The following is a 70,340-nucleotide window of genomic DNA, read 5'->3' as shown; positions in this document are numbered from 1 at the left end:
GGCAGGAGAATGGCGTAAACCCGGGAGGCGGAGCTTGCAGTGAGCTGAGATCCGGCCACTGCACTCCAGCCTGGGCGACAGAGCGAGACTCCGTCTCAAAAAAAAAAAAAAAAATCCTATTGCCGATCCACAGAAGGCGGCTAACAAATTCAGCTAGGATTTAGAGGCCATTTCCCGAAAGTCTATTTCTCACATCAGCCGCGGCTCCCTCTCGCTCCTCCTGGGGGCCGGAAAGGAAGACGACCCGGGATCGGTGACCTTTGGTTCTCTGGGCAGCCGCAGAAGTGGCTCATGGCCACCAGCCGAAACCGCCCGCTGCAGCCCAAATAATTCAGCAGCGGCGGCGGCGGCCCGAATTGACCATTTTTCTGTCGGGTTTCTATTGTTCTCATACATGTATGGTTTATTACCTATTCTTGATAAAAGTCCTTTGTCAATTATCTGTGTTCCAATATCTTCTCCCAGTCTGGGACTTTTCGTTTCACTCTTTTAATAATCAGTTCTTAATTTTATTCAAATTTATCAATTTTTCCCTTTATAATTTGTACTTTTATGTCTTAAGAATTCTTCCAATCCAAGGTCATACAACTATTTCCTATATTTTATTCTTAAAAGAGTCTGGTTTTGCCTCTTACATTAAGTCCACATTTAATCCACCTAAAATTGACATTTACATATGAGATTCCCATTCTATCATAAATCTAGTTTTTCATAATATGTGGTTTCTAGTCTCTGTATATTGTTCCATGGTCTATTCCTGCATCAAGTCTGTATTATCTTTCTTACAATACAGCTTAGTATCTGGTAAGGCAAGTCTCACTCCATTTCCCTCTTGGTTATCATTTGCTTTTGAGCTTCCGTATAAAATTTAGAACCAGACAGGCATATTCAGTAACAAAAACAAACTTCTTGGGATATTATTCTGATTTGCATTGATGCTATAGATTCGGGAGGAGCTGTCACATTTAATGATACTGATTCCCCCTACCCAACAACAGAAATATTGATGTCAACAATGCCAGTCTGTAGAACACACTTTCAGGAGCAAACAGATGTCCGTTGATTTGGGTCTATCTTAATGTCTTTCAGTAAAGGTTTAAAACTTTCTACAAAGAGAACTTTGCACACCTCTTATTAAACACTAGTTACATTATATCTGGCTTCCAAATTGACTTTATATTAATTGATCTTGCTAAATTTTCAAGTCTATTAACATATCTGTAGATTCACAATATATATATCACCTCATATCTTCAAATAATGACCTCTAAGAATCAGTTCTACTGTCATATTCTCTGGGTTGGCTTTTCTGACTCCTAATGTGGATCAATGCTCTGCTACTGAATCTTACAAGATACCTTACCTCACCTGTAAACGAGGAACCCCAATAGGACTGTTTTTAACACTTACATGAAACAACATATGGGAAAGTGACCAGCATATATTAGTCTCTTTAGTTCCTTTCTTCCAGACAGTCAATGGTTTTTTCTTTGTATGCTCAAGGTATTTTGCACATTGCAATCACTTTGAGTTACTCACTGAATGAAAATTATTTCATTTCCTGGCTCCTAAAAAAACAGAAGTAATATTCATTGGCTTTATATCTCCTTCCTGAATACCACACACATAGACATTCAAATGCTATATATATAAAATATATATATATACAGCCTATAATATGTTTTGACCTAGGGCTAAAAACAAAAACAAAAAGCAGCATGACACAGCTAAATAAAATTAAGACCACTTTCTTACACCTACCACAAGAATTCTATTCAGAATGTTAAGATACTATAAATTTCCTCAAAAAAAAAAAAAAAAGTTAAATGTATTCTCAGGCCAGGTGCAGTGGCTCACGCCTGCAAACCCAGCACTTTTGGGAGGCCGAGGAGGGTGGATCACTTGAGCCCAGGAATTTGAGACCAGCCTGGGCAACATGGCAAAATCTGCCTCTACAAAAAATACAAAAATCAGCTGGGTGTGGTGGTGCACACCTGTAGTCCCAGCTATGTGGGAGGCTTGAGCCCAGGAGGTTGAGGCTACGATGAGCCATGATCATGCCACTCTACTCCAGCCTGGGTCACAGAGTGAGACCCTACAAAAAAAAAAGTATTATCTAAGGATTCTCTAAGGTAACAATCTAAATACAAAATAACTTCTTTTTAAATGAGTCTCATTGTGTGCACTAAGTAAACTTAGAAACATTTTCAGTTTAAGAATAGAAATAAAAAGGGTTTGATTTGATTAGCTGACTCCACCATAATAGTCAAAATATTATTAGGTTAATTCTGGTTTGATAGATTAGAAAAGGATCTTTCAAATCTTTCTTGGTTCCTATATCGGATCTTCAGTTCCTGGGTCTCCCCTTTACTGGTTGTATTACTGAACTATTTCCTCAATTATTAAAATGGAATTACCAAATCATTATTTACTGATTCATTTTATATATATGCCTATCTCTAGATGGAAGCACACAACTAACATTTAAAAATATTTCAGCCACTGTAACAATCAAGAAATAGTTAAAAACAAGATACCCAATTTCCACCACTAAAATAGATTTTTTTTAAAGCACTAGTTATTGAAAAGAATGTGGAGAAATACACATTTTCACATACAGTGAGAGTAAAAATAAATCGGGGCAATTTAATGTGTCAAAAAACTCAAATATTCATACTCTAAATCAAGCACTCCAAGAAATTCATTATTGGAAAACAGCTATTTGCACTAAGATTTACCTATAAGGAAATTCATTGTAGCATCCTTTATAATACTCAAAAACCTAGTGAAATAACCCAAACACCCAGTGGCAAGAACTGGTTAAAATTATGTTACAAGTTGAAACAGCAGGTAGCCATTAAAAGTAGTTTAAAGGCACAATCTGTCAATCTTTAATGTGCATACAAATCACTGGGGATCTTGCTCAAATGTAGATTTTGATTTCACATGGTACATTCTGCACTTGTAACCAGTTCCCAGACCAGGTGATGCCAATGTTGCTACCCTGTAGACCATACTTTCAGGAGCAAACTTAGAGCATTTAAGAAAATGTCAATACTCTAAAAGCCCTCAGTTGGCCCCACATAACTACATTCTCTCTATAAAACTGACTCAGTCACACAAAATACATCATATCCAAGAACTCATGCTACTAGTAATGTTTAGAGCCAGCTGTGTTTATTTCTAAACAATGTCAATGTAATTTTGCCGTGATTTCATCACAATATCATGTAAACCAATGAAACACTGAATGCAAAAGAGAATTGGTTCGATGAAAACTAAGTTTACTCTGGCTTTTCTTTTTGAGACAGGGTCTCACTGTCGCCCAACCTGGGGTGCAGTGGGACAATCTTCACTTGTTGCAGCCTCGACCTACCAGGCTCAGGCGATCAATCCTGCCACATCAATCTCCCGAGTAGCTGGGACCACAAGCCTGTGCCACCACATCCAGCTAATTTTTGCACTTCTGTAGAGATGGGGTTTCACCATGTTACCCAGGGTAGAACTCCTGAGCTCAAGCGATCCACCTGCCTTGGCCTCCCAAAGTGCTGGGATTACAGACATGAGCCACTGTGCCTGGCAAGTACTTTTTGAAGTCTCAATAAAAATGAGCTGCTTTAAAAACTGCCATTGACAATGAAATAACCACTTGTCCCCATTAGGATGACTACTATCAGATAAAAAGAAAAGCACAAGTATCGTTGAGGATGTACAGAATCTACAATCCTCATGCACTGCTGGTGAGAACGTAAAATGGTATAGTGGCTGTGGGAAAGTTTCACGATTCCCCAAAAAGTTAAACATAGAATTACCATTACCCAGCAATTTCACTCCTATATACCCAGAACTGAAAATAGGGACTTAAAAGATAGTTGTACACCTGTGTTCATAGTAGCATTATTCACAATATTCAAAAGGTAGAAACAAGCTGTCCACTGAAAGATGGATAAACATGTGGCATATACGTACATAAAATGGGATGATATTCAGCCACATATTGACACATGCTACAACATGAATGAATCTTAAAAACGTAAGTGAAATAGCCGGGCGCGGTGGCTCACGCCTGTAATTCCAGCACTTTGGGAGGCCGAGGCAGGCGGATCACGAGGTCAGGAAATCGAGATCATCCTGGCTAACACGGTGAAACCCCGTCTCTACTACAAATACAAAAAATTAGCTGGGCGTGGTGGCAGGCACCTGTAGTCCCAGCTACTCCGGAGGCTGTGGCAGGAGAATGGCGTGAACCCGGGAAGCGGAGCTTGCAGTGAGCTGAGACTGCACCACTGCACTCCAGTCTGGGCAACAGAGCGAGACTCCGTCTCAAAAAACCACAACACAAATATTGTATGATTCTACTTATATGATGTACCCAGAACAGGCAAATTCAGAGACAGATGTACAATAGAGATGACTGGGGGCCGGGGCTAGGGTAGGAATGGGGAGTTACTGTTTAATGGGTAGAGTTTGTTTGGGATGATGGAAAAGTTCTGGAAATGGATAGTGGTGATGGTTGCAAAACACTGTAAATGTATTTAATGTCACTGAATTGTATGCTTAAAAATGGTTAGAATGCCAACTGCTATATGCTTTACAATTTTAAACATGCTGACACAGCTCTTACAATAGTTGCTAACAAGACAGTGAGGCAGAACTACAAATCAAGATCAGTCATTCAAATATTAACATTTGCTTGCCCCACGCTGATGTAGACACTTGGGATTTAAGATACTACAATAAGATCCTTGCTTTCATGGGACTTTATGTTTGAATGAATAAGCAAAATATATAGTTAGGTCGTAAATGCTTCTGAAGAGTAAAGAATAAAACAGAGTCAAGGGAGGTAGCAGTTTCCATTCAATAGAATGGTAGAAACAAACCTCACTGAGATTCTTCTCAGGCAGCTATCTCCAGCATTCCAGTCAGGGGAAATGGCCCACACAAAGGCTCAGACGCAAGATGATACCTAGCCTGTTTGAAAAACAAAGGCCGGCCGGGCGCGGTGGCTCAAGCCTGTAATCCCAGCACTTTGGGAGGCCGAGACGGGCGAATCTCGAGGTCAGGACATCGAGACCATCCTGGCTAACACGGTGAAACCCCGTCTCTACTAAAAGTACAAAAAACTAGCCGGGGGAGGTGGCGGGCGCCTGTAGTCCCAGCTACTCCGGAGGCTGAGGCAGGAGAATGGCGTAAACCCGGGAGGCGGAGCTTGCAGTGAGCTGAGATCTGGCCACTGCACTCCAGCCCGGGCGACAGAGCAAGACTCTGTCTCAAAAAGAAGAAAAACAAAGGCCAGAGTGGCTAGAATGGAGTGAGCATGGGGAAAGCTACTGGCAGATCTGGTCAGAGGTAAGAGGAGCCAAATTGGTGCGGCAGCTCACGCCAGTAATCCCAGCACTTTGGGGGACTGAAGCAGGAGCAGCCCGAGTTCAGGGGTTTTGAGTCCAGCCTTGGCAAAATGGCAAAAAGCCCATCTCTACAAAACAGACAAAAATTAGCCAGGCATGGTGGTGCGCACCTCCAGCTACTCAGGAGGCTGGGGTGGGAGAATTGCTTGTGATAAGAAGATGGAGGTTGCAGTGAGCCTGAGATCATGCTACTACACTTCAACCAAGGTGAGAGAGACTATCTCAAAAAAAAAAAAAAAAAAGTGGGGGGAAGGGAGAGCAAATCATGAACTTCTGTCAGGAATGCAGCTTTACTCTGATAAAAATGAAGAGCGGGCTGGGTGAGATGGCTCAAACCTGTAATCCTAGTGCTTGGGAGGTTGAGGTGTGAGGATCGTTTGAACCCAGGAGTTCAAGGTTGCTGTGAGCTACGGTAACACCGTTGCACTCCAACCTGGGTGACAGAGATCTTGTGTCTTAAATAAATGGCAAGCCACTGCAGGATTTTTAAGAAATATAGATTGAAAGCTATACTGACAATAGACTGTGCAGAGGTCAAGACAGAGAGCAACCCCAGCATTAGTAAGAGGTCCCAGGTATCTTCTGGTGGTAGAGACAAAGTATTTCCCTGTAGGGTGTGAGGAGTCAAGAGTGATCTGTTTTGGGTCTACACAAATGAAATGATAGTATTTATATATGCTGTTGGGTAAGACTGTGGGTTGAGCAGGTAGGTGGTAGGTGAGAGGAAGGGCTGAAATATTAGCCCATCTGAATTGGAAATATTAATTTGGAAACTGACAGCATATAAATCCTACAGTCATGAGACTGAATAAGAAAACCAAGTGTAGAGACAAGTCCCCTGGAAGTGCCCTCAAAATTAAAAGGTTAGGGGAAACAGCAAAGGAAACGAAAAAGAATATAAATTTGACTCCCTGCTTTTAACCTTTTCTATTAACCGATCAAATAACTAGTCTTGGCCAAATCTAATAATTAGAGGGCACATTCTGTCCACGTGTGTGTAAGCAGAAGAAACAACTGTTAGAAGATAAATTACTCTAGGTAACTTACTGCCCAGGTACGCATAATAGAGATGAGAAGTTGGGCCGTTCGTCTTTTAGTGTTCATTCATAGATGTATTAAGTCAAGGAAAACATAAAATGGACTGCTATAGAAGTTTATAGGTAGGCAGTCTCTCACTGTGCACAGACATACAAAGCATGTGTTTACAATGTGAAATATAAAAGGCTCAAGTTTACATACTTGGAGTAGAATGGGCTGCCAGTATCCTTGGATCAATTTCTGAGTTGTATAAAAATGACTTCATCAGAAAAGTGTTTACAAAAGATAATCTAAGATACACCATTGTGAAAAGGCAGCCATCACTAAAATCCTTTAATAACTTATTAGCTCGTTTTCACATTCTGCAAATCACTTTTGACTGTATTCTTAGGTTAGATGCCTAGGAAGATTCTTGCATTTTGTGTTAAGGTAATTTTTTCCCCTCACTTGAGGAAAGTTGAAGAGGTCATGATGTAAAAACGATTAATCTATTTCAGGGGGAATAAAGAGCTAAAGTGGTACACAGGGCTGGTTCCTATACTGTACTGGGGAGGGGTCCAATTTCTAGATCAGTGCCAACATTTCCCACACGTTATACCCACCTACCTCATATCTAATATGATAGCCATAGTAATTGTGTAGGTAGAACCTGTATAAGTATTTACAGGAGACTACAAGATACCACACTAAAATGCTACGGCCTATCTTACACAAAAGTATCTAACACTGTATCTTGTAGAGTAGGTACTCAACATTTGTGCAAATGAACATTTTAAAGTCATGTGTTCCTAAATGGTTAGTTTGGGTATCAGTAAAGCTTAAAATCTTATGGTGGTGGCAGCTTAGTATCATGACGTTCAGTAAATAATTGAAAATCATTCTAACTTCTACTCACTATATTCTGCTAGTCATAACCTTTCAGAGCCCACCGCCTCCCTTTTAAGACTAGAACACTGGCCAGGTGTGGTGACTCACGCCTATAATCCCAACACTTTGGGAGGCCAAGGCAGGAAGATAGCTTGAGATAGTTAGTTTGAGACCACCGTGGGCAACAGGGCAAAACCCCATGCCTACCAAAACTATAAAAAAAGCCAGGCATGGTGGCATGCACCTGTGATCCCAGCTACTCAGGAGGCAGAGGTAGGAGGACTGCTGGAGTGTGGGGAAGGCTGCAGTGAGCCATGATCACACCACTGCGCTGCAGCCTGAGTGACAGCAAGATCTTGTCTCAAAAAAAGAATACTGTCTTACAGGATAATTAAGAAACTAATGAAGCAATAGGTACAAAAACAATTTTTTAAAAACATTGATGGGTGACCAGGCACAATGGCTCACGCCTGTAATCCCAGCACTTTGGGAGGCGAAGGCAGACGGATCACTCGAGCCCAGGAATTCAAGACCAGCTTGGCCAACATGATGAAAAGCCATCTCTACTAAAACTACAAAAAAAATTGGCCAGGTGTGATGGCTCACACCTATAGTCTCAGCTGCTCAGGATGCTGAGGCTCGAGAATCACTTGAACCTGGGAGGCAGAGGTTGCAGTGAGCCAAGATCACGCCACTGCATTCCAGCTTGGGTGAGAGAGCAAGACTGTCTCAAAAAAGTGTTAACGGCAATCCCTTAAAAACAACAGGACAGCATCAGTGATTGTGTTCTTCAGCTGGGTTGACAACCGTTAAACTGAAAACTGAGGAAGAAAATTACTGCTGTCTCCGTCCCATAGCTTGATCCATCTACCCTCTCCCAGGGGATGAATGTGTTACTAGGTGGATTGCCACCATAAAAATGGGCGCTGAATCTTAGATAGCAAATCCTGACAATCTCACAGATCAACACCGTTACTTCTAAACTAAGCCATGCCCACACCACAATGCCCTCAATTTCTATTTCAAAGAAAACATAAGTCACTAAATATGACATCTTAAAATTTCTACCACGCACCTACAGCCCACAAACTTCTATTTTTATCTACCTTTATCTTCTCTCCTGACAGGAAGGGGTGTTTCTCTTTTATCTGTTCTTTTACCAATTTAATCTACAGCCAGGACGCTTTTTGAAATGCTGATTGTGACACTTCACACAATTCAGTGATTCCACATGACTCTTAGGACAATCTTTAATATGACCTACAAGCTCTGGAGAGCCTAGCCTTGCCAACTGCTTGAACTCCACACATAAGGCGATGTTCCTCACTCCCTGCTTCAGTCAAACTGGCATTGTTTCAGTTCCTACTAGAATGCTCCTCTTGCCAAAAGCCCTTTTTGCAAGTCTGTGCCTAAAAGGTACTTCCCTTTCCCATTCACCAAGTAGTCATTTTTTTCCCTACAGATCTCAGTATTACATTAAAGCAGTAAAGTTTCAAAAAGTTTTTCTATAAAATGAATATAGATTTTTGACAGGTAAAGTATATATCGGCCGGGCGCGGTGGCTCAAGCCTGTAATCCCAGCACTTTGGGAAGCCGAGACGGGCGGATCACGAGGTCAGGAGTTCGAGACCATCCTGGCTAACACGGTGAAACCCCATCTCTACTAAAAAAATATAAAAAGCTAGCCGGGCGAGGTGGCTGGCGCCTGTAGTCCCAGCTACTTGGGAGGCTGAGGCAGGAGAATGGCGTAAACCCGGGAGGCGGAGCTTGCAGTGAGCTGAGATCTGGCCACTGCACTTCAGCCCAGGCGACAGAGCGAGACTCCGTCTCAAAAAAAATAAAAAAATAAAAAAATAAAAAAAGTATGTATCATTTATCTGAAACTGACAATAGCTTATCAGAACTGATGTACCATAAGAAAATCCAAGAACTGTTAATGAACTATGAACGACCAAGAACAGCATTGGAAATCACTTCTAATAATTATTGTTTCATGGTAATGGCTCTGAAACAAAACTAGGAAGACTGGGAAAAATTTGTCCACAAATCTTTTGTAAAAAAAGCTTCTCTCTTTCACCAAATCAGGTCTTGAACTGAGTAGTAGTTCAACTGAGTAGTGTGGCATCTGGCCAAAAAATATTCCTAATGATCTTCTCTTAAAGTTAAATGCCCTCACAGGGGCATTTAACTTTAAGGGACATTTAACTAATTCAATACAAATGGGGATTGATCAATGGAAAGATGTAACAAACAGTAATAGGAAATCTAACAAAAACCTGAACCATAATTTTAGTGGAGGCATGGAAAGGGGTCCCAGTGATGGTAATATTATTTCTCATGTTCATATTCACTTGTTTATATTACCTTTAACATACTACTCTGAAGCTTGCAGGTTGAAATCTGAGCCCTGATATTAACACCTGAAACAGAAATATCTATTGAAATCACAAGTCTGTTACTGTTTCAAAAGTACCCCATGTTTCCAAGCTAACTAGTAAAATATTTTTGCTGCAAACATTTTTACTTGATTAAAGTCTAGTGAGGTTAATGATCCTCTAAAACTAGACAAATGCTTTCTGAATCTTTGATTTAAAAACAATGTAACAGCCTGGAAATCTGTCAGGCCTCTTAATCCTAATTTTAGCCCAATTATCGGTTGCTTTGAAGAGCACCAAAATGTCAATACACAAGAAAACAACCACTATCTAGGGGGCTGACTTAAAGACAAAATATAGACAACAGTCCAATTTCTGTTATACTGCATACTGCCAATAAATATTAACTATTTAAACCATACACAATGGTTACCAAATCACAAATCAAACAAAAAGGACAAACTGCAAAGTCTTATCAAAAGTTGATTTTATTTTCAATACAAGATAACACCATGCTTGTTACCAGTGCAGTTTAAGGCCGACAATGGCCATATATCAAACTGCCGAATAGTCACCTAAATGCTAAAGAAAGGAAAGACAAAGTAAACATTAAACACAAAATTGCAATTACAAACATTTTAATAAAATGGAATGAGCTTTTTAATAGAAGCTAATATGAAGTCTAATTCTCATGGACAGCAAAAAAAAAAAAAAAAGTCTATTTGATCAATTATCACCTTACCTTTTTGCACAGAAATCTTATTGTGAAGTCACCATAGAGTCAATAGCTAAAATTTTAAGACTTTCTTTGGCCTTCTGATATTAAACAAATTATTTACAAACTGTCATCAGTAATTCACGGATATTGGTAATATGATACAATTTTGTTAAGGGCTTTCCATTAAAAATTGTAAAACAACTTTGTAAGGCTGTACAGGGCTGTAAACTACTTTGCTAATATACCATGGGATGCAGAGGAAGGAATAACAGACCTTTTTTTTAAGGCTAAAGTTATCAGTATTATAGATGCATTCCTTAAAATACATTATGATTTATACCCAAAGGATCCTTTCCCATTAAATACCACCTGAGTACAATTTTCAAAGTAAAAAAATAAACATGAATTCACCATAGTATTTTAAAATAATTTAAATTACAGAATGTTGAGAAGTGTTATGCAGTAACAGTGCGACAAAAAGAACACACTTTCAAAATAAAATGTTTTTGCTAAATGCAGAAGGGTCTGTCCAATTATGAAATTACTGTAAAACATTTACACCCATGGCAGAATTTTAGGATACTCCCACATGAATAAAACTCTTGGTAGTATTTACTATGCACAGTTACCACTTCAATGTGTGTGTGTGACTTCAATTAAATTCCACCTAATATTTAAGACTCCCATTACAATATGTTAACTAATATAGCAGGAAGTCTTTAAAGACATTAAAATGTATATAATCAAGTATACGTCCCATACAAAAACCATAGTAGCTGCATATTCAGTGAATGCCAACAACCTGAAATTCTAAAAAAAGAACATTGATTAAGACAAACCTAAATCAATCTGAACAGTGTTGCCTGAATATTTAGAATATTCACAAAAATTCCTATTGCTTCTTTCTAATGCCAAGAAAGAAGAGTATAAGAACTTTCTCCCAGAAGCCTAGACATTTCAATACATTTTCTATTTCAACTTACAATGAAACTTTAATACTGAATCTTGATTTCTCTAAATCAAAAATCTCACATTACGAACACAAGGAATGCCATATGTAAGGCCACATCTTAATAAATTTATAATTTTTGGTTGAATATTTATTGAAAAAAATCAGTCTAAGGCTTCTAAGAGTCAAGTTGCTTAAAAAAAAAAATAAATACACCAGTGTTTAAACTGAAGGTTGTTAAAAAAAAAAGCGCGCGCGCGCGCACACACACACACACACACACACACACACAGAACAGAAAAATAGAATGCTTTGCTACAAAAATCCTACTTAATATATTTGAGCACAAAAATGTCTACTATACACAGTGGATAAGCGTGCATTTACGTACATACAACTAGGGGAAACATTTACAGAGGGCTATGGGATGCATATGAACTTAATGAGTAAAATTTAAAAACCGGTTATCTGTAAAACAGCGAGAATCTCAATACTGTATTCTCAGTCAAGAATTAGAACATAAACTTCCTCTTAAGCTGAAGCTTAAAACACAAAATTGGAGCCATTGTAGAAAATACAGAAAATGCAATGATCATTCAGGTATGAAAACCAAAATGTCGAGAGCACTCCAACAGAAAAGTCTTGTAATGCATCTCATTGTATAAAACAGTATGTATTTAGATTGGCACAGGTAAATACATAAGGGAAAGAGAAAGTCTTTACCCTTTCAACAATTTTCCTTCACTATAAAATATTATACAACATTCATTAAAACCTCCATGTTTATTTTAATAACTGACCTGAACTAGTAAAAAATAAAGCAATATTCTCCACAGGAGAATTAAATGAAAATAGTATCTTAAGCTACAAGTTATCTGTATATTCCAAATTGTCATTAACTGCTTAAGAACATTCTAGGAAAAAGGACCATTAAACGGGCTAAACTATGATCAAAAGCCACCGCAACTTACTCCAAATCTTATGAAAATTGACAAAATAAAATACACATCTGCAAATTTACACTGGAATATGCTTTCCACAACATAGTTCCTTTAACCAAAAGCAGCACTTTCAATCCAAAGTGCTGTCTGAGAAGCAGTACCATTCAGATACCGTATCACTCATCTGTTTAACTTTACTACTGGCTGAAAGGAATGTGACTGTATAGCATTAATAAATGCTATGTTTTAAAATTCAACTCGTTTTCATATCCACTACAGTTATTAACTAAGGAAAAAATGAAAAGGTCTCTGAGACACTGTTTTTGGTGTCTATGCAAGGATTTATCTCTTTGGATTGTTTTTACACATAAAAAAACAGAAGAGTTTTCAAATAACATCAACCCATAAACAACTGAAGGGGGTATGAAGAATGAAACAAGGCTTGCAATTTTCACTTTTACTGCTGTACATTCATGTGTTATCAGGTAGAGAAGGACTTTGCAAAATTACTTGGTCAAACCAAGAAGTTATTTCCTTCTGACAACACTTAAAATAACAGATTAGCAGCAAACAAATCTAGTACCACTCACACTGTCTGCAACAAAAGTCACGTAATGAGATCAGCCAAGCAGGGAGAAGAGTGATATAGAAGGAGCAATTAAAAGGTTCCACTGATAAAAAACGAAAAGGTAAATAAAGGATTTAATTAGTATAAAATTTCCAGTTTCATTTCAAGTGCAGTTAGATTTTTGTGATTACATTTTCAAATTGTTCAAAGAAAATTTTATTTTCATGGACATTTTACTTACCTTTTAACCTTACTATTAACTAATTTCTCTTGTAATATTTATATATCCATACTTCTTCGCATTAGGGTATTGTAGTCAAAATATTAAAAAGCCAAGAAATGACAAAAACAATATACAGAAAACAGGAAAGTTTTGATACAACTGTAAAATAATGTTAAAAAAGCAACTGCATTTTCAACAAAACGCTTAAAAAATCATTTCTGAAAGCGAACAGTTCTGATAAATATCAATGATCCCATGCAGATACTTCAAACACAAAGTATTTTAAAATAAAACTGGCAGTGATATGGGTAATTCAAAACAGCTAATTTTGTCAGAAGCGGTTTGGTAGCAGACAAGATGAAAGTGAAGAACAGCAGTGGAAATTTCTGGAGGGTTTCTACAGTTGCACATAACATAGTATCTAGGGTATTTTAACACTTTAAGCATTGTCCTAGAATTTGGGTATACTTTAACAACCAATGTGTATCAACAGAAGATCTCTCAAAGATAATCAGATCTTAAAAATATATTAATGTGCTCAAGAATTTTAACTCAAATTTCTGAAGTAGTGATTTCAAATTACATTCCCATAAAAACACCTAATCAAGTTGACACCCTGCCTCTGCCAATTTTGCAATCAAGAACACATGCTAGCCAGGTGCTTTTAAAGTGGGCCTGTATGTAAGGCAGGTTTGAGAAAAATCTTTGATTAAGTAACTATAGCATGAATCAATACACTGCATGAATGCACACAGTATTCCTTAAACTATGCAGACACGGTTTATCTGTAATTTCCCATTACAAATACTGGGGAATACAACCGAATGTTAATGAACATCACATCCTTCAAAAATTTATACCAATTGGAAAATAAAACTAAGGTTCTCTTTACTCACATTTATCTGCTGCAGGGCTGTATTTACACTGCTTATGGCTTAAGAAATAAACCATAAGATGAATAAAAACAGCAAGTAATTGCAGCATCAAATCAGAATTGTCAAAATTTCTTCAATGTTAGCAGTTCACAATTAAGTGTTTCAGTACATCTGTGTTGTAATTAACCTGCATTACACATCAAATATGTACGGGTTTTTACTTATGTATTAAAACCTCTGCTTTTTTGACCCCTTAACACATTGACTGGATTGCTATGTCCGTCAAATTTCAATTTTTACAAGTTTACATACCATGAAGCAAAGTCACAAGCTAACTAGGTAAAAACAGCTAGAAAAGCAGAATATAGAAATATTAAATATCCATGTAATCGCCTATTCTAATATCAAAATCAAGGGCAAAAGACACTTAATTACTATGTTTAATTCGCTGAACGCAAGATTAGATTGATGCATATCCAAAAACGCTATTGCAATGCTTTAAAGGACAGTAAAAATGTTGTCATAGTAACATTATCTTTAGATATTGCTGAACACAAGACTTTCCCTGAGGTGTAAACATCAAATAACTTGAACAGCTTTACACATCAGCCCCATTAAACAGTTTATTACAACACTACATCTATTGTAATCAAAGTGATGCTGTTTACAGACATTATCATATAAACATTTTTAACAAGAACAAACTACTACAAAAACAAGCATTTACTTGACTTTTTTTCCAATTGCTTGCACATTATAATGGCCAAATGTATATAACCAGTAATAAAGTTGCAAAAGCTATTAACTTTTTAAATCACACAGGTTTCCTTCAAATAAAACAGTTAAGCAACATAAAAAATAAAAGTAGAGCTACTGGTTACCATTTATGCAGATTTGCTTTATTCAGATCTATTCCTGTTCATTTTATCCATGAATCCTTACAGGTTCAGTTCAATCACAAGAAGCAAACTGCTGGACAAGCGTCATTTTTCCCCCATGAAGACTGTTTTGTCTTGGAAGGTGATCCTCTTCCTTCAGCTGTAATGTGTCAAAATTTGTGATGTAGATTTTGCTATTCCCCAAAATACACAGAAAAACGCTGGCTTAACTATACATACACAAGTCGTGCATCTACTTCACTGTTACGTATTCTAACACAAAGTAAGAATTAACGGAAACAGTAGCTGCCTTTGTGGTGGTGAAATGTTCCAATTTACCTGATGATTAAACTGAGACATTCTGATTTCATTCTTCTTAGATATTATTGCCTTATAAATTTAATGACTGAAGCAGTAATGAAAACATAGCAGCTACTGTTTCTGTGATGATGGAAACATTCATAAGGCATTTTCTAAAATATGCAAGCTACAAAAACAAATGGAAAATGCTTGGATGATTTTAATGTAAATATTTTTCATTCACCCACATTATCAAGTCTATAAACTCATTTAACAATTAAATGCTGAACTAAATATAAAATTCAAAATTATTTTACAAATTAATGTATTTAACAGCATACAGGAACGTCTGCAAGTATTATAAATCAAATGGTGTTCCATGTTACAAAATTTATAAATAAGATTTATAAATAGAGTATGGACATTTAAATTAATGACATCCACGTACAAATCTTTAGACATAATACAAATTTAAAACATTTACTTTACTTTTACTCTATTCCACCTATATAGAAATACCTAATGTAGTATAAACTAACCAAAACAAGCTAAGTGGGCATCTACAATGATAAAGTTCATTTAAAACTCACATAAAATTAAAAAAATAAAGTTGATAAATTAAAATTTCAAGAATACATATATATGCAAACTTCAGGTAGAGGTTCACAAGAAACATTCAATTAACTTGGATATAAGTAACCATTGAAACATTAGGTAATTAAAGTATAAATGACAAGAAACCACTTCAATAATAAAGTGATTTAAGAGTCAAGACGGCAGAAGGTTTTTCAAAAAAACTTTTTCCAATTTGAATATGTTCATAGGGCACAGTTTAGTGATATTTTGCCATAAAAATAACTGAAAAATACTTTCTGCTCTACAATTAAAAGTTATTTCTGCCACTGCTATAAATTTTTTTTTATGTCCTTTCCTCCCCAACTAGGTTGTAAGTATCTTAAGAACATCAGTACATAGATGCATTCACACTGCCTAGCAGTAATAACTTAAAATTTTAAAACTGCAAAAGAAAAAAAATAGATGGTACAATCCAGGACTTCCTATTTTACATATAATAGTTTCTATATACCCATATTTTTCAGATAACTTCAGCCATTGCTATTGTTATCTTTTATTGCATCTTCATCTTATATTGATGAAGCTATTTAGCAAAATTATTTAGTGGGAAAAAAATCTAAAATGGTAGCTTTCAAATGTTTTATTTTTATTATGTGCAATATGCTTTAAAAAAACTGGTTTATGTATTAAAGAAAGACAAGGTATATGTTCTAATCTTAAATAATAATTACTGGGAAATTAATAAATTTAACTGTGAAAGAATGCTATCTCCCTAAATTTTCTGTTGTGCTGGAAGGGATAAAAAGAGATCAGGTCATTAAGAGGGAAAAACTATTTAAAGTCATAGCAAAACAAAAATATTCCATTCTTCCATAAAACGTATCACATACACTGCATCTTTGTATCATTATCACTCCAGTGGAGAATTAATACTATTTTTATATAGAGAATCCTGTTTGTAAAATTGCAACACACATCTTTTTCCAGGACTAATGCACTCATTTGTTTGATACTTTATAGATAGATCTTTTCTATTAATAAATTAATTTTCACCATACAGACATAAAATATGGGGGATAGTCTAGCCGTTTTTATTTCTATTTCTAAACACTTTACATTTATGCACTTGGAAATACAAATTTTACAGTCTTAAACGAAAGTGACTTTGAAGGCAATACAACCCATTTCCAATAATCCAATTCCATATTATACTCTCAAATGCCTAAGTAGGCAACTACATCAACAAAGACAGCAAAAAGCAGCTTAAAAGTGACAAATACATTCAATGCCCATGTTTTCAATGTATCATTTGGTAAAATCTGTAACGTCAAAGCCACACAATTACTTGCTTTAGCTATTAATTATAAAAGAAAGGCCTATGTAAACAGATGTTAAAACAACTAAAAGATCAATGGAATCTACACCTTTTTAATAAAGTCTATAAACTAAAGTGAACACTAAGTAAAATTTCAACACACAGAGAAGTCCCTGTATTTTAATATATCAAGCCATTATTAACAACTCAAATTATAATCGTTTCTGTTAGAAATTTACGCATATTTGCTAGAATTAGTATTTTAAATTAATGGTAAATTCATCTTCTAAGATTCAAATAAATACTTGATAGGGCACTTTTATAGATTTTCACATTAATATACTGAATTAAAAGGATTCTCATATAATTTTAGAGATGTACTATTAATGAAATAAAATTCACTTTTCTCTATCTGAAAACTTCTCCTTAATAAGAGGAATGGAAATGAGGTGGGCAAGAGAAATAATTATCTACACACGAGTTAACTCTAAAATTAAAATTCCTTCTGGTGTTGACTAGAACATATTACATAAAAACAATTCTAGTTATTGTAGATATTTACAAGTTCTTGCTACCCAAACATTCATATTTTCATCTTTCTACCTCTGTACATAGTACTTACCTCATTTTAACTAAAGCATTTTATTACTCTATAAAACACATACATAATTGTTGCTCTTACAACCCAGTAAAATAGTAGAAATAAACTTAATCACATTCAAAGAAAAATGAGCTTTGTTCCCAAAATATTTACAAAACGAACATCTCCAAATAACCTGTTATTTATAATTCATGGAGAGTTAAAACATGCTACCACAAAAGAAAAATTCCTAAAATTTAGATAGCATAAATGGCACCCTTACCCCTTTTTGGTTATTAGGTTTCTTTAAACAACGTTAACTAAATATTCATTCAAGACAAAATTTATTCAAAACAATCTATTTTACAAACTAAAACAATGGTAGTAAATTTAACACTGAGATGAAGGTGAGAGAGCAAGATGACTCACACTGGCATTGAATTTTTTTTTCAACAGGGAACATTAATCATTTGTAAACAAAACTATATTCTTAAACCACAGTGAGCAAAACACACTATACATCCATTCAAGGGATCACTTTCTACTCCCTCTTGTAACTTCAATTAACTCAGCTGTGCAGTGAGACAGGTTTTGTAATACTCAAAGCAAGAAAAATCAGAGCTAAAGCAATGAAAGCTAGCATACGTATCCAGAGGAAGCAGAGCAGTTAGGATATATTAGAAAACATACGGAAACAGGGCTGGGAGCTATAAGGCAGACCTCACGTAACCTAAGAGCTGCAGAAACAATTTTAAAATCTTATTACAACCAGTATCATTCACCAGGTAACTAAGATAATTTAATTTTCACATAAGCCTCAAAGCAACACTAAGAAGAAAAAGAAACATCTTCAACATGTAAGAATTTTTTTTTATTCTTTTGGCTTTTTTTGGTTGTTTTCAAATTAACAAAGTTAATAAGCTGAACACACAATGCAAAGCATCCTAATCTTGGGCAATAACAAAATCTACGATCCTAAGATCATATTTAAGGTAGTAGAAAGATAATCAGACGAGGCTGGCCGTGGTGGCTCATGCCTGTAATCAATCCCACCACTTTGGGAGGCTGAGGTGGGCGATTCACCCGAGGTCGGGAGTTCGAGACCAGCCTGACCAACATGGAGAAACCCTGTCTCTACTAAAACTACAAAATTTGCCAGGCATGGTGGCACATGCCTGTAATCCTAGCCACTCGGGAGGCTAAGGCAGGAGATTTGCTTGAACCTAGGAGGCAGATGTTGTGGTGAGCTGAGATCGCACCATTGCACTCCAGCCTGGGCAACGACAGTGAGACTCCCTCTCAAAAAAAAAAAAATGTAATCGGACAGCAAAGGCAAGTTATTTAATCCAGACCCCATACCCAATGCTTAAAAACTGTCATGGATAATAAAGATTTGAGAATTGTAAAACCTCATAAAACAGGCAGAGGAAAAGCATGAATAAAGAGTATTAAAAAAATAATAATTTGGTTTCAGTAAACAAAGAAAAGCTGAATTGTTAACACAAATTTGCTGAGCCGAGATGTTCCAAAGAAGTAACAAGAGGAATGCAACCTTTTAAGTAACTCAACTATGAAACTAAAATTATTTCAGTAAGAAATGTACAATCTTAAAGCATTGAACTACTTTTATTTTGCTCAGAGTGGTCTGAGAATAGAGGCAGAAATTACAGAATATGAAGCACAATGTATTTACATACTGAAATTTACAATATTGGTATTTTCTCATTAAAATATTATCTATTTGAACTTAGATATTGAATACTTTTAGAAAAACCAATACATTTTAAAATGAGAGAATGCAATTAACATTACCAACAGTTCAAACACAAAAAAAATTAAGATGGGACAGACATTAACAGCTTGCCAAGATCATTAAGTTTCCAGTTAAAAAATTAATAATTTGCCCTTTTAGCCATTCATCATCACTTTAAAAGATTACATTAGTATTTTATTTGTATACAGCCTTACTAGTGACATTCACTTTAGCTTTCAAATCACTCATTCCATTTAGTCCATTTAAGATTTACATGAAAGCTCAAAAGGACTCATATTTTAAAACTTCTAAAAAGGTCAACAGACCTTACTATGATGGTAATCAAATTTGCAGATAGCTTTTGTTTTTATTAAAAAGATTTACTTGAATATATGTAATCCCAGTCCCCACCCCTTTATTCATGTCTACATCCACAATAAATACTGTTTGATATAGCAAATGTACAATAATCCAGGATAACAGAATTTTTTGCACTAGAAATGCTTATGTAAAATTTTGCTTGGATGAAGGCACATACAGTATTACAACTCAATTCTGATTAATGTACAAACAAAACATGGAAATTCTGGTATGGTACATCAGTGATTAAGAAAAAATGTCAACAACAGTTTGCACATTAGGAATTTGTAGCTAATGTCTGAATGGAATGAAACTCAAGTCATGATATAGTTAGGTATACCCATTACTAGAATGTAATGTTAGCTAACTCAAATACTTTAAGATTAACAATGGATTTTGTTTACTTGGCTGACTATGCTAGTTTTACTAAAACCAGTAAGAAATTGTAATTAGTTAACTTTGGGTTTAAATTGGTTTGGAGGCCCCTTGATGGGCACATGCAATTTTGCAGATGAATTCAAGTTTCATTATCATGTCTTTACTAACTAGAAGCTTGCTGGTAACTTATAAAGTCTAAAAAAAAAATAGGTAACTTACAGAACCTGTACCTTTCTATAATAGAAATGAGTGACATAGATAAGCATTTCAACTAATAACCCAGTCACAATCCACCTTAAGCAACTGATGGATACTGAGAATTTTTTTTCATTAAGATGGGATCAGATTATTTAACTCAGGGGAAAAAGTGCTACATCTTTAAAATTTAGTGTTTAGATTTACATAACACAATATTCAATTTTTACATTCAAAAACAATATCAATTTCAATAAGCTTAGTTTTAAAAGTGTAAGTTTTTTTGCCTCATATTAAAAGAATGTTTTGAGATTTATATGAAATTTTGTAATACATGGAAAACTATACAAAAATCAAAGTTTTGATATTCAATCTGCATATTCAAAATGCAAAGTATCAAAACCAGCTTTTTAACTTAAAAAGTCCTTAAAATTGTAAATAGTGTTAAGAGCTTATTTGTGTTCCATAAAAATAGCACGCTTATTTTCTAGGCATTTAAGGACCTCATTTGCATATCTGTTATGGTTAAAGAAATTGCTATTCTGTCACAGAATTACATACACTTGATAAAGCCTTTAACTTTGCCCATAACAATTTAAATCCTAACAATTACCATGACTGAATTTTCAAGTAAGTTTCCCATGATTACTGAAAATAATCATATAAAGAGTATTTACCTATGAGGGGTTTGTTTAGCCTTAATTTAATTTGAATATGCCAACCAACATATAAAGAAAAAAATATTTTAATTTACAGAATAACCTTTGTGTCACATGCATAAGCCTTATAGTGCCCTCCCCCAGCTCTTCATATGAATAAATGCTGTTAACAAATATAAAAAATAAAATTACATGTGAAAATGAAGCATAAACAGACAACTCTTCCCACTTTATGAAAAATGTACACAAGAAATAGTTTTAAAATACAGAAAAAAAGACAATGATTATGATTTATGAATGAAACATCAAAGAAAATTATTTCCAGTTATTCTAAACTTGGGTATATGGCTTGACACAATTTAAAATTTTTTAGATATGGTGCACCTGAACCCATTTTAATTGAATAACTTTTACATCTTCTTTGCAAATTAAACGATACTGTTTCTTTTAAAAACAAAAACCAGATGTCAGGATAGTGTCTCTTCTAAAAAAAAAAAAAATTTCTCTTTTTTTTTTTTTTTTTTTTTAAGGAAAAGTCTCTTTGAATGTTGAGAAAACATCCTCCTATATTATAAACTATTATTGTGTCAGATTTTCTCATAAATTTTTAGGGACAAATAAAACTAGTTCAGGAATTGTAACTTTCCATTTATTTTTAAAAATCCAAACACATAATATATATGTGAAATAACTCCCTGTATTTTGTATTCTAAATTACACACAACCTAAGTATGTGATTACAAGAATCCCAATTTTTAGATTTTAGAAGTACACAATGAGTCCTCTTGATTATTTCCTTGCTTTGTTAAGACCATTAACTATTTGAAACCTAAAAGTGATAACTCAGCAATAAAATATTCAAAGATAAAAGGGTCAAAAATTTACCTGTCATTACTTACCCATAATTTGTTTCAGATGTTTCCAGAAGATTACATTCCCAAGTAGTGGACCATTTAAAATGTAGGTATATACTGTACAAACAGTAGCCTTGGAGTTATAGTTACTGTTAAGAATACACACACATTTAACAGGAACAAGGAATACCCACCTTCTAACGATGACGATACTCGCGCTCTCGGTCACGCTCTCGGTCACGGTCTCGGTCACGATCCCGGTGCCTCTCTCGTTCTCTGCTTCTCTCTCTATAATAATCATCATGACGGTCTCTACTACGGGATTTATGACGCCGACTCTTTTCTCGTGATCTACTATGGTCCCTCTCTCTTGATCGTTCACGTCTTCTAAAAGAAATTACTGGATTAATGCTCTCCATAATTAGATAGCTTAAAAATATTCAATTTTTTGATGTCTAAAAAAATCTAAGGGAGCAAAAAATTCTTCGTAAACCCAGCTTTCCGGTTTAAACTTACTATCCTGAGCTGCCAATAATGATTTACCAACTCACCAGTAAGCATGAACCAAAAATTTCATTATTAAAAACACCACCAAAAAATCAGCAACCGAACACATCACAGAAATGCATCACATCATCTATTTAAGCTAGTAGCCTAAAACAGATGTGTAGTATTTACTGAATGAACAAATAGAAAGGTACAGGGAAAATTTCAAAGCACTCGTGTTTTAAGCTAAACAACATCTACAATACCATTTTTTAGATATAAGAGTCATGAAGTCGTAACATAGGATGGGGCTTAAATATATGAAAATGACAACCTATTAACATACGGTTCATGAGGAGCAGCGTTCAACACAAAGAAACTTTCTAATATGCATGTTATATTCAGGGAAGGAGAAGAGGCACAGGAGAGGGCTAACAATTACGACCAGTAGCAAGAATTGATATAGTATTCACATTGTATTTAATATGTAGAAATGTTTCATGAACTGCCATTTTTTAAAACGAAATAATTTAACCAAAGCTTACTGCCTAAAAGACTTCTACAAATTCTGCTAAATTTACAGTAAGGAAGTAATAACTGTCTATTAAATAATATTTATGTCTTATATTTCTACACCAGACAGCTAAGCTCCTTGATCAAGGCCTAAGTTATTACTTTTTTTTTTCAAGATAGGGTCTCTCTCTGTCACTCAGGCTGGAGTGCAGGAACACGATCACAGCTCATTTCATCCTCGACCTCTGAGACTCAAGCAACCCTCCCACCACAGCCTCCCAAGTAGCTGGGACTACAGGCATGCACCACCAAGCCCAAGTATTTAAAAAATTTTTTTGTAGAGATGAAGTCTCCCTATGTTGTCAAGGCTGGTCTCAAACTCCTTGGGCTCACGTGATCCTCCTGCCTTGGTCTCCCAAAGTGTTGGGATTTAACAATTATTACTTTGGACTTTAAAACTTAAAAAAATGATACAAGATACCTATATCTATGACAAATTTGTTCAGACACAAAGATTCTTACACTGGGTCAAAAAGGCAATAATTACAAAATTGGGGACCACGTCAAAGGCAGGCTCCTTTCTCTTAACTTAAAGACGACGACTACCAGATAGAGTACACTAAAGACACATCTAAGAATACCAAGTGAAGCTTAAAGGTCTGCCTTTCAAAAATATATAAAATTTAAAAGTTAGCAGCAATGCTTAAAAAAATAAAAAAAAAAAAGGGAACTACCTAAAAGATAGATCATTAATTTTTTCAGTCACTCCCTCATTCAAGAAATTTTTATTTAGCACTCATTCTATACCAGACACTCTGTAGGAATTAGAAATATTATAACGAGCATGGGTGAGCACAGTGGCTTATGCCTATAATCCCAGCATTTTGGGAGGCCAAGCTGAGAGGATCACTTGAGCCCAGGAGTTCAGGACCAGCCTGGGTAACTTAACAAGACCGCATCTCTTAAAAGAAATACAGTGAGCAGGATAGATAAAGCCCCTGCTTTATCTCATTAGAGCACGTGTTTATTCAACATGTGCTCTAATGAGGAAAAAATATGCCTTGATAACAAGCATTGGTTACGGTAAGTACTATGCAAGAAGTAAAAAGAACAATATAACAGACTAACTTGGGAGAAGCCCCCTCCTAAGAAGTTAGAAGGAGACGTGAAGAATAAGGAGTCAGCTATGTGAACAGACAGGGAAAACTGCTCCCAGGAGAAGGAATATAAAGTGAGGTGGTCAAACATTTGATGTATCTAGAGAAAAAGGAGAAATCTGGCTGGAGAACAGTAAGGGAGAGGTACAAATGAGGCTAAAAAGATAGGCAGGGGCTTTATCACACAATCCCTCAATCTTTACAGTCTTGTTTTAAGACTGAGTAGAAGTCTTTGAAGGCTTTTAAGCAAGCAACTAATATTTAGAGTTAAAAAAGAAAAAACACTCCAGATGCTAAATAATCAGTAAGTAAAAGTAAAGTCCTCTTTTTAAAGTCTCAAACACAGTATTTTTTCCATTTGTAAACTATCAGTTTTTTTAAATAGAAATGAGACAGGAAAGTTTTACCTTGATCCAGAACCATAAGACTTGGACTCAATTCCATGAAGGCAATCTTGCAAAGAACTAATAAGAACTTTGCAACGATCATCAGCGGACACTTTGGATTGTTTAATTAAAGAAATTGCAGTTACCAATGTCTCAATAGCACTCCCATAATCACCTGTGAGGGAAAGGAAAGAGTTTCAAGTCATACAAATTTTGTTTTCAAAATACCATCAAACCACTTGAGATAAGAGTGATAAGGCATTTTACAAAAGTACTGTGCTATAAAATAACTATGCAAGGCAATGTCTTCTTTTACTATTTCACCATTTGCAAAAGACTTTCATGGTCATGATACTAACTCAACTTATTATTACAGGTGTGTAAAGCACATTATCATTTTGCAAATATAAGAATAAATAAGGTGTCATAAGGCCCCGGAACCTTTAAATGTCAAGGGTAAGACTTATATCTATGCCAAGTAACTTAAAATTTGGATTTTCCCCACTACACTGTGACACACAGCTTTTTTCAATGCATTTTATTTTTATTTTATTTTATTTTTTTTGAGACAGAGTCTCGCTCTGTTGCCCAGGCTGGAGTGCAGTGGCTGGATCTCAGCTCACTGCAAGCTCCGCCTCCCGGGTTTACGCCATTCTCCTGCCTCAGCCTCCCGTGTAGCTGGGACTACAGACGCCTGCCACCTCGCCCGGCTAGTTTTTTGTATTTTTTTAGTAGAGACGGGGTTTCACCATATTAGCCAGGATGGTCTCGATTGCCTGACCTTTGTGATCCGCCCGTCTCGGCCTCCCAAAGTGCTGGGATTACAGGCTTAAGCCACCGCGCCCGGCCTTTTCAATGCTTTTTAAATAAATCACAGGTAATGATTTTGGAATACAAAAAGAACATGTAAATGACCTATCTTCTAGATTGTACTTACATTTTTAGGTCATTCCTAATAACATATATAAGAAATTTTATTAATACAAGAAATATACAAACCAGCACTGGCATCAGATACAGCTCTCGAAATAGCACTGCTTGAGATTGCCCTATTTCTATTCATGATTTCTTCAAATTCAGCTTCACTTAATGGCGTTCTTGCAGTATCCATTTCCCTGTAAAATAAACACACAAACCTTAACTCATACTCAAGAGATTTCCTAAGTTAGTCATAATAGTGTATAGCAATTCATACTAGCTGCTTCTGACATGTGCTTTAGCGATAGTAGTTACTTTTCCATATTGAAGCATGCTACTTTTGCTACAAAGAGAACATGTCTAAAATTCCTCCTATACCAGTATCTTTCAGCTAAAATAGAGTAGCAGCTTAAACACCTCATCTTCTTGGAAGGCAGAAATAACATATTTATATAGCTACAATCTAATTATTTAGTCATTGTTCCTATCTTTTATCATCAAGTACTTGCACAGATACACACTAACCTACCTTCCAGGGGGGCCATAGTCACCCCTATCATACGGTGGAGGTCGACCATATGGGTCTGTTGGTGGTGGACCTCGGCTATCTGATGTAGGCATGCCGCTGTTAGTTGGTGGAGGAAAGAAAGCTGGGTTCACATGCGGAGCTGGTGGTGGGGCACCTGGAGGTGGTCCAGGAAGATGCGGAGGAGGAGCTAGTGTAAGGGGTGGCCCAAGTGGACCGGGTGGACGAGGTGGAAAGGGGCCTGGAGGTGGAGGTGGTCCCTGTTGTGGAGGTGGTGGGCCAGGAGGGGGGCCGTAGCCTGGAACTGGAGGTGGAGGGCCAGGAGGAAGTGGACCCAATGGAGGCTGCCCAAAAGGTTGTCCAGGAAAAAGAACTGGTGGTGGAGGGCGATCTCCTCGATTAGGAGGCCCAGCTAGAGGAGGAGGCAGAACCTGACCAGGAGGTGGAGGACCTGGCGGACCAGGTGGGCCTGGCGGACCTAAGGGTGGACGTGGTGGAGTCTGTCCAGCTAAAAAACAAAGGAGAAAGAGAAAAAAAACCACTTCACTAATAAGATACTTTCTTTCATATGCCAAGATTATACTTTAAACACATAAAGCATACACCAAGTCTTTGTCTTTAAATAAAACCCATATGGTAAATATTACACTACCAACTACAATGAAGTATATCCTTACAAACTTAACTAGCTCCATTTATGCTTAAGAAAAATTACTGAAACAAAAACTTTAATAAAAGATTACAATGCCTAGAGATATTTTCCATCTTTCAGTGTACACACACTTCTTACAGTGAAATCACCCACCTTATATTCTACTCTGATGCCAAGCTAGAAAGTGAAACAAGGAAAAATGATCTTGAAAGGATTTTTTTAAGAGGTAAGAAAATAAGACGGATGTAAATATTCTATATATAAGTCAAGCAAGTTTGGAGAAAAATAAAGACCTTTTAGGCCAAAAATGGGTATTTCCTCTATGCTGTGCCCCATATGCCATGGAATCCTAGTTTCCAGGAACAAAGGCCGAGTTCCTTTAACAAGATGCTTGATCAAATTTCCTGGATTCCAAAAATAGCATAACAAGGAGAGTAAGTCACATTAATAATGCATTACTTGAAAAAGAGAGAAAAGGAAAAGAGGTATTAGGTAGACATGTTTTATCCATGGTAATTTAAGAAAAGTTTTACCTGGAAAAGGTGGGGGTGGCCCTCCTGGTCCTGCTGGCCCAGGAAATCTGTCCCCACCAGGAACAGCCCCTGGAAAACGGCCCCGTCCTCTACCACCTTGTGGAAATGCTGCACGGGAACTGCCTCCTGGAGGACCAGCTTTACCTTCCCCAGACATTTGTCCTGATTGTGTAGCTGCAAATATCCAAATACTCATAAATAGCAATTATTAAAAATAGTATTCTGAAATGTAACCACTATTATTAAAAACAACTCTATTTCTAACATATTAACTTGCAAATGCCTTGTGCCTATGCAAACTACATAAGGAAGTATGGGTTAGGAAAAACATTCACATCTATTTGGGTACTTTTAAAGACTCAAATTTTTCAGGTTTAAATGTATTTTCCGTAAGTAATCACGAGTTACTTTCAAAATACCAGCACTCTGCAGCAGCCAAGACCGAAATTCTTCAATAGATATCTTAATTTCAGTATTACATCATTTAAATTTTGTAACATACTTCTTCTTAAGTCTTAAGTGCTAAAACATTAAAAGAAAAGGAACCACTTGAATTTCTGTTAATTACATAATCATCCATCTTATCTCTTTACATAATAACATCCTTAAATGTATAATGACAAATCTTTTCTATATTCAGTTTACTAAGTGGTGAAAGGTCTTGTTGCCAAGCAGAAAAATCAATGAACATTTTCTGGTTATCAGTGATCTTTCCCCCACCATAATACACATCCACATAGCTTTCCTTTAATCTAAGAATTAGAATGTAGTTTCCTTCTGTATCTAAGATGGAAATAATAGGACAAGAATGGCAGGGCTATAGAACTTGCACATTGTTGTGTAGTATTGGGTCTGTTATTATATCTGGAGAAAAAAATGGAACAAGGGTAGGTTTCTAGTACACAGGCCCACAGTCATAACCAGTGATTAAATTTAATTCAAAGCATGGACTTTGTGAAATGGAGTTTCTAGTGAGCAAGTATTAAGATGACTTCTCTAGTATAAAACACCTAACAAATGCACTGGTTAAAATGTACATATTTTAATAAAAGCCTCTGAGGACTGCTTACTTTTCCTGGACTGCATTTCAAATTGACTCAGGAACTGTTTATTGCATGGAGTTACAACAGGATTCTGACCATGAAGTTCTCTTTTAGGCAACAGATCCATTAACTTTTTTGAAGACGCTTCAGATCCAACACCAACAAGGGCAAACCTAAACGGTGTTTAAGGGGCGAGGATACAAAGTAAAAAGAGATGAATATTATTACTGTTATTCTTCTGTAAAAAGGTCTTAATCTGCTTTTATCTAAAAAAACAGCTGGGCACAGTGGCTCATGCCTGTAATCCTGGCTGCTTAGAAGGCTGAGGCCAGGAGGATTGCTTGAGCCCAGCAGTTTGAGGCTACAGCACGTTATAATCACAGTACTGCACTCCAGCCTGGGCAACAGAGTAAGATCCTGTCTCTAAAAATAAATAAATAATTTTAAAAACTGAAAATATTTCTTAAAACTATATGAGTACACATTTTTGTTCATATTCTATAACATGCCATAGAATTCAGTCATTCAAAATACATAATTTGGTGGTTTTTAATATTTCACAGTGTTAAAACCACCACCATAATCAATTTTAAAACATGTTCATTACCCCAAAAAGAAACTCCATATCCATTAGCCATCACTCCCATTTCTTCCCATCCCTGTACCCTATGGAACCACTAAACCTAATTTCTGTCTCTGGACTGGTCTATCCTGGACATTTCATCTAAATGGAATCATACAATAGGAGGTCCCTTATGACCAGCTTTAACTAGCATGTTTTCAAGGTTCACCCATTGTTACAGCATGCATCACCACTTCATTTATTTTTATGGGTGAATAATTTTCCATTATAAATATACAACATTAAAAGAAATCTATCCATCAGTACATGGACATTTGGGTTGCTTCCAATTTTTGCTACAATAAAAAGATGTACAATACCATTAACCATTGGGCAAGTGCAAATCAAAACCACAGACACCATCACATTCCCACTAAGATGGCAAAAATTAAAAAGACAACAAGTATTAAAGATGTGGAGAGGCCGGGTGCGGTCGCTGGCCTGTAATCCCAGCATTTTGGGAGGCCAAGGCAGGCGGATCATGAGGTCAGGAGTTCAAGACCAAGCCTGACCAACATAGTGAAATCCCATCTCTACTAAAAATACAAAAACTAGCCGGGCGTGGTGGCACACGCCTGTAGTCCCAGCTACTCAGGAGGCTGAGGCATAAGAATCGCTTGAACCTGGGAGGCAGAGGCTGCAGTGAGCCGAGATCCTGCCACTGCACTCCAGCCTGGGCGACAGAGTGAGACACAGAGTTACCATAAAACCCAGTAATTCCATTCCACGTACACATCCAACAGAACTGAAAATAACACGTTCACGCAAAATGGGTACACAAATATTCACAGGGGCATTTTCCTTAACAGCCAAAGGTGGAATTAACCTAGACGTTCATCAACTGATAGATTAAAAGAAGAAAGTGCTATATCCACGTAGTGGAGTATTATTCAGCCATAAAAACAAACGTGCTTCAACATGCATGCTTCAACATGGATGAACCTTAAAATCATTATGCTAAGGAAAAAAGCCAGTCATATAGGACTACATATTTTATGATTCCATTTAGATGAAATGTCCCGAACAGGCATATCCAGAGCACATTAGCGGTTACCAACAGATAGGAAATGGGAGTGACTGCTAATCAGGTATAAGGTTTCTTCTTGGGGTGATGAAATGTTCTGGAATGAGACAGTGGTAATGTTTGCCAAACTTCATAAATATAATAAATATCCCTGAATTGTACATATTAAAAGGGTGCATTTTATGACATGTGAATTATACCTCAATAAGAAAAATAAATTTAAAATAATCAGAATGATTACCAATTTGTACAGTTACAGGATATTCTAAATTATTTGAGGGAGGGAGGGTCTTAGTAGCTTAAGAAGCTTAAGCTCTTTTCCCCCTAATGTTCAATATGATCTTGTAAACTATACTTCTTATTCTAGTCAACAAGTTCTGCTGTTTGCACCAGGATTATCTTGGGTCACAGCATTTATGAACAACTAAATTAATTTAACAAGTATTTATTAAGCACTTCTTATATGCAACGTACCATTCTAGAGCTGGAGATGTAATAGCGAACAAAAAAATCTCTGCTCTCATTAAGCTTAAAGTCTTGGAAGAGACAACAAACAAGTAAAATATATCAGAGCGGAAATAAAGGAAACAGGATACGAAGGTGCTACTTTGCACAAGGTGGTCATGGAGGAAAACTCTTGAACATTTTGAGTCCTGAATGAAGTGAAAGAGTAAGCCATGTAGATATTTAAGGGGGAAAAGTAAACCAAGAAGAGAAAACAGCTAAAGGTTCTAGGTAGAAATTGGTCTGGCAAACAGCAAAGAGACTAATGTGGCTGAAAGAGAGTGGTAGGATAGGGTTAGAAAGGTGGTGGGAAAACAGATCACAAAGTACTTTGTAGACAATGGTAAAGACTGAGACAGAAAGGAAGCCATGAGAAGATTCTGAGCAGAAAGAATGTCATCTTTTTTTAGAACTTCTATAATGTGGAGCATAGACTGTAGGGGGCAGTCTATACTTCCAGTTATGAAGCTACTGCCAAGTTTAAGTGAGAGGTGATAGTGGCTTTGACCAAGTGGTGTAAGTGAAGTTAGTGAAGTGGTGTAAGAGAAGTGTTCAGACTCCGCATACATTTTGAAAATATTCTCAGTTTAGTATAACCTTCTAAGATAACTAAGCAATATATGAAATAAGCATATTCTTTATCATTTTGCACCTAACAATTTATCCTTAGAAGAAAATCCAAAATCTTTACCAAGACTTATATAAAATGATGTCTGCTGCAACATTATTTACAATAGGCAAAAGTGGAAACAACCACGATAACCAAAAATAAGAGGTAAATTACGGCAGCATACCAGCTATGATGCGAAAGAATTAGACATTAGAGATGTGTATTTATTTTTATTCCTTATATCAAACATATAAACACATGAATTATAATTCCATTATTTATTTATTTTTAGGAAAAAGCCCAAAAGAATCTTCACTAAAATGTTAAAAGTAAACATCAACGGATGGTAGGATAGTCGCATTTTATTTTCTTACTTTTGGATATCTATATTTTATAATGTTCTCATTCTAATCCTATCTCACTTGTATAGTTTACTAGTGAAATACAGCAAAACATTCAAACACACAGTATTCAGCTGCCCATCTTCTCCCATCTCTTACTCACAGGGAGAGTAATGGTTCCTAAACTGTGATTTCAACAACCATTTCAACCACAGATAGAGAAAACTTGGGAAAATTAGAAAACAGATCTGTCCACATCTTCACTCTATTGGTTTTAGTGTGCTAGGTAATAGGGTACATAAAATGAACAGTATCAATCTCTGCTCAAGAACCTCCTTCCAATGTAAACAATCATGTGTTGTATGCACGTGTAATTAACATTAACTTAAAGGAAAGTCAACTTGTTAAAAACTGTATCACTAGCTACTAAATCAAAAAGAAAGAAAAAAATCTTACCCCTTTGACTGGCCGTTTGCCCGATTTTCAAAAAATTTTATCTCCAAAATATCATTTACTCCCAAAGAATGAACTGCTTCAGTTAAGTCTTCATCTGTTGTCCACTGCAAGATATTTTTCCCCTCATTAACCATTAAAATATAACCAAGATTTTTATTATCCCAGTTTAGTTTTTAAAGGGAAATTTAGGACATACAAAATAAATGCTGAGTGCAAATCTAAGTCTAGTTAGGGCCAGTCAGGCTCCAATTTTTTTTTTTTTTTTTTTTTTTTGAGACAGAGTCTGGCTCTGTCTCCCGGGCTGGAGTGCAGTGGCCGGATCTCAGCTCACTGCAAGCTCCGCCTCCCAGGTTTATGCCATTCTCCTGCCTCAGCCTCCGGAGTAGCTGGGACTACAGGCGCCCGCCACCTCGCCTGGCTAGTTTTTTGTATTTTTTAGTAGAGACGGGGTTTCACCGTGTTAGCCAGGATGGTCTCGATCTCCTGACCTCGTGATCCGCCCGTCTCGGCCTCCCAAAGTGCTGGGATTACAGGCTTGAGCCACCGCGCCCGGCCCAGGCTCCAATTTTTAAACAAAAAATTCTGGGAACCTAACTTCATTCCCTGACACGTATTTCAGAAACTAGAAGGTACCCTTGGGGTTACAATAGGATTTGACTCTCAAGAGTTTCTGGTACAGCTTTAAATTGCTATGATTTTAAATTGTGAATAAAACCAATTTCACTTCCTCCCATTAAAGGAAAATATTTTGAATTTCATCTTGTTTTTCAATTAAAACGTAGACAAGAAAAAACATGTATTTAATATCTACCATGCACTTTATGTATTAACTATTTAACTCTTCTAACAACCCTATAAGCCCTATTATTATCCTCATTTTACACGTGATACAATAGAAGTTGAGTTTGCCCAAGGTGATAAAATTAATAATAGATGGTGGAGCTAAGATTCAAATACTTACTTAGCAACCATACTTACATAACTACACTGCTACTGTTTCCAATACTATAGAATACTCAGACTGGGTGGTGGGAAATGTGTTACAAATTAGTTTTAAAAGAAATGTGAATAGGCTGGGCAGCATAATGCCAGCACTTTAACAGGCTTGGTTAGGAGGATAGCTTGAGGCCAGGAATTTGAGGCCAGCCTGAAGCAATATAGCAAGAAGTCAGCTCTACAAGTTCTTGTTGTTTTTTTAATTAGCCAGGTGTAGTGACACATGCCTGTGTTCCTAGCTACTTAGACGCTGACACAGGAGGATCACTTGAGTCCAAGAATTTGAGGCTTCAGTGAGCTATGATTACACCACTGTCCTCCAGCCTGGGTGATAGTTTTGCAAATTGTCACCCCCACCAAAAAAAGAAATGTAAATAAGAAGGTTAAAAATACAGTGTTATTAAGGAAATGCAACGGTGCCTAATTTTACTGATTTTTGGATATACAAGTTTTTAACTTTCAAGTATACATAATAACTAAGTAGAGATACAAAAATTCTATAGGACTATTTTAATGATATTTAAAATGTAATGTTAATAAAAATATAAATATACATATGTGCATTTAATGAAGCTCTAAATCAATAATCTTAGTCTCATGACAACCCAAATTGAAATATAATACATACAGCAGTGCTTCTATAAATCAGATTTCAAATTTAAGAGCAGAAATAAAACTCAAATTTGTAATACAAATTAAATAATGGACATTATTTTTAAACCAGGAGTGATACTATGTCTCTTGCCTTTTACACTTGAATCCTGGTTTGAGACCCCATGTGAGCATTATTTTTAGTGAAACTGCGCTATCTGAAGCAAGGTAAAGTGGTAGCATAAAAAAGGTAACTGAAGACAAAACTAATTTAACTATATTTAACTAGTATCTCCACCAAGAAAAGCTGAATGACCACAAAACTCAAAACTAGAAGAACTGGAATTAATGATGTTGCAAAGATATCTGTATTTCCCTCCTCACTGGACAAGCAAACACGTATAGAAAAACAAACACAGTAACTTTAAACTTATAAAAATCTGGAGAAAAACAATTACTAGGGCAGTTCAAAATCAATTACCAATAATTTAATTCATATATTAACTTCACTCACCCATGTCAGATTTCCAATATATAATGCAATTCTCTTTCCAGTATATGTATAGACAACATTTGGTGCCGCTCCTTTACCGACATCATCACCAACTGTTGGTGGGAGAGTATCCATGTAATCCCGGTCTTCTGGGGCATCTCCATTATTTGCAGATGGAGATATGACATCGTCATACAAATCTATCTGATCATGCCCACCATATTCAGCTTCCTGAGATACAGAAATAATGTTCTAGATTATACAAAAGTCAAAATACTACTAAAACAGATTTGAACACAAATTCAACTTTTTGTTTTAAAAATCGGATAGAAAAAGGTCAAGGATGATTTCAGTACCAATTTTTTTCCATTTTATGCAATAGATGTATTCTTGAACAGGCCTAAAAAGTGAATTTCTTGCTGGGCATGGTGGCTCATACCTGTAATCCCAACATTTGGGAGGCCAAGGCAAGTGGATCACTTGAGGTCAGGAGTTCGAGACCAGCCTAGCCAACATGGTGAAGCCATGTCTCTAGTAAAAATACGAAAATTAGCCAGGCATGATGGCTCACGCCTGTAATCCCAGGTACTCAGGAGGCTGAGGCAGGAGAATCGCTTGAACCTGGGAGGCAGAGGTTGTAGTGAGCCAAGACGGTGCCACTGCACTCCAGCCTGGGCGACAGAGCGAGACTTCATCTCAAAAATAAAAAAGTGAATTTCCTTTTTTATTTTTATTTTTTGTAGAGACCAGGTCTTGCTACAATGCCCAGGCTAGTCTCAAACTCTTGAGTTCAAACAATCCTTCTGCCTTGGCCTCCCAAAGTGCTGGGATTATAGGCTTGAGCCACGGCACCCAGCCTAAAGTTAATTTCCATATAATGAATCCTACTTTTCCACTGATACTTATAATATAAAAAGTAAGTTCTTTTGGAAAAAGAAAGATATGGAGACAAATAACATGAAACTTTCCTTGGAAATACTCTTAAGTAATAACACATAAATGCAAATAGACAAGTTTTTTTTAAACTGACATTAGAAAAATCACCCCAAAATCCAAAGCCATTATATCTTTAATATTTGATCACAGAAAAATAGTTATTATGTTCTATAGTATTCAGATCTTGTTTTCCAACCTTGAGGAATCTACTAATATTTTTTTAAAAAGCATAGTGAGCTGAGGCATAGGAAAGAAGAAATATGGGCACGTAAATAATTCAAAATGTCATAATGAACAAGGGAAAGAGAAATAACAAACGAAATACATGTAGAACTATCCAAATTAATTATCTTCCAAGTTGTATCATTCTCAGTGAACAAAGAGCTAATGCTTACCTGAATTCTTAGTTATCTAGTCAAGTAAATTAGCAAGAGAAAAGCAACAGACCACAAAACAAAGAGTAAAGCTCTGGCACTGTCACCAACAGAATTAAAGCAATGCTACTGGGTGTCACATGCCTAAATGATAATTAGAGAAAAGGAAAACTAAAATGAAACAGACATAGGAGCAGGAAAAAAATAGAAAAGAGGGTTCAATTTGTGACTAAGTACATGAAAAATGAAATGTAGGTAAAAGCAGAATATTCAATACTATTTAATTGCCTTTGATAACCATTACTAGACCATAAGCTTGACTGAGCCTGTAGCACAGGAAAATTTCCACTTTTATCTTCTACTCTCCCTTTCCACAACTAAGTACCTGTATTGGTGTGAACCATTTTATTAGAACATTTGACATAAGGAAAAAGACAATTATAAGGCAACTTAAAAGTTCATATATAACTTACAGATTCTCCCACTAATACAATTTACTACAGAAATATACAAATGGCACATATGGAGGAGCTAACGGTTTTAGGGGCGATGAGCCAAAATAGTCCCTAAATGGATAGAGAATGACCCAGAGAAAAGCATTTGTTACATGATGGTAAACAGAGCAACAAGATATTATTATGGGCCTGGGCTACTGTTTTGTTATTAAAAAGACAGCCAGAATAAGATCTTTTTAAAAGAAAAAGAAAAAAGCCTAGAAGGGGAAATATCATTTATATACATAAAGGGACCTCAAGTAATCATCAGGTAATCTATGTAATTAATGACGTATCCAATTTACTAGTTACAGGATCTTTACATACCAATTTTACTTGTTATGAGGTAGAATATCTAAAAGACTTATTTAATAAGGGGTCTGGGATCTCAAGGTTAAATCAGAGAACAAAGCTAAATTTAACAAAGGACAGAAACTAAGACCACAAGTCACCGAATAATGCCATGATTTTATTGTTTGTACAGCAATCTAAAATAATCTTTAAGAAATGAGTTTTTGTTAAACAAAGTAACATGCTCAAATTTCAATGACCACAGAAACTAGGAAAAAAGAGGGTAAGTTTTGTTATGAAGTTTCAGTGTAGCTGAAGCTTCAGGCGGTGTGGCTGCAGCAGTAGTTCCATGCACTTAAGATACTAAAAAGTTTCCCACAAGGGGTGTTGGGCACTTTAATCTCTCTTGAAATCCGATTCTGTACATCAAGTAGAATTATTAATATTATTCAAAGAGAGTTGAGTTTCCATCCTCCTCAGCAGAAACTATAATCACAATATATGGTCTGAGGGAAAGTAAAAAAGAATGGAAGGGTTATTAACAGCAGCACTAAATGTATTTTTAAATTTATACTTTCACTTACATAAATAGGTGAACAGATTATTTTTCTTCTATTAGCTACAAACCTGTGAAAATGTTTACATAAGTAGACAAAAAATTTACAAGCATAATTGCAGCTACACTAACCTGGTACACCACAATCACTATTTTTGTCCATCCATGAATTCCTATGTTGACACAAACCAATTTTCCATATTGATATGATTCTACCAATATTTAGGATCAGCCATTTTGTCTGGCAGTTGTACTGCTTCCAAGTGGTTGTAGTACGATCCTAATTAAGACCATTGTCCCGGGGTCTATGTGGACTAGTTAGCTTCTCTGTTCCAAGGCCACAGCCTGTACACTTAGCCCCAATGGTATACATTTAAACTTTGTGGAAAAAATATAATGAATCTGAATACATTTGCTGCCATTACTAAAAATGAAACTCAAAGCACACTCTCATGTAGTATCAGTAATCTTCCTTTTAATCAGCTTCATATCATGTCAATCCTCCAGAGTAAAAAAATACAGAACACACTGAACTTTGTTCTTACTTCAGAAAGTGAGAAAACATGCATGATGTTTGCATGAGAAATTATGAAAAATGTATATCACAGGTCATACAGAAATAGAGCTCTGCAAGCCTACTGAACAAACTAAAAAAAAGGTTTCCAGTTTTAAAGAAATATTTAACAGTATCATTTTTTATTACGTAGTATTTTCAATTATTACTTTTAATTTTAATGACATTCAAAAACAAGAAAATATCATCATCCCTCTAGTTATCTCTGATACCAAATGCTGCCCAATCTTATCGGCTGTTCATAGTAGCTAGCTAGCTACATTACATAAAGATGGGAATAAACAACAGCTCTTAGGGTTAAAAAAACTCACTAATCTTTTTCATTCCCTACCATTCTAAATCACTACAATCATTCTAAAGGCAAGGTATTTTCTCAACATTTTACGAAATAAGATTACGTTCTACATGACATACAAGTATCTGTTGCCAAGTCAGAGAAAATGGATGGTAAAATGACCCAAATCCTATTAGTTCCCTTAAAGTAAGGCTTCTCAACCTTTTCATTATCCCTGTCTACTCCCTCCCTTCAAGAAGTTACTTTTAGACATTTTTCCCCTAATTACCTGTCTTACAATTTTAATATCACAGATACATGATACATATTGTATACCACTATTGGGATGAACTTGCTAGCTGTCAAAATATTCATCATTCTCCCTGACAGACCTGACATTTTTTTGATGGTTCTAAAATTACAGTAACATCATTCGAGGCTAGGCATGGTGGTTCATGCCTGTTAATCCCACCACTTTGGGAGGTCAAGGCAAGAGGATCCCTTGAGTTCAGGAGTCTAAGACTAGCCTGGCCAACTTACGGAGATCCCATCTCTACCTGCCCCTCCCCAAATATATATATATATATACACATACACACACACACATATATTTTGTGCATTATATGATACTATCAGTAAATGCACAGCAAAGGCCACTTGTTTCAAAGCGTATTTTAAATTATTTCCATTTAGAGAAATATATGAAGGGGGGAAAGTTACATTTTGCATTTACAAAATGTATCCTGTACCTAGGAAAAGAAACACTAGTATGCAAAATCCAATAGCAAATAACCTAAAGCATATTTTTTTTTTAAAATATAACATTTTATCTAATTATGTTCTGAGTAGGCATTAAAATTGGCTAGTAATCCCTGTAAAAATCCCTTCCTTAACTAATGGTAAGGAAGCCAATTTGGTACTAAAAATATGCCACATAAACCATAGTGGACAATTCATAGGCAACTAAATTAACTGTACCCATAAATAACAAAACAGAGAAGAGTTCTAGCTTTCCTGAACATTCCTATCCATTTTTCTGAATCAATTCTAACTAGCTCATTCTCAACCTGACAGCTTTATTTCAGATGGTTTCCTAGTAAACATAAACAAATCATAAACGACGTTTCTCTGATATTTGTCCAAGAAACTTACTTTCATTAACTGGCTAAACAATTGGCTAGAATACACACATAATGACTGAATGTAAAGCAAAATGATTCATGACATAAAAACTGACTTATCAGATGTTCAGGTCCGTAACTCCTAAGTGAATTTTTCGTTTCAACTACCACCTCTATACATCTCCATTTTTTAAAAAGTAATTACTTCTGTGTGTGACAAAGTCTTGCTCTGTTACTCAGGCTGGAGTACAATGGCCTGATCTCAGCTCACTGCAGACTCTGCCTCCCAGGTTCAAGCAATTCTCCTGCCTCAGCCTCTGAAGTAGCTGGAATTACAGGTGTGCACCATCACGTCCGGCTAAATTTCTTATTTTTAATAGAGATAGTGGTTTTACCATGTTGGCCAGGCAGGTTTCAAACTCCTGACCTCAAGTGATCCGCCTACTTCAGTCTCCCAAACTGCTGGAATTATAGGCATGAGCCACCACACCTGGCCTACACTTCCATTTTAAAGATGGGTGGTCAGATTACTAAATTTGTGCTCAGCGACCAACTGCCTGACAGGCCAGAAACTAAATCCCACATTAAGAGTTTCTGACTCCCAAACAAGCAACAAAATACACTACTTCAATGAACACAGTGTAAAGTTCACAGAATTTCTTTGACTTTCCTCTCCAGATCAACAAAACTCTACAGATTAAACATAAAGGGATGGTAACTATAATATAGGACCTGTCAGTGTGCTATAATTACAGTAGTCCCCTCTCATCTGAGGGAGATATGTTCCAAGACCCCCAGTGGATGCCTAAAGTCAAGGAAAGCAAGGAACCTTTCCTTGTATAATGTTTTTCCTTATACATACCTATGATAAAGTTTAATTTATAAAGTAGGCACTGTAAAAAATAACTAATAAAAGAGAACAATTATAGTCATGCATGACAAGGTTTTTGGTCCAGGTGGTCAGATTAGAATGGAACTGAAAAATTACTATTGTTTAGTGATCTTAGCCCAATGCATTACTCACACATTTGGGCTGGTAATGCTGGTGTAAACAAACCTACTGTGCTCCCAGTCATATAAAAGAACAGCACATGCAATTATGTACAGTACATGATACTTGACAACAAGCAACTGTGTTACTGGTTTATATATACTATATATATTATACTTTTTTGTTTTTATTTATTTATTTATTTTTAATAGAGACAGGGTTTCGACATGTTGGCCTGGCTGGTCTTGACCTCCTGGCCTCAAGCGACCTGCCACCTCAGCCTCCCAAAGCACTGGGATTACAGGCATGAACCACCACACCAAGGCCAATTACACCATACTTTTTATCATTATGTTAGAGTGTACCCTTCCTACTGTAAAAAGTTAACTGTAAAACAGCCTCAGGCAGGTCCTTCAAGAGGTATTACAGAAGGCATTGTTTTCCTGGGAGGAGAGCCCATGCTTCTTACTGCCCCTGAAGATCTTTCCAGTGCGACAAGATGCAAAGGTGGAAGACAGTGATATTGATAATCCTGATCCTGGGCAGGCCTAGGCTAATGTGTGTGTGTGTCTTCAGTTTTTAACAAAAGTTAAAAAATAAAAATAAAAAAGGCCAGGTGTGGTCGTTCATGACTATAATTCCAGCCTCCTTTGGGAGGCTGAGGCAAGAGGATCACTTGAGGCCAGGAGTTTGAGACCTGTGCAACACAGTAAGACCTTGTCTCTTCTAAAATAAAATTAATTTTAAAAGTTTTTTAAAAAATATAATAGAAAAAAGTTTAGGCCAGGTGTAGTGGCTCACGCCTGTAATCCCAGCACTTTGGGAAGCCAAGGCGAGAGCATCACTTGAGGTCAGGAGTTCCAGACCAGCCTGGCCAACATGGTGAAACCTCATCTCTACTAAAAATACAGTAGTTAGGCAGGTATGGTGGTGAGTGCCTGTTATCCCAGCTACTTGGGAGGCTGAGGCAGAAGTGCTTGAACCCAGGAGGCAGAGGTTGCGGTGAGCCAAGATTGCACTACCGCACTTCAGCCTGGATGACAGAGCGAGACTCCATCTCAAAACAAAACAAATAAGACAAAAGTTTATAGAATAAGGATATAAAGATTTTATATAGTTCTACAATGTATTTGTGTTTTAAACTGTTATTATTGAAGAGTCCAAGAAGTATATAAAGTAAAAATGGGCCAGTCACAGTGGCTCACGCCTGTAATCCCAACACTTTTGTAGTTCAAGGCAGGAAGACAGCTTGCACCCAGGAGTTGCAGACTACCTGGGACCACACGGTGAGACCTCATCCCTATAAAAAAATAAAAATTAGCCAGGCATGGTGGCACACGCCTGCAGTCTCAGCTGCTCTGGAGGCTGAGACAGGAGGACTGCTTGAGCCTGGGAGATAAGGGCTGCAGCGAGCCACAATTGCACCAGTGCACTCCAGCCTGGATGACAGTGAGAAAATACTCATCAACCAATCAATCAATTAAGTGAAAACACTACAGTAAGCTAAGGTTAATGTTATCATTGAAGAAAAACGTTTAAATAAATTTAGTGTAGCCTGAGTGTACTGTACAGTGTTTATGAAGTCTACAGCAGCGTACAGTAACGTCCCAGATCTTCACATTCACCCACCACTCACCTGCTGCCCCTCCCAGGGCAACTTCCAGTCATGCAGGTTCATGATGAGTGCCCCATACAAGTGTGCCACTTTTTATCTTTTATACCAAAATTTTCACTTACCTTTTCTATGTTTAGATAGATACACAAATACTTACCACTGTGTTACAACTGCCTACAGTGTTCAGCACAGTAATATGTTGTACAAGTTTGTAGCCTAGGAGCAACAGGCTACACCATATAGCCTACATATGTAGCAGGCTGTACCTTCTAGGTTTGAAATGCAAAAGCACTCTATGATCACAAATGATGAAAGCACCTAAGACGGACTTCTCAGACATATCGCCATCGTGAAGCGACATGATTGTATAAGTTTACTGTAATAAAAGTTACCTAAATATAGTATCTCTCAAAGTACCTTACTGTATGTAATATTTTCAGCCCTCAGAACCACAAGTAACTGAAACCACAGAAAGTGGAACTGTGGATATGTGTGGACTACCGTATGTAGGTATCTCTCAGTTCCCCTACAGTGTACTTTAAGGGTAGAGACTATCTAAACTTTGTATCCCTCGTTGCTGGCACATAACAGACACTTAAGAAATGTATTTTCAACATTTTTTTTTTGCTTTTTTGAGACAGTGTCTCGCTCTGTCATCTAGGCTGGAGAGCAGTGGCCTGATCTCAGCTCACTGCAACCTCTGCCTCCCAGGTTCAAGCGATTCTCCTGCTCAGCTTCCTGATTAGCTGGGATTACAGGCAGGCACCACCATGCCCGGCCAATTTTTGTATTTTTGATAGAGATGGGGTTTCACCATGTTGGTCAGGCTGGTCTGGAACTCCTGACCTCAAGTGATCTGACCACCTCGGCCTCCCAAAGTGCTGGGATTACAGGCATGAGCCACCACACTCGTCCTAAACAATTCAACTTTTAAATTATTTAGTTTTGGCCAGAATTTTAAAATCTACAATTACTAAATATTGGGCTAGTAATTACTACACTTGAGTATAAATCCCAGTTTAAACTGAATTGACACACTATTGAGTGTGAGACAGAATCACTTTCTTCTCAACTTCAAGTAATATGGAGGTTTGGAAGACGTTCAAATTGCCCTTCCAACTGTTCTCAACTTGATGACATCCAAAGACCTCTAAGAACTAAAGAGAACCCATAAGGATTAGTCAGTCCCTTGTGCCTCCTCCCCCTTCATTCTCCATTCTTAAGTTCACCTGGTGAAGAAAGGAACTCTATTAGAGCTTCACTAAATTATTATTCTCAATCTCTCTCCAAACAAATTAGTTTCTGCTAAGGCTGTTGAATGCCTCACTTTTTTCTACTACAACAGATGCAAATCACTTTTTGAAATAATACTGTGCCTTACCAAAATACAAAAAAGCTTCATAAAAGTATGACATTTAAAACAGGAGACTCAGCAGGATACAGACAAAAAAATAGTAGAAAATGGAAATAAAGACTATGCCGAATTTCAAAGTACACAAATCCAATTAGAACTGCAGTTTACACTGGAAAACAAAGTTTTTTTTAAATGTTTACAACAGTTTTGAAGCCAAAATAAGTCAAAACTGGCTAATACTTAGGAAAGTATTTTACTCAACGACAATAAAACAAGAGGTCTAGTCTACTATAGCAACTAGTAGAAATAAGGTCACCAGCTAGTAAAGATTAAATCAGTTGTAAATTATTTTGTGGTTGCCTCTAATGGTGGTAAGATTTCGGAAAAATATTTCAATGACAGTAACATTTTTAAAAGCAGGATAAGCTCTGAAAATAACCAACCATCCTTTTGTGACTTTTTTTTTTGGTGCAGGAACTACCACAGCAAGCAGTGGTACTGCAAAAGGATATACAAATCAATCAATCATTGACTGGCCAACGATATGCAAAGTAGCAAAATCAATGCCTCTATGTATACTCGCCATTAATCTATTCAAACATATAAAGATTTTACTGGTAAAATTATACAACTGTGTTAGATATGTGGTACGTACCTTATACAAATCGTTGAAAAGTTACATTTAAAAGGAGTCCCTCATTGGGTCCACAAAACTAATCTCTTCTTACCTCCCGCCCAGTCAGCACTTGCTACTGCACAGGGGTAAGAATCCACCCAGCTATCCGGATAAGGGAGATGTCCCTCTCAAATTAAGTATGCAAAAGCCCAAACATATTTCATTAAGAGGTACTGAAAAATGCTTAACTTCTAAAATTGCGTCCCAATTCTTCTTTTATTGTGCATAGAAAGGTGAAGCAATGTATTCTCTAGTAAGAAAAGCTAATACGGGCAGCCTTGAACACTTAATCGTTGTTCCTTGCAGTTACGGCCCTCTTCTAAACGCACTGTTACATTCACTTGATAAATAAAAGGAAAAAAATTTCCTAGAGGTCTTATAAGCCTTAGAATCTGTATAGCACTCGAGGAATGTATCTGATTTGTAACTGACACAATTCAAGCATTATTATTTAAAACAAGCACAATTTTAAAAACACAAAGATTTAAAAACTTAACCTTTGATTACAATGTATTACATTTAAACAAATGCAGTCTTCAACGGAGTAGCAAACATTTAAAGCCAACTGGTAGTTTTCTGTTTTCTACTATTTAAACCAGAACAAAGTCATTCCTGAAAAATAAAACAGTAAAGAGCTCTTCAGTTTCCTTGTTTTTAAAAAGCCTAAGCAACTAGTCACGAATATGACGGTTAATGGAGGGGGGAAAAAACACATTAAGCCAGTATTATTTTATTAAGCTTCTGATAAGGACCTGGGAAATACAAAAAAAAAAAAACCTTTTAGGAACACCGCAGTTAGGCACAATTTGTTTTAAATGTGTTACTACATAAAATGCAGTAAAGATACGACCAGCAGGTTCAAACCTTAGACGTCACTACTCTAGCAACAAACGACGTCTTCTGCAAGGATGCCCATTATCAGACATCAGAGCTCCGCGTTACCTCTAAGCAACGTCGTTCAGGAAAACCTTGCATTCTCACTTTCGCTCAACCTTTCAAAAGGTAACGCAGGGCCGGGGGATTTAACACTTTGTTTTCGAAAATAGGGTCTTATTTACAACTCTATTTTTAAACCACATCATAGGATTTGGGGTGAACGTTCTTTCATTTTAATCACTATGAGACCTGTGGGTGAGCTAACATCTTTCTGTTCCATCCAAACATCGCGCTTCCAATCTTCCTTTTGGTCCCCGGCCACCCATCTTCACAGGTATTTTCATCACAAAGTCCAAAAACGACTGGGCTTCAAAGGCACTGCAAGCCCTGGATTAACAAGGCAGGACCAGCGCACCGACTTTCATCTGTGGCTCCAAAAGTCAAATGACTTGTTGCAAATAAGCCCGCACCTCAGCCGCCTTCATAAAGTGTGAAGGGAGGAGGAAGGCGCCACGCCGAAACCTGTCGCAAACCTGAGGAGAGCCCTAGGGACTGGGCGCGCGGGATACAAAGGGCCGTGAATGCGGCCTTCCATGAGACTATAGTGCGCGGGCAGGGAGACAAAATGGAGCAATGGGAGGAATCTGAGCCCGAGCGGCAGCGGCGGGGAAGGGGCGGCGGCGGCGGCCGCGCGCCCTGCCGGGGCTTCCTCCTCCGGCCGGCGACGGGGGAGGGGGCGCGGCGGCGGCCAGTTCTCTCCGCCGCTTACACGCGGCCCCACCGCCCGGGCCTAGCGCGGCGGGAAGCGCCAGCCGGGTGCCGCCAACAATAGGGAGCGAGGCACCTCCGGCAAGGGAGGTGCCGGAGGCAGCTGCACAGTGGTCCGCATCCGCGCTCCGGGCCCCGTGACGGGTCGCCGCGCCCGCGGCCCGTGAAACGACGCGGTAGAACGAAGGGCGGGGGGCGGGGGGGGGGGCGCCACGCCGGGGGTCGGCGGCGCGGCCCAGAGGCGGCAAGGGCGCACAGTCTGCAGTCGCTTCGGCTCGCGGCCGCAGCGGGCCCCGGGACAGCGTCCCAGCCACAGCGCCGCCCGCGTCGGCGACGGGGACCCGGGATCTCACGTACCTGGTTGAACTCTTCGCCCACATCCGCGTAAATGTCTATGTGGTCCACGCCGTCCGCCATCTTCCCTCAGCCTCGGCCGCCACCGCCGCCGCCGCCTCCTGCAGGTCCGCCCGCCGCGGCAGCAGCAGCGGATCTAGCGGCGGTGGGGGGGCGCTTGCGTCACTTCCGAGGCCCGAGGGATGGAGGCGGGAGCGACAGGGGCCGGCCGGGGGCGGGGACTGTGCAACCCAGCCGCTCGGCTGGCTGAGGAAAGGCTGCGCCTCTAAGGGCAGAGGGCGTTTCTTTTGTGTCTGGGTGAGGCCCGGGAGTGTGGGGCAATTTCTTTGTCCTACTCGCGCATCCAGCTTACCAGTGGGTCCCACCTGTTTCCACACACCGTCTTTTCACGTGGCCTCTGGCATACTCAAACGTTTTGTTAATATTTTCATTTATCCGTTTTTCTTATCTTTCACACATGCAGGACCTCTAAATGTGGAAGTTATATGTTTATGGTTGAATACAAAGTATAACCCCCGGGCATTCTGTGAGCGGCTTAAGACCAAAAACAATGTGTTGTTTCTGCATCCTCAGAGACAAGCAGAGTTTTATTTGCATGTAAACGCTAGATACCCGTCAGTGGTTATATTTTGCACGCTGTTTATGTTGCCATTTCCATCTCTAATCTTCATGGGCTTCTTTCCTCTCCCCTTCCTCTCGCATTCATTGCCCTTCATTTTTTCTTCCTTAGATCTACAGTAGGTTGTCTCTGGCATAGTTCAGATGCTTGTAAAATGAATGCAGTCATCCTAGAGCTCACCCAAGAGAGTGGAGGTCTCTTGAGGCCAGGGGCTTCTTTCTCAGAATCCTAGAATGTCCCAGCGGGAAGGGAACTGGAAAGGTGTCCTTAGGTCCAAACATCTCATTTTACAGAAGAGAAGACTGAAGCCTAATAGAACCTAAGTGATTTAACCAGGTCACATGGTCAATAAAGCTAGGAACATTCAGCCACGATACTTTGCCCAAGGATGTCTCTTCAATTTGAAACTTTCCCCTCCGTTCTTTATTTCTTTTTCACTCATTAAGAAGTATACTACAGTAGAGCGTGTTTCCTGAGAAACTGGCCAGAAATCATCCATAGAATAACCCAAACAACATCTGTAAGGTTGGGCATCTCTAATCCAAAAATTTGAAACACTCCCAAATCTGAAACTTTTTGCGCACTGACATGATGCCGCAAGTGGAAAATTCCACACCTGATCTTATGGGCCAGGTTGTAGTCAAAATGCAATCAAAACTTTGTTTCATGCACAAAATAACTAAAAATATTGTATGACATAATCTTCAGGCTATGTGTATAAGGTATATGTGAAACATAAATGAATTTCGTTTAGACTTGGGTCCCATCTCCTAGATATCTTATGTATGCACAAATATTCCAAAATCCACCAAAATCCAAAATCCAAACACTTCTAGTCCCAAGCATTTTGCATAAAAAAGACTCAATCTGCACTTGGTATGGTGGAAAAAGCTTGGTTGCAGTCATGGAGACCAGTCTGGTGATCTGGGTACCCATTTCTAATCAGACATTTTATTAGCCAGATGACCTCAGTCAAGTTTTCAACTCTCATTATCAATCTCAGAATCTTTAAAATCCAGGCAATAATACCTACCTCACCAAGGCTGAAGGTTGGTGATAGTTTAAATGAGTTAATATGAGTTAATATGCAAAGTGCCCTGTCCTGTTCCAAGAATCAGTACTTAAATACTGATTCACTTTCTTTCATAGGGCATTATAGAAGAAAAGAGACACTGAAGTTTAAAGATGAGAGCATTTTCTAGATTGGTGGTGTGGTAGAATGATGGCCCACCATAGATGTTCATATTCTTATCCCTGAAATCTGTGTATATGTTACCTTTGCAGATATGATTAAGTTAAGGATCTTGAGAGAGAGATACGGATACCTTGATTGCCCAGTAGGCTCAAAGTAATTGCAAGGATCTTTAGAAGTGAGAGAGGGAGGCAGTAGAATCAGAAAAGATGCAAAGATTTCTATTGCAGTTTATTTTCCTTCAATACAATTAAAAACCATTCCAGCCAGCATGGAGGCGCATGCCTGTAATCTCAGAACTTTGGGACGCCATGGAGGGAAAACTGCTTGAGCCCATGAGTTTGAGACGAGCCGGGGCAACATAGGGATACCTTGTCGCTACAAAAAAATAAAAAAATTAGCCAGGCATAATGGTGTTCACATGTAGTCCCAGCTACTCAGGAGGCTGAGTTGGAAGGATCACTTGAGCCTAGGAGGTTGAGGTGACAGGCGCCTGTAGTCCCAGCTACTCGGGAGGCTGAGGCAGGAGAATGGCGTAAACCCAGGAGGCGGAACTTGCAGTGAGCCATAATTGCACCACTGCATTACAGCCTGGGTGACAGAGTGAGACCCTGTCTCAAAAAAAAAAAAAAAAAAAAAAAAAAAAAAATTATTTCAAGGCTCTGACTTCTATTGTTGTCTGTAAAAAGTCAGCTGTCAATTGACTATTGCCTCTTTGGAGTTAATTGGTACTATTTTTTCTGGTTGTTAAGATTTTTCTCTTAGACTTTAGTTTTCTGTTCTCTTACCATGTGTGCTTGGAAGTGTATTTCTTGTTATTTGTGATGCTCAGGATTCACTGAACCTCTTGAATATATATATTGATGTGTTTCATGAGTTCTGGAAAATTCTCAATCATTATCTCTTCAAATTTTGTTTCTGCCCCCACTCTCTTCTCTCCTTTCCTGACTCCAATTAAATATAGTGGCCAGGCACAGTGGCTCACACCTGTAATCTCAGCACTTTGGGAGGTCAAGGCAGGTGGATTGCCTGAGGTCAGGAGTTCAAGACCAGTCTGACTAACATGGCAAAACCCCATCTCTACTAAAAATACAAAATTAGCCAGGCATGGTGGTGCATGCTTGTAATCCCAGCTACTCAGGAGGCTGAGGCAGAAGAATCACTTGAACCTGGGAGGCAGAGGTTGCAGTGAGCCGAGATCGCACAATTGCACTCCAACCTGGGAAATAAGAGCGAAACTCCATCTCAAAAATATATATATACACATATCTATGCTATGTATATTAATATATATTATATATGCTATATATATTTTAGTATAAAATGTACATATACACACATATGTGTGTGTATGTTAGATCTTTTTATTCTATGCACTATTTCTCTTACCCTCTTTTTAAAAGTTTTCCATCCGTTTGTCTCTCCATGCTTCATTGTAGGTCTCCATGCTTCATTCATTTTTCTGATATATTTTCTAGTTTACTAATTCTTCCTCCTATGGTGTTAATCTCATCTACTGAGACATTAATTTTGTGTTTTTTATAATTTTCGATTATAGAATTTCTACTTGATTCTTTTAAAAATCTCTTAGGTTCGTTTTTATGGCATCTAATTATTTGCCAAAATTGTCAGTCTTGGCTTTCATCTCTTTGAATATAGTAGGCATCATTGGTTTACAATCTGGGGTCTCTGATAATTCCCATATCTGGAATTCCATTGGGATTGCTATGTGTTATATATTGTGACTGTGGCTCACTTCCAGCAATCAAAATAATGTAAACTCAAATATTTAAGAAGAGCAGGAAAGAGGTTGGAAGGCAGGTAATGTTCTAAGGTTCTCCTTATGTCTGCTTTTTCTCTGTACAGAAGAACTTTCTCTTCTTTTCCGTGTGCATGGCAATGCAATGATGAAACCTCAATGCAAGTTCCAGGGTTCAAACAACCACTATTTAAACAAATATTCAGCAGCCTTAGTTTCAATTACAAAATCTAAGGAATGTCAAAGTAAGATTCTCTGTGCTGGAAAAAAAAAATCTAGGGAAAAAGGAACTGATTGCAACCCAATTTTTATGAGATTCTACTCCCATGCCAATCAAGGTTTTTAAAGGGAATGGAGTCCAGAGTAAAAACATGGCTGACAAATCCTACCCTGTAAGTCAGGAAATGGTGGAGAATTCTCCATAAAAGATGGTAGCTTTGAGCCAGACAGACATCTCAAAGAATCTCTAACACATTCTACTTATTAGACAACAATATATAAAGTCATCATGGTTAGGGAAGACAAATGCAAATCCATAAATATTTTGCACTTGCTATCATTCCAATTTACGCCAAACAAGTCAATGCCATAATATCCATAGGAACAAGATTTGCATTCCAATATACTATGGGCCACAGTTTAGCCCAGTGGTCCCCAAACTTTAAAAAATACTTACTTCTAGTCAGGCACAGTGGTTTACACTTGTCATCTCAGCTGCTCAGGAGGCTGAGACAGGAGGATCTCTTGAACCCAGGAGTTTGAGGCTGTAGTGAGCTGTGATCACACAATTGCACTCCAGCCTGGGTGACAAAGTGAGACCTCTTCTCTAAAAACAGAAAAGAAAATTAAAAAAAAAAATTAATTGGCCAGGTACGGTGGCTCATGCCTGTAATCCTAGCACTTTGGGAGGTTGAGGCAGGCGGATCACGAGGTCAGGAGTTCGAGACAAGCCTGATCAACATGGTAAAACCCCATCTCTACTAAAAATACAAAAATTAACCAGGCGTGGTGGCAGATGTCTGTAATCCCAGCTACTCATGAGGCTGAGGCAGGAGAATCTCTTAAACCTGGGAGGCAGAGGTTGCAGTGAGCCGAGATCATGCCACTGCACTCCAGCCTGGGTGACAGAGCAAGACTCCATCTCAAAAAACAAAAAAAAGAAAAAAATTGAATTAAAATACCTATATCAGTATAACATTTGAAAACATGCAGCCATAATATATGTAAATGTAAACATTATTTTATTAAAAATTTTTATGCTAATACCATGAACACAATACAAATACAAAATTTTAAATCATGAAATGAGATTTTTTAGTATCTTGCCATGCATAAAGGCCATAGATTATTATTAGTGGATTTAATCCATATTTCGAATAGTTTTCATTTTGATTTTTTAACATTTTAACATTTTTAATTTTTGTGTGTACATAGTAGGCGTATATATTTATGGGGTACATGAGATGTTTGATATAGGCATGCAATGTGAAATAATCATATCATGGAGAGAATGGTCAAGCATTTATCCTGTGTGTTAAAAACAATCTGATTACATTCTTTCAGCTATTTATAAATATACAATTCAGTGATTATTGACTATATACTCACCCTAGTCAAATAGTAAGTCTTATTCATTCTTTATATGTTTTTGTACCCATTAACTATACCCACTTTTGACCCCCAAACCCTCATTACCCTCCCCAGCCTCTGGTTACCACCCGTCTATTCTTTATATCCATGAGTTCGATTGTTTTGATTTTTAGATCCCGTAAATAAATGAGAACATGCAATGTTTGTCTTTCTGTACCTGGCTTATTTCACTTAACATAATGATCTCCAGTTCCATTCATACTGTTGCAAATGACAGGATCTCATTTTTTTTTTTGTAGCTGAATAGTACTTCATTGTATATACGTATCACATTTTCTTTATCCATTCATCTAGTGATGGACACTTAGGTTGCTTCTAAATTTTAGCTATTGTAAATAGTGCGGTAACAAACATAGGAGTGCAGATATCTCTTTGAAAAACTAATTTCCTTTCTTTTGGGTATATACCCAGCAATAGGATTGTTGGATCATATGATAGCTCAATTTTTAGTTTTCTGAGGAACCTCCAAACTGTTGACCATAGTGGTTGTACTAATTTATATTCCTACCAACAGTGTACAGGTGTCTCCTTTTCTCTACATCCTTGCCAACATCTGTTATCTCCTGTCTTTGAGATAAAAGCAATTTTAACAGGGGTGAGATGATGTCTCATTGTAGTTTTGATTTGCATTTTTCTGATGATCAGTGATGCTGAGCAATTTTTCATATACCTGTTTGCTATTTGTATGTCTTCTTTTGAGAAATGTCTAGTCAGGCTTTTTGCCCATTTTTAAATCAGATTATTAGATTTTTTTCTATGGAGTTATATGAGCTCCTTATATATTCTGTTTATTAATCCTTGGATAATAGAGATGGGTAGTTTGCAAATATTTTCTCCCATTCTGTGGGTTGTTATATTAGTCCATTCTCACACTGCTATAAAGAACTACCTGAGACTGGGTAATTTGTGAAAAAAAGAGGTTTAACTGACTCACAGTTCCACAGGCTGTACAGGAGGCATTGCTGGGGAGGCCTCAGGAAACTTAGAGTCATGGCAGAAAGGTGAAAGGAAAGCAAGCAGGTCTTCACACGGTGGCAGGAGAGAGCAAGTGAAGGGGGAAGTGCCACATTTTTAAACAACCAGATCTTATGAGAACTCACTCACTATTATGAGAATACCAGGGGGGAAATCTGACCCCACCAGTGATTCAGTTACCTCCCAGGTCCCTCCCCCAACATTGGGGATTATGATTCAACAAGAGATTTGGGTAAGGACACAGACACAAACCATATTATTCCACCCCTGGCCCCTCCCAAATCTCATGGCTTTCTCATATTTTGAAACCAAACATGCCTTCCCAATAGTCCCCCAGAGTCTTAACTCATTCAAGCATTAACTCAAAATTCAAGTCCAAAGTCTCGTCTGACACAAGGCAACTCCCTTCCACCTATGAGCCTGTAAAATAAAAATAAGTTAATTACTTACTTCCAAGATACAAAGGCGGTACAGGCATTGGGTAAATGCTCCCATTCCAAAAGGGAGAGATTGGCCAAAACAAAGGGGCCCCATGCAAGTCCAAAACCCAGCAGGTCAATCATTAAATCTTAAAGCTCAAAAATAATCTTGTTTGATTTCATGTTTCACATCCAGGTCACACTGATGCAAGGGGTGGGCTCCCAAGGTCTTGGGCAGCTCTACCCCTGTGGCTGCTTTCATGGGCTGGTGTTGAGTGCCTACAGCTTTTCCAGGTGTACAGTGCAAGCTTTCTGGGGACTGGAGAACAGTAGCCCTTTTCTCACAGCTCCACCAGGCAGTGCCCAGTGGGGACTTTGTGTGGGGGGGCTCCAACCCCACATTTCTCCTCTGCACTGCCCTAGTAGAAGTTCTCCATGAGGGCTCTGCCCCTCCAGCAGACTTCTGCCTGGACATCCAGGCATTTCCATACATCCTCTGAAATCTAGGCAGAGGCTCCCAAACCTCAACTCTTGGCATCTGCATACCCACAAACCCAACAACACATGGAAGCTGCCAAGGCTTGGGGCTTGCACCTTCTGAAACAATGGCCTGAGTTGTATCTTGACCCCTGTTAGCCATGGCTAGAGCTAGAGCAGCTGGGATGCAGGGTGCCATGTCCTGAGGCTGCACAGAGCAGTGGGGCCCTGAGCCTGGCCTGCAAAACCATTTTTCCTCCTAGGCCTTCAGACCTGTGAAGGGAGGGGCTGCTGCGAAGGTCTCTGAAATGCCCTGGAAGCATGTCCCCCATTGTCTTGACTATTAAAATTTGGCTTCTCTTTACTTATGCAAATTTCTGCAACCTTGAATTCCTCTCTAGAAATTTTTTTTTTCCTATCCCATGGTCAGGCTGCTGCAAGTTTTTCAAACGTTTATGCTCTACTTCCCTTTTAAAGATAAGTTCTAATTTCAGACTATCTCTTTGTGAACACATATGAGCATATGCTGTTAGAAGCAGCCAGGTGGCACCTTGAATGCTTTGTTGCTTAGAAATTTCTTCCACCAGATACCCTAAATTATCTCTCTCAAGCTAAGTTCAACAGATCCCAAGGGCAGGGGCACAATGCCATCCGTCTCTTTGCTAAAGCATAGCAAAAGCAGCTTTTACTCCAGTTCCTAATAAGTTATTCATCTCCCTCTGAGACATCCTCAGACTGAACTTCACTGTCCATATCACTATCAGTATTTTGGTTGCAGCCATTCAGCAAGTCTCCAGGAAATTCAAAACTTTCCCTCATCTTCCTGTCTTCTTCTGAGCCCTACAAACTGTTCCAACCTCTGCCCATTACCCAGTTCCAAAGTTGCTCCCACATTTTCAGGTATCTTTATAGCAATGACCTGCTTCTCTAGTACTGATTTTCCATATATTAGTCTGTTCTCACACTATTATAAAGAACTACCTGGTACTGGGTAATTTATGAAGAAAAGAGGTTTAATTAACTCACAGTTCTGCAGGCTGTACAGGAGGCTGGGAAAGCCTCAGGAAACTTACTATCATGGCAGAAAGGCAAAGGGGAGGTGAGTATGTCTTTATATGGTGGCAAGAGACAAAGAGAGTAAAGCGGGAAGTGCTACACACTTTTAAACACCAGATCTTGTGAGAACTCACAAGTACAAGAACAACAAGGGGAAATCTTCCCCCATGATCCAATCACCTCTGATATGGTTTGGCTCTGTGTCTCCACCCAGATCTTATTCAAATTGTAATCCCCATGTGTCAAGGGAGGGGCCTGGTGGGAGGTGATTGAATCATGGGTGGCATGATTCCTGAAACAGGAGGCATGTCTGGGAAGGCCTCAGGAAACTTACCATTCATGGTGGAAAGATGAAGGGGAAGCAAGAGACATATTACATGGCAGCAGGAGTGAGAAAGAGTGTAAAGGGGGAAGTGTCATATGCTTTCATCCAGATCTCATGAGAATTCACTCACTTGATCATATGGACGTTTTAACAATATTGATTGTGCCAATCCATAAATATCAAATATTTTTCCATGTTTTTGGTGTCCTCTTTAATTTTTTTCATCAGCATTTTATAGTTTTTATAGTTTTATGTAATTAAATACCCAGGAATTAACTTAACCAAAGAAGTGAAAGATCTATAGAGATCTTTCTATATTTTATGTGTGGCTATTGTAAATGGAATTACTTTTTTATTTCTTTTTCAGATTGTTCACTGTTGGCACGAAAAAATGCTACCGATTTTTACATGTTGATTTTGTGTCCTGCAAATTACTGAACTTGTTTATCAATTCTAGTACTTTTCTGGTGGAGTCTTTAGATTTTTCCAAATATAAGATCACACCATCTGCAAACAAGGATTTTTTGACTTCTTCCTTGCCAATTTGGATGCCCTTTATTTGGCTGATTATTCTAGCCAGGACTTCCAGTACTATGTTGAATAACAGTGGTCAAAGTGGGCATCCTTGTTGTGTCCCAGATCTTAGAGAAAAGCTTTCAGATTTTCTCCATTCTATATAATAGTAGCTGTAAGCCTGTTATATATGGCCTTTATTATGTTGAGGTATGTTCCTTCTACACATAGTTTTTTTAGGGTTTTTATTGTGAAGGGATGTTTAATTTTAACAAACACTTTTCCTGCAACTATTGAAATGATTATGTTTTTTGTCCTTCATTCTGTTGATATATCACATTGATTGATTTGTGTATGTTGAACCGTCTTTGCATCACAGGGATAAATCCCACTTGGTCATGATGAATGATCTTTTTAATGTATTATTGAATTTGGTTTGCTAGTATTCTGTTGAGGATTTTTGAATCAATATTCATCAGAGGTTGGGCAAAGTGGCTCATGCCAGTAATCCCAGCATTTTGTGAGGCTGAGGTGGGCAGATCACTTGAGACCAGCTTGGCCAACATGGTGAAAACCCATATCTACTAAAATTACAAAAATTAGCTGGGTGTAGTGGTGGATGCCTGTAATCCCAGCCACTTGGGAGGCTGAGGAAGGAGAATTGATTGAACTCAGGAGGTGGAGTTTGCAGTAAGCTGAGATTGCACCATTGCACTCCAGCCTAGGCAACAGAGTGAGACTCTGTCTCAAAATAAAATATATGTGTGTGTGTGTATATATATTTATAAAATATCTATGTATATATGTTTATCTCATATATATTCATCAGAGACATTGGCCTATAGTTTTCTTTTTCTTTTTCTTTTTTTTTTTGAGATGGAGTCTCTCTCTGTCACCCAGGCTAGAGTGCAGTGGCCGGACCTCAGCTCACTGCAAGTTCCGCCTCCTAGGTTTACGCCATTCTCCTGCCTCAGCCTCCCGAGTAGCTGGGACTACAGGCGCCTGCCACCTCGCCCGGCTAGTTTTTTGTATTTTTTAGTAGAGACGGGGTTTCACCGTGTTAGCCAGGATGGTCTCGATCTCCTGACCTTGTGATCCACCCGTCTCGGCCTCCCAAAGTTCTGGGATTACAGGCTTGAGCCACCGTGCCCGGCCTTCTTTTTCTTTTTTCTGATGATTACCTGGTTTTGGTATCAAGGTAATACTGGCTTCATAGAATGAGTTTGGAAGCATTCTCTCCTCCTCTATTTTTTGGAATAATTTGCGTAAGATTGTTCTTAGTTATTCTTCAAATATTTGGTGGAATTCAGCAATGAAGCCATCTGGTCTTGGGCTTTTCATTACTGGGAGTCTTTTTACTGTAGCTTCAATCTTGTTATTTGTTATTAATATGTTCTGGTTTTACATTTCTTCCTGGTTCAATCTTGCTAGGTTTTATGTATCTAGGAATTTGTCTATTTCTTCTAGATTTTCCAATTTATTGGCATAGAGTTGCTCATAGTAGCCACTGATAATCCTTTGAGTTTCTGCCATATCAGCTCTAATATCTCCTTTACCATTTCTAATTTTATTTATTTGTATCTTCTTTCTTAGTCTAAAGATTTGTCAGTTTTGTTTAACTTTTCAAAATGCCAATTTTTTGTTTCATTGATCTTTTGTATTGTTTTCATTTCATTTATTTCTGTTCTGATCTTTATTTCTTTTCTACTAATTTTGGGTTTAGCTTGCTCTTGCTTTTCTAGTTCTTCAAGATGCATTGTTAGATTGTTTATTTGAAGGTTTTCCTCTTTCTTGATGTAGGCACTTATAGCTGTAAACTTCCTTCTTAGTACTGTTTTGCTGTACCCCATATGTTTTGGTATGTTGTTTGTGTTGTCATTTGTTTCAAGAAATTTTTCAATTTCCCTTTTAATTTCTTCATTGATCCACTGGTCATTCAGGAGGATATAGTTTAATTTTTATGTATTTGAATGATTTCCAAAATTCCTCTTATAAATTTCTAGTTTTATTCCATTATGGTCAGAGAAGGTGCTTGATATTATTTGAATTTTTTGAATGTTTTAATACTTGTTTTGTGACCTAACATATGGCCTATCCTTGAGAATGATCCATATGGTAAGGAAAGGAATATGCAAGCTACAGCTATTGGATGAAATGTTCTGGAAGTATCTATTAGATCCATTTGGTCTCTAGTGTAGATTAAGTCCAATGTTTCTATGGTGATTTTCTGTCTAGAATATCTGTCCAATGCTGAAAGCGGGGTGTTGAAGTCTCCAACTATTATTGTATTGGGGTCTATCTCTCTCTTTAGCTCTAATAATATTTACATATCTTGGTGCTCCAGTGTTGGATGCATATCCATTTAAAATGAGTATATCCTCTTGCTGAATTTACCCCTTTATATACCCCATTATATAGTGATATGATTTGGATTTGTGTCCCCACCCAAATCTCATGTCAATTTATAATCCCCAATGTTGGAGGTAGGGCCTGCTGTGAGGTGATTGGATTAAGGGGGTGGATTTCCCCCTTGCTGTTATCATAATGAGTGAGTTCTCATGAGATCTGGTTGCTTAAAAGTGTGTGACACCTCCCCGCTTGCTCTCTTCCTTCTGCTCTGGCCATGTAAGACATGCCTGCTTCCCCTTTGCCTTCTGCCATGATTGTAAGTTTCCTGAGGCCTCCCCAGAAGCAGAAGCCTGTACAGCCTGCAGAACCATAAGCCAATTAAACCTCTTTTCTTATAAATTATCCATTTTCAGGCATTTCTTTATAGCAGTGCGAGAACAGACTAATACATATAGTGACCTTGTCTCTTATAGTTTTTGTCTTAAAATCGATTCTGTCTGATATAAGTATAGCTACTCCTGCTCTTTTTTGGTTTCCATTTGCATGGAATATCTTTTTCCATCTCTTTAGTTTCAGTCTATGTCTGTCTTTACAGATGAAGTGTGTCTCTTTTAGGCAACAGATCAATGGGTCTTGTTTTTTATACATTCAGCCACTCTATCAAATAGTCTTAAAATTTTGATGTTTTGGGACCAAATCTTGTTAAATCTGATTACATTATCATGTTTGTCTCATTATGTAGATCATAAAAATTCTTACCAGAAATAGCACAAGCATTGGCCCTGCCATTTTTTTGTCTTTCACTTGTACTTTCATTACTGGTGTTAGCTTTGAACCATGTTTTTTTAGGAATCTTCATAAGACACTTGGACATGGGTACTTTGTGATGGTTAATTTAGGTAATCTAGAAAATATAGTCTGTAAGTCTAAGTATGTGAGCTCTCATAAACTGCCATGTATCACACTATACTGCAAACAAGGTGTATTATGTGCCTGTGTGAGGGAATCACCTGAGAATCCTCTGCATTGTAGAACTTCTCCTCTTCCCTTATAATTGTGCAAATACCAGAGGAGGGATTACTGGGCAGCTAAAGTAGTTAATGATTCAAAACTCCTCACTTTCATGGGTACCTTCCACAATTTGTTTAAGATGACTGTTTCCTTTCACTCCACTTTCTTCTTTCATAAATCCTCTCATGTAGGGTAGAGTTGGAGGGGCAGCAGCATCTTTTTGTACCTAAGTGGAATTTGAATAAGGGATACATTTACTTGGGTTTAATAGGAAATATCTGTGTTATTGTTAGCCATCTTGGTATAGTGATAATTCCCAGAAATATTTTTACTGCCACTGTAGTGATTCACACAGCTTCTGTGATACAAAGATACAAGGCCAGGGATCCTATTGTGATCTGAGTATGTCCAACATGGTAGACTCTAGAAGTATGTGTGCAGTGGAGGAGAAACAGTTGAAAATGTCCAGAGCCAGATATTACTAGGTGGAAAAGCAGTTTAATCATGAGCCATACAAAATTGTAAGTGGAAGATATGGTTTTCATTAATGCCCACTCAAAATGGAAATCTCTAGTGGAGGGAGTACACTAAATAATGGGGCACATAAAATAATCACTTTTTTTCCTCTTTGTGATAAAATCACATGAAATTTCTGTTTTTCTTTGTAAAATAACTATTTATATTCATACCTTATTTTGTATTCATTTAAAAAATTATTTTTCTTTAAGAAGGCCCCCAAAGGATAGAAATATTAGGCCCCATAAAACCTAGATTCATATCTGCCTCATCCCTTAACCATGTGAAACCATTTGACATCAGTGAGTGAGGACATCAGTGTCAATTCATATATTAAATATTAATTATTTAATTTTTTTTGAGGTGGAGTCTCGGTCTGTCGCCCAGGCTGGAGTGCAGTGGCACAATCTCCGTCACCGCAAGCTCCGCCTCCCAAGTTCACGCCATTCTCCTGCCTCAGCCTCCTGAGTAGCTGGGACTACAGGTGCCCGCCACCACGTCCGGCTAATTTTTTTTTATTTTTAGTAGAGATGGAGTTTCACCGTGTTAGGATGGTCTTGATCTCCTGACCTTGTGATCCGCCCATCTCAGCCTCCCAAAGTGCTGGGATTACAGGTGTGAGCCACTGCGCCTGGCCTAATTATTTAATTTTTAAAATAAAAATATAAAAGTATATAATCAAGTAACTTTTGTTATCCTGATGAATAGATGTGTATAACTCACTTCAAGACAATTGATTAAACCAATTATTTTACTATGGCTAAATTTAAAAAACATTCTAAGCTCAGAGAAGTGTATCATATGTTCTACTAACCCTCCTTGATTCAGTCAATCCCGCATTTCAAGCACTACAATTCCTGTTACCAAATTCTGTTAGGTTGAACCATATGAGAGAGTAGCTTTTTGGTTGTTTGTTTTGAGACAGAGTCTTGCTCTGTCGCCCAGGCTGGGGTGCAGTGGCGCAATCTCGGCTCACTGCAAGCTCCACCTCCCAGGTTCACGCCATTCTCCTGCCTCAGCCTCCCAAGAAGCTGGGACTGCAGGCACCTGCCATCACACCCAGCTAATTTGGTTTTTGTATTTTTAGTAGAGATGGGATTTCACCGTGTTGGACAGGATGGTCTCAATCTCCTGACCTCGTGATCCACCCGCCTCAGCTGCCCAAAGTGCTGGGATTATAGGCATGAGCCACCATGCTTGGCCAAGAGAGCAGTTTATATATATATATTTATATATAATATATATATAATATATAAATATATTAATTATATATAAATAATAATATATAAATATATAAAAATATATTTTTCAACATCACCAATTGACCTTTATTTGCTAATGAGATTCAAAACTAGTAATCATACTGTTTATTTTTTCCCTCAACATATATAGTAACTAAATAAATGTGTAAGTGATGACAGAATGTATTCATTCCACTATTCAACAAATATTTTTAATGTGCTACTCTGTGGGGGCCACTGTAGGAGGCAGTGCAGAGGGAAAGAAATGTAAATAAGATTCCATCATGATGTGGTGAGAAGTGGTGTGATAAGGGTCCATGTGATAGATCTTGGTTTCAGATCCAACTCTGTCACTCTGTTCCTGTGCATTTTGGGCAAGCGTTACTTAACCTTAATGGGACCTGTTTAAAATATATATATAGGGATAATAATACCTACCTCATCTGGGTGCGGTGGATCCCACCTGTAATCTCAGCACTTTGGGAGACTGAGGCAGGAGGATCGCTTGAGCCAAGGAGTTGGAGACCAGTCTGGGCAACATGGCGAGACCCCATCTCTACAAAAAATTTAAAAATACAAATAAATACCCTAAATTGTGTATTAGGTTGGGGATGACAGGAACGGAAAGGAGGTAACAATTATCAAGTATATAGTAATATCTACCAGCCCCTAAGATAAGTGTCTCATAAGCACCTACTCAAATTGCAAACTCTGTGCAGTGTGGGAGATGAGGGAGCTGGTGATCCTTGGAAGCACAGACGCTATTTTGAAATTCCCTGGGAAAATGTATCAGTCAGAGCCTGGCAGGAGCCAGATGGCACACAGAAGAGGGAAAATGGAGAATTTGAAGGAGTAACCATTTATGAGGATGAGGGCAGGATTAAGAGAAAATAATAAGGGAGGATAAGGCTCTGTAGGGTAAGTAAGGGCCAGTAGCCTGAAGAGACAAAGGGAACAATCAGTTACCAAAACCCAGCAGGAGAACTGTAATTGTAGGAGAGGGATGCCTGACTCAACCTCAGCCTTCAGTAGAGCCCCACAGTCGGGAGAACCTGGAAGGTAAATACCTGACGTTACTTCCTCTTGACCTCAGATCTCGTGATAGGCATGCCCCTTGGTTGAACCCAAGTCAGAAAGGACGAGGTAACCATTGATAGAGTTTATAACGATCACCCGCTGGGGCAGAGAGCAGGCTGGAGAAGCTGGGGAAATGAATCTGGAGAGGCAGAGCAGAATATCTGGCATAGAAAATAGAAATGAGAAAATCTTACCTCCCATGTATGTTCACTTGTGGGATCAAAGAGCTTTAATCCGCTTTTGGAGACTAAGAACTTCAGAGAAGGGATCATTCCAGGCTGGGCTTTACCTCAGTACCTGCCCTATTCTAAATTCTAACTCAGGAGTGATGTGATTAAAGTGATTTATTCAAGTTTGGTGAAACCTTCAACATGGCCTATTTAGTTATTAAATTGTTCAATAAACAGGGAGCACTTATGCAAGTTTAAATAAAAAGTCTCTTCCTCACTCAGAACCAAGAAATGTTTCATCTCAAGAGCTTGCTTGGTAAGCCATTGTGAAACATGAGTTCTAATAGGCTATTGCATCCCCTATTCCATTGCATTTTCATGGGCTCTATCAAAATGAAGCAATCTTGCCACTCCTTTTTTGTATACTGTCTCTCTTCTTCCAAAAAACTCTTAACCTCAATTACATGGAGGCAGAAATGGAAATAGCAAATTACAAAATGTCTGTGCTCTAGGCGCTAACAATGTTCACATAGGCTTTGGAAGTGAGCAGGCCTGAACATAGTTGATGATGATGTGGATAAATCTTTAAGTCATACTTATTATACTGTAAACTCCTTGAGGTCAGAGTACATATCCTATCCATCTTTATACACCCATAGCATCTGGAAGAATGTCTTAGGTGTATAAAGTATTTCATAAATGTTGGCTGAATTGAATTGTTAAAAAGAATCAACAAACTTCAGATCTAAAAAGGACATATAATCCCAGCCCCCCCCCTTTTTTTCACAGAAGAGGAAACTGAATCCTAAAAAGGTTAATAGTAAAGCACTGCTGGTACAAATTATTGAAAAGCCTGGGTTCACTCAGTTTATGTTGAATTTTCCTTTCAGTATTTCTCAAATACATTCTATTCTACTATCATTATTCTGATCCAGGCCCTCATTACCGTGTATCACCAGCAAAGATAATCTAATCCAATGTGTTAATTTTACAAGGGAGGGAGGTGACTTACTGTAAGACATTAGAAGGGATGTATTTTGTTCCATCTTTATGCACCATTTTCAAGTTTTACTCAGTGGGAGTGGAATTCTAATCTACTGGCAAACACTTTCATTGCCTTTCCTTTCCTAGCCTCCTTTGCAGTTAGGGTAGCCGTTTGATTCGGTTCTGACCAATGCAACCTAGTTGGAAATCTACTTGTAGCATATAAGGACATTTTTGCTTTCATAATCAATGGGATGGATATAACTTTTAACCTTTCTTCTCCTTTTTTCTGCTTTGCATGTAAACTTGATACCTAAAGGAGTTATAGCCTCCGTATTGTAACTGTGAGGCAATAAACATCTAGGCAAAAGCGACTATGCTAAAGAAAGTGAAATAGAAATAGTCTGTGCTAAGGTTCTGTTCTGGAATATGACAGAACTATTGAATAATGTCAGACATCGTTTAAAAATATAAAGTTAAATATGTTCTTTAAAAATTAAAGGTAACGTGCAAAACCGGAGATATAATTTATAGCTTTTGACATCAGTGAGGATAAAAAAATGTGGGCTAATGGAAACCTTTTGTTAACCTAACAGGAACCACAAAAGGAGAAAAAAAAGAAAAACAAAAATGTGAATAGAAAACACAAAATAAGATGGGAGTGTGTCCAAAAACATCGGGACATAGCAAATGCATATCAAGCTAAACTCACCAATTAAAAGACAGAGATGATCAGAATCAATATGATCTTGAAATTACATGACACATGCCCAAAGGTTCACAGGGGGTTACAAATAAAGGGTGTAGGAAGCAAATATCAGCCAAAATGAAGGTGGCGTAGGCATAGTAATATAATATAAATGAAAATTTAAGGAGTAATTATTAATAAAAATATATTTAAGATAACATTTTTATTAATATTTCTTTTCTCTTTTTTTTAACCATATTTACATTGAAGAACTAAATGTATCTTCTTTAAAGAAGTGTTGGACAGGCACAGTAGCTCACACCTGTAATCTCAGAATTTTGGGAGGCCTAGGTGGGAAGATCATTCGAGTCCAAGAGTTTGAGATCAGCCTGGGCATTATGCAAAATCCCATCTCTACAAAATATACAAAAATTAGCCCTGCATGGTGGTGTCCACCTGTAGTCTCAGCTACTTGATAGGCTGAGGTGGGAGAATCACTTGAGCCCAGGAGATCGAGCCATGATTGTACCACTGCACTCCAGCCTAGGAAACAGAGCAAGACCCTTTCTCAAAAAGAAAAAAGAAGGAAAAAAATGTTGGCATGAATAATATAAAAGTATAAGGTAAAAGAAAATAAATTACTGTATAGAGGCAACTACTGTTAACATGTTGGGTATTTTGTTTCAATATTTTCTTTTGCTTTTTTCCCCTGACTGGAAATAACTATATATTTTTAAATTCTGTAGAAAACTAATCTATTAATATATGACAATCATAAAGAAGTTTAGACAATGCTGAAAGCAGAAAGAAATAAAAATTAGCCTTATGCCTGGAAATAATCCTATAATTGTTTCATGTATATCCTTTCAGATATTTCGATGCACATGTATACATGTACTTTCTTTTTTAAAAATAGCATCATAGGTAGGGTGCCGCATTTCACTCCTGTAATCCCAACAGGTAGACTGGTTGAGCCCAGGAGTTTGAGACCAGCCTGGGCAACATGGCTAAACCCTGTCTCTACTAAAAATACAAAAAATTAGCCACGTGTGGTGGTGTGCATCTGTAGTCCCAGCTACTCAGGAGGCTGGAGTGGGACTCACCTGAGCCCTGTAACTCAAGGCCACAGTGAGCCATGATTGTGCCACTGCATTCCAGCCTGGGTGACAGGAGTGAGACACTGTCTCAAGAAAGAAAAAAAAGCATCCTAATAGATGTCCCTTTTTCACCCAATGATGCAATGTAAGACATCTTCCCGTATCAATATTATATAAATATTAATACATACATTAATGTATGTATATTATCCATTCTATGATTTACCCTAATATTTCTCAATGTATTATTTTTTTTTAGACACAAGGTCTCAGTTCATCCTGCAAACTGTAGTGCAGTGATGCCATCATAGCTCACTGCAGTCTTGAAATTTTGACATCAAGTGATACTCTTGCTGGGATTTCAGGCACGAACCACCGTGTAGGCTAATTTTTAAATTTTTATTAGAAACAGGGTCTCTCTATGTTGCTCAGACTAGTCTTGAGCTCCTGGCCTCAAGCAAACCTCCCTTCTCAGCCTCCTGAGTAGTTGGAATTAACAGGCACAAGCTACAGTGTCTAACTCTCCATGCATAAATTTTCAAAGTTGAAATAATGCTGTGTATCATTTTCCATCTTGCTTTCTTCATTTACTATAAAACACTTTTTAAGATTTTTTAAAAGATATATTTGAATGATCAAATGCTTTATTTTATATCTATGCAAATTTACTTAGCCATTGTTCTAATGTTGGATATTTAGGTTGTTCACAATTTTTCACTTATAGGTGCTCTCTTTGCATTTTGCTGCTATAACAGAATATCACAGCCTGGGTCCAAAGCATGATGCTGGCATCTGGCAAGGATCATCCCATGGTTTAACCCATTATTTTATCAGGAGCCCAATCGCAAAATAACCTACTCCCATGGACACTGGCATTAATTTCTTCATGGGGTCAGAGCCTCTCAAAGGCCCCACCTCCAAATACCTTTACATTGACAAATTTCAATATGAGTTTTGGTGGGGACATTGATCCATAACAGATACTACAACAATAATTACTTTTGAGAATAACTTTTAATAAAACTTGGGTCTCCTAGATTTTCCTCAGAATTACTTTAAATACAAGAAAGCCACCAGCAAAGCATTAATTGAATGTCTAACTACTAATTAATATTTATGTACTTCGCATATTTGCGTAAGTCAAATTTATGACTTAGTAATGTTGATTATATCCAGTAATGGGCTGATTAGATCCATCTTTTTTTTTTTTTTTTTTTGAAATAGGGTCTTGCTCTGTTGCCTAAGCTGCAGTGTAATGGCGTGATCATGATTCATTGCAGCTTCAATCTCCTGGGTTTAGGTGATCCTCCCACCTCAAAGTATGTGACACCATACTATAGGTGGGACTACAGGTATGTGACACCATGTGCAGCTAATTTTTTAATGTATTTGTAGAGATGGAGTCTCATCACAATGCCCAGTTTGGTCTTGAACTCCTGGTCTCAAGCAATCCTCCTGCCTCAGCCTCCCAATGACTGCATTCTTTTTTTTTTTGAGACAGGATCTCACGCTGTCACTCAGGCTTGAGCGCAGTGGTGTGATCATGGCTCACTGTAGCCTCAACTTCTTGGGCTCAAGTGATCCTCCTGCCTCAGCCTCCCAAGTAGCTGGAACTACAGGCTCAACACCACACCCAGCTAATTTTTGTAGAAATGGGGTTTCGCCATACTGCCCAGGCTGGGCTTGAATTCCTGTGCTCAAGCAATCCTCCCATCTCAGCCCCCCAAAATGCTGGGATTATAGGCATGGGCCACTGTGCCCGGCCTGACTATAATCTTTATAGTACAGTCAGTCTTAGGAAATCTATGCAGATAGGCATTTATTTATGTTTTATAAGGCTTGAGCAGCATATTACAATTTTTAGTTGTCATAGACTTTTACAGTTGTTTATGTGCTTTTTGGATATTTCATGGGTCAAATCTGTGTGTGTTTTCCTGCTAAATCCTTGGTAACACAATCCCCCAATCAGTGCATCATTTTCCCCTGAACTTCTGCTTTCTTCAGTCCTAAGGACCAGCCAGGCTGGTGGGAGTTCTGTAGCACCAAGGATGGTGAGGCAGAAGGTCTGTTGCCTGAAGCTGTAAATGTCACAGAAATCAAGGGAACATGCCAAACACAGCTATATGGAGAGCTAAGCTGAGTGAGCAGAAGAGAAATCTGGATCTTTGCAACCTGAGGGCAAGTGGCATCGGCAGATATTATGGTGGCTCACACCTATAATCCCAGTGCTTTGGGAGGCCGAGGTGGGAGGATAGATTGAGGCCAGAAGTTCCAAATCAGCCTGGGCAACATAACAAGATCCTGTCTCCAAAAAAAAAAAAAAGAAAAGAAAAGAAAAAAAGCCAGGTGCAGTGGTACACCTGTAGTCCCAGCTACTTCGGAGGCTGAGGTAGGAGTATCAACTGAGCCCAGGAGTTTGAGGCTGCAGTGAGTGTGGTAGTGGCACTGCACTCCAGCCTGTGCAACAACATGACACTCATCTCTTAAAAAAAATAAAGTTGGAAATTAGAGAGTTGTTTCAGGAATTTAAAAACCAGGAATCGGGCTGGGCACAGTAGGTCATACCTGTAATCCCAGCACCCTGGGAGGCCAAGGCAGGAGGATTGCTTGAGCCCAGGAGTTTAAGACCAGCCCTGGCAACATAGCGAGACATTGTCTTTAAAAAAAAAATTTAGTTGGGCATGGTAGCACACACATGTAGTCTCAGCTACTCGGGAAACTGAGATAGGAGAATCACTTGAGCCTGGGAGATACAGGATTTGGTCAACAATGGTCATGCTACTGCACTCCAGCCTGGGTGACAGAGCGAGACCCTGTCTCAACACACACACACACACACACACACACACACACACACACACAGACGCCAGAGATCTAAAAGTAGAGAGAAATAAATAGATGCAGTGAGGAGTCCAGAGTCCGGGCCTGTTCAAATTATACCTGGTAGGAGGTTGTTACTGCTGGACTTATTGTGCTTGTCCCTATATGGCAAAAGAAGGTGTGCTCAAAGAGCCATGGTGGCTCACACCTATAATCCCAACAGTTTGGGAGGCTGAGGAGGAAGATCGTTTGAGCCTAGGAGTTCTAGACCAGCCTGAGCAACATAATGAGATCCCATCTCTACAAATATAATTGAAAAATTAGCTGGGCATGGTGGTGCACACATGTGGTCCTTGCTACTCAGGAAGCTGAGGTGGGAGAATTGCTTGAACACAGGAAGTTGAGGCTGCAGTGAGCTGTGATCGCACCACTGCACTCAGCCTGGAAGACAGTGCAAGACCCAGACTCAAAAAAAAAAAAAAAAAAAAAAAAAGAGCCAGGGCAGAGCTGTCACAAACATGCCTCTTCTCATCTCTCCAACTCACCTCCCTCTACGGGTTTGGTAGTATCACAGCTCCATGTGTTAACTAATAGAAAGCTCTTGTATCAGTTTCCTATAACTGCTGTAACAAATTACTAAGCCAAATGGCTTTTTTTTTTTTTTTTTTTGAGATGGGGTCTGTGTTGCTCAGGCTGGAGTGTAGTGGTGCAATCTTGGCTCACTGCAACCTCTGCTTCCCAGGCTCAAGTGATACTCCTGCCTCAGCCTCCCTAGTAGGTGGGACCACAAGTGCATGCTACTATGCCCAGCTTATTTTTTGTATTTTTGGTAGAGACGGGCTTCTACCATGTTGCTAAGGCTGATTTGCAACTCCTGAGCTCAAGCTATCCACCTGCCTTGGCCTCCCAAAGTATTGGGATTACAGGCATGAGCCACTGCGCCCAGCTACCTAATAGCTTAACACACACAAACGTATTACAGTTCTGCAGGTCAGAAGTCTAAAATGGATCTCACTGGCCTAAAATCGAGGCATTGGCAGGACTATTCCTTCAGAGAATCTGTTTCCATGCCTTTTCCATAAAAGATCAGTCTTCTGACTTAAGAAACGTGTAGTATACCTATGTACCCACAAAAATAAAACATTTTAAAAAGTTTTTTAAATGTTTAGGGGAAACCTTTGGCTGTGTGATTAGTTGCATGAAGGCCCCCAAACCTGCACCACACAAGCCTCTTTTGAAAACTGGCCCCAGGTACGGTATATTCTACAAAGCATACTTCAGATGCAGCCATAGGGAGGAATGGAGAAAAGGAACTTCCCATAGGACAAACTTGGGGCCATGGAAAGGGAAGGACAAAGATTCACGAGAGAAGTCTCAGCTTCCCCCATTTACCACTGCCCAGGGGGCAGGAAGAACAAATGCCAGGTGGGATTATCTAGGGGCTTCCTCCGCTAGCAGGGCAGGAAGTCTTTGTGATTACTGCTCTGTGGGGTTTGATGATTGCTATGAACCTGAGGCTGCTGTGTGTTTCCCATTCTTCTCTTTTTCAAAGAATTTTTTTTTTAAAAATTAGCGATCCCATTTCTACTCCACAATTTATAAAAGTAAGGTGTGAGGCAGGTAACTCATGTTTTAGTTTACAGGCTACCAGTTACATGAGGAATTGCATACAGACATTAGAAAGAGGACAGAATTAACCAGAGACTGAACTTTGAGCTCGATGCAAACACTGGATGGTTTGGCAGTTTGTGACCCAAGAGAGGAAATAAATGTGTGGAAAGAAGGTACACATGGATATTTGGGTGACTAAAGGGCAGAATAGGCCGGAGACTATTAGTTGCCTCTCAATATCCCTTCTCTTCCTAGTATTAGAAGTCTTTAGCTTGGCATGTGTCTACCTAGAAAAACAATATTTCCCAGCCTTCCTTGCAGCTAGATTACTCACATGATTAAGTTCTAGGCAATAGGATCTGAGTGGAAGTGACGTTTGCAACTTCTGGGTTGTGCTCTAAAAACAATGGCAGGCTGGGCGCGTTGGGAGGCTGAGGTGGGCAGATCACGAGGTCAAGAGATCGAGACCATTCTGGCCAACATGGTGAAACCCCGTCTCTACTAAAAATACAAAAATTAGCTGGGCATGATGGTGTGCACCTGTAGTCCCAACTATTCGGGAGGCTGAGGCAGGAGAATTGCTTGAACCCGGCAGGCAGAGGTTGTGGTGAGCCGAGATCGCACCATTGCACTCTAGCCTGGGCAGCAAGAGTGAAACTCCATCTCTGAGAAAAAAAAAAAAGAAAAGAAAAGAAAAGAAAAAAAAAGAGTGACATACCCACTTTGTCTTTTCCTTCTTGCTGGTCAAAATGTGATATTGAGTGATGTGGGACTATGAAGACCAAAGGAATAGTGGAGCAACAAGATAGAAGGAACTTGGGCCCCTGACCCTGGCGAGTGCTATACTAGACTTTTACATGAGAGAAAAAGATCTTTTCTCCTCTAAAACTGTGTAGTATTATTTGAGGTCTCTTTTCATGTGGCTGAATCTATATCTTTTTTTGTTTTTTTTTTTGAGATGGGATTTTGCTTTTGTTGCCCAGGCTGGAGTACAGTGGCATGATCTTGGCTCACTGCAGCCTCCCCATCCTGGGTTCAGGCAATTCTCCTGCCTCAGCCTCCCAAGTTGCTAGAATTACAGGCACCTGCCAACATGCCCAGCTAATTTGTGTTATTTTTAGTGGAGATGAGGTTTCGCCACATTGGCCAGGCTGGTCTCCGACTCCTGACCTCAGGTAATCCACGTGCCTTGGCCTCCCAAACTGCTGGGATTATAGGTGTGAGCCACTGTGTCAGGCTGAATCTATACCTTAACTTTCACAAACATGTTGAGTTCAAAGTGCCTTTAAAAAGGTTTCTTATGAAAAGTGTCAAATATACACAAAAGTGCAAAGAACAGTATAATAACATCATATGTACTTACCTTCAGCTTCAACAATTTATCTAAAGGTTCAGCCATACTGACACCACTCCCTCTCCTTCCACTGAAATATTCTGAAGCAAATCCCAACTGTCATTATCATTTCTTCTGTAAAGATTTTACCATCTACCTTTAAGAGATAAGGATTCTTTTTTAAAAACAATAGTTTGGTGGCTGGATATGGTGGCTGACACCTGTAATCCCAACACTTGGGGAGGCTAAGGCAGGCAGATTGTTTGAGCCCAGGAGTTCAAGGCCAGCCTAGAAAACATGGTGAAACCCTGTCTCAACCAAAAAAATACAAAAATTAAGCTGGCATGGTGGCACACACCTGTAGTCCCAGCTACTCGGGAGGCTGAGGTGGGAGGATCACTTGAGCCCAGGAGGCTGAGGCTGCAGTGAGCCAAGGTCATGCCACTGCACTCCAGCAAGAGTGAGACTCTATCGCAAAAAGAAAACAAAACCCCACAATAGTTTGAAATGCTTTTGAGAAAAACAAATGTTGGTATCTAGTCGACAGTTGAGAACATCTTTTTTTACATTCAGGAGAAAGGTCTGGACTGAAAGGACTTCTTTAAGAGGCCTTGTCACATGGATGGTATTTAAGGCCTTGGCAGTAGATGAGATGACCTAGTGAAAGTGGCCCGCTGAGTTAAAAACAGCAAAATTATATCAGTTTAGATGAGCAAGGGTTCTCAGGTAGAGCAGGAAATTATGGAAAACAGGGTTAATGTACACAGGGTAGGAAGATTTGATAGACATTGTTTCCACTGCCCCAAATTCATTCCTTATCTTGATTTTCTTTGGGGACAACTACCCTCAGCTCCAACCTCATTTCCTAGGTACCAGTTATTAGTTTAGGGATGGTCATGTTCAATACAGCTGATGAAGCTCAAGGAAATGTCTGCTTGAGCTTCTAGAAAAGCCTCTCAGTTCTTCAGAAACTACATGCATCTGGCTGGATGGTGTGCTGTGATGGAATGTGTTGGAACTGCTGCAGCCATTTTGTTATTAAGAAAATTCTAGAACCACCCAAGGGTTGTGGTGTGGAAATGAAGGATGAAGCCAACACCGAGTGGAGAGAGAGAGAAATCTGGCCCTTGGTGACATGGTTTGTACTGTAGGCTCAAGCCTCTTTTTAGAACCAGTTCTCGCTCTTAGCCTGTGAGTTTCATGAGCCAAAAATTTGCCTTTGTTATTTAAATCATTTAAAGATGGATTTTCTGGCTGGGCATGGTAGCTTATGCCTGTAATCCCATTACTTTGGGAGGCTGAGGTGGGCGGATCGCTTGAGGTCAGGAGTTCGGGACCAGCCTGGCCAACATGGTGAAACCCTGTCTCTACTAAAAACACAAAAATTAGCCAGGCATGATGGCAGGTGCCTGTAATCCCAGCTACTCAAGAGGCTGAGGCATAAGAATTGCTTGAACCCAGGAGATGGAGGTTGCAGTGAGCCGAGATTGTGCCACTGTACTCCAGCCTGGGTGACAAAGTGAGACCCTGTCTAAAAAAAAAA

General features: G+C 38.3%; 1 protein-coding gene and 1 pseudogene across 4 annotated transcripts; both read right to left on the bottom strand.

The window, feature by feature from the left end:
• The window catches only part of LOC111552336, a 1,653-nt pseudogene extending 1,482 nt beyond the window's left edge, over positions 1–171 (bottom strand).
• A 9,989-nt stretch (positions 172–10,160) lies between these two features.
• CPSF6 (cleavage and polyadenylation specific factor 6) lies at positions 10,161–45,083 on the bottom strand. 4 transcript variants are annotated; one of them, XM_023226516.1, is made up of 11 exons: positions 44,919–45,083; positions 33,683–33,892; positions 31,582–31,685; positions 28,052–28,197; positions 26,982–27,155; positions 26,742–26,852; positions 25,800–26,304; positions 25,352–25,467; positions 24,374–24,527; positions 22,005–22,197; positions 10,161–15,000 (listed from the first exon to the last, which is right to left on the bottom strand). In XM_023226516.1, exons 1-10 carry the CDS (start codon positions 44,976–44,978, stop codon positions 22,008–22,010), a joined length of 1,770 nt encoding a protein of 589 aa, XP_023082284.1. In that variant the 5' UTR covers positions 44,979–45,083; the 3' UTR covers positions 10,161–15,000; positions 22,005–22,007. The 4 variants fall into 4 exon arrangements, with proteins under 4 accessions (XP_023082284.1, XP_023082285.1, XP_023082286.1 ...); XM_023226517.1 differs by having other exon boundaries at positions 22,005–22,194; XM_023226518.1 differs by lacking the exon at positions 26,742–26,852.
• Between the last annotated feature and the right edge of the window lie 25,257 nt (positions 45,084–70,340).

This window comes from Piliocolobus tephrosceles, chromosome 10 (genome assembly GCF_002776525.5).
Source record: "Piliocolobus tephrosceles isolate RC106 chromosome 10, ASM277652v3, whole genome shotgun sequence".
NCBI classification, from domain to species: domain Eukaryota; kingdom Metazoa; phylum Chordata; class Mammalia; order Primates; family Cercopithecidae; genus Piliocolobus; species Piliocolobus tephrosceles.
Note: the sequence above shows the minus strand (reverse complement) of the source record. Positions and strands in the feature narration are given on the sequence as shown.

Excerpts from the sequence above, each read along its gene's own strand:
- CPSF6 (XM_023226516.1), bottom strand. The coding sequence starts at position 44,978 with ATGGCGGACGGCGTGGACCACATAGACATTTACGCGGATGTGGGCGAA. Across the intron at positions 33,893-44,918 it reads TGGGCGAAGAGTTCAACCAG|GAAGCTGAATATGGTGGGCA; the intron begins GTACGTGAGATC and ends TCTGTATCTCAG. Across the intron at positions 28,198-31,581 it reads GCAAACGGCCAGTCAAAGGG|GTTTGCCCTTGTTGGTGTTG; the intron begins GTAAGATTTTTT and ends AACACCGTTTAG.